We start from the raw sequence: 72,089 nt of genomic DNA, 5'->3' as shown, positions 1-72,089 counted from the left end.
GGATTTTTGTAATGTATTTTTGAAGCCCCCTGGCTCTATGTGAGTGACTGTAGCACTGTACACACTGTGTGTGGACTCACCGAGTGGCAAAAGCTGGTTTCACCTCATGTGGGTTCCGGCGATCTGACCAGAAAATGAGCAGACGGTCAAAGAAAGGCTCAATGTTGGCTACAACATTACGACCTTCAGGGAAGATCTGCAATAGACCTCCATGAACCTGGATAAACAGATCAAAAACAAATGCTAGAAAGGGACTCCCTTCCTCACTAATCAAGTAACACTAAGAGTAAACGCAGGGTGCATCCCAAACCTTAGCATCCCAGTCCTTGTTCAGATAGTAGATGCAGGTTATGCAGCGTCCGTCGCCGTTCGGATTGTCCACATGTCGCACATATCCTGCTCCATTTCCAGGATAGCATGCAACCATGGCCTGGTTTTGCAGAAGAGAGGGAGGTTTAGGATGATTAACAATCAAATGAACACATTTTGTGACACTGTTCATGAAGGGCCAGATATTAAAATCTGTTCTGGCTGCTATGGCCATATTATATCTATTACCTACTGTACTCACATCTCAAGTAATAACTGTACCAAAACAAAAGGGTTTTAATAGAAAAGCATGTTCTGTATGGTAGAGTATGTCTGCCTGACCGCACACAGACCGCCGTTATCATCCAGTGCTGTTTATGAAGGTTTATAACCACGAGCATGTGGCTCATACTCTGATATGATAAATGACATACCGAACGCTCATGGTAAGGTGAAATAATAAACACAAGGTTCTTTCATAACAGACGTGTGACAGATTAAAATAAACATTTCTGTTAGGGTCAATGATTAACTGTTTTTGTGTCTAGATCTCTTACTTCTTATAAAAAAAGAAGCCATACTAAGATAATTAAATACACTATTTTTTCCCCCAATTATTGAATTAAAATAAAATCAATTCAAAATCACATAAACGCAGCCTTCATAAACATATACAACAAACATTCTTTCAAAAGCATTTTTTTAAAAATCATACGGACCACAAACTTTAGAAAGGTAGTTTATATAAATAAGACTATATTTAGATTTATTAGTAGTAGTTTTTTTTAATATTCTTTTTGGAAAGAATATAGTTGTTTTTGAACTTGCAGTCATATGATTTTAATGGCAATATGGTATAGTGGTTAGTTTACATGCTCTGTGTTTATATGGGCAACATCAGTCTGAGTTTTCTTTTCTATTCATAGTAGTTGTATTTGCTTTACTCTACTAAGGAGTGTTCTTTCTTTATTAAATGTCTAATTAATGTGCTTAAGTTTGTCACGAGATGAGCTAGAACAGGAAATCGAAGTGTGACACAGGAAAATGTATAAATGTCAGCGTTCTTAGAAACGCATCTGGAGGGACATAGTTAGACACCTTAAATGGACATGTGTGTTTAATGTGCATTATGACTGGATGAGATCAAAGCATCCGGATTCGGTGAAGGTATAAATGTTGAGTTGGGGTTGTCACACACTGCAGCCAATCTCACCTTTTCTTGCAAGAAAAAAAAATCTTCAAAAGACTTTTGTCTCATACCTTTATTGAAATAGAAAGTTGGGGTCAACCACCAAGAGCATATGGCTTGGCATAGAGCTCAGTTTTGGCACGGTTTCTGCTCTGGCTGATATGAGGCATTCCTGGGCTGGATGATGGTGGAGATGTTAAAAGGGGTCTGTTGCGGCAGGAATGTGAGGCATAAGGGTGCTCTCTAAAATATGGTCAGAGAGAGAAACTGCCTTTATCACTGGATCACAGCATAGTGGTAACGTGTGTCACATGGGTTAAACAGCAGCACATGGCCAGACAGTGGCACATCAGCCCACCTCTCTTTCACAGCCAGCATGTGCTCCGGCAAAAGGTCTGTTTGAAGATCAACAGAAGTGATTGTGCACTATTTTCTTAAAGGGACAGTTCACCCAAAATGAAAATTCTGTCATCATTTACTGACTCTCTTGTCGTTCCAAACCTGATTGACTTTCTTTCTTCTGCGGAGCATGACGATATTTTCAAGTATGTTGGCAACCACGGTTTTAGCGACCATTGCATCGATAAGTACAAGTTAACATGTTTCACATAAGAAAGAAAATCAAACAACTGGGGAAGACAGAAGTGTTTGTTATGATAACAGAAATGTTACGTTTTCAGAAAGTTACGTTTTTCTTTGTTTCTTTCTCTTTTTTTTGGGGCAGGAGTGCAATGGCCAAGGTTCAATCTACATCCACATTGCTAAACCAACACCCCCCACGTGATTATGCGGAGTATGACTGCTTTAAACTAACATTACCAACCAAATAAGTACATCTTTCACTGTCACTGTCAACATAATGCATTAAACACGGCCCCATTCGTTAACATTAGTTAGTAGTATTAACTAGCAATGAGAGATACATGTATTAGAGTATTAAAATATTAATCTTTGATAACATTAGTTAATAACTTCAACCATTCATTGTTAGTTCATGTTAGTGCAGATGCATTAAATAATATTAACAGGTAACTTTTGATTTGAATTATGTGTTAGTAAACATAATTGAATAAAAGGCTTATTCATCGGATTACACATTTCTAAAGAAGTTTCTAAATCTGATGAGCACAGATAACAGTCTGGAGCTGCTTTGACTGGATCTGTACTTGGCTTCTCTCATAACTAGATTAGAGGACATCACCTTCTTTGGCAGACCGAAGGCTTTTCACAGGAAGCCAACTATGACACCCAAACTGAACAGATATTGTACGACTGAGCAGAGAAAAGCTCAATTATCCAATTAGAAAGAACAAAAAAGTGGGCACACACACACACACACACACACACAGCTAAAAGCCTCATTGCAGTTATCAGTGTCTTTACAACCAATAATCAAACACAACACACTCACCCAAAATGTCTGTCTCTCAAGTAAAGATTCTGGAAATCTGATCTATTCTAGTCAAATGGTTCATGCAATGCAAGATAATCCATGACGAATAGTCTGTCAAATACAACCCGAATTCCGGAAAAGTTGGGACGTTTTTTAAATTTTAATAAAATGAAAACTAAAGGAATTTCAAATCACATGAGCCAATATTTTATTCACAATAGAACATAGATAATGTAGCAAATGTTTAAACTGAGAAATTTTACACTTTTATCCACTTAATTAGCTCATTTAAAATTTAATGCCTGCTACAGGTCTCAAAAAAGTTGGCACAGGGGCAACAAATGGCTAAAAAAGCAAGCAGTTTTGAAAAGATTCAGCTGGGAGAACATCTAGTGATTAATTAAGTTAATTGATATCAGGTCTGTAACATGATTAGCTATAAAAGCTTTGTCTTAGAGAAGCAGAGTCTCTCAGAAGTAAAGATGGGCAGAGGCTCTCCAATCTGTGAAAGACTGCGTAAAAAAATTGTGGAAAACTTTAAAAACAATGTTCCTCAACGTCAAATTTCAAAGGCTTTGCAAATTTCACCATCTACAGTGCATAACATCATCAAAAGAGAAACTGGAGAAATCTCTGTGCGTAAGGGACAAGGCCGGAGACCTTTATTGGATGCCCGTGGTCTTCGGGCTCTCAGACGACACTGCATCACTCATTGGCATGATTGTGTCAATGACATTACTAAATGGGCCCAGGAATACTTTCAGAAACCACTGTCGGTAAACACAATCCGCCGTGCCATCAGCAGATGCCAACTAAAGCTCTATCATGCAAAAAGGAAGCCATATGTGAACATGGTCCAGAAGCGCCGTCGTGTCCTGTGGGCCAAGGCTCATTTAAAATGGACTATTTCAAAGTGGAATAGTGTTTTATGGTCAGACGAGTCCAAATTTGACATTCTTGTTGGAAATCACGGACGCCGTGTCTTCCCGGCTAAAGAGGAGGGAGACCTTCCAGCATGTTATCAGCGTTCAGTTCAAAAGCCAGCATCTCTGATGGTATGGGGGTGCATAAGTGCATACGGTATGGGCAGCTTGCATGTTTTGGAAGGCTCTGTGAATGCTGAAAGGTATATAAAGGTTTTAGAGCAACATATGCTTCCCTCCAAACAACGTCTATTTCAGGGAAGGCCTTGTTTATTTCAGCAGGACAATGCAAAACCACATACTTCAGCTATAACAACAGCATGGCTTCGTCGTAGAAGAGTCCGGGTGCTAACCTGGCCTGCCTGCAGTCCAGATCTTTCACCTATAGAGAACATTTGGCGCATCATTAAACGAAAAATACGTCAAAGACGACCACAAACTCTTCAGCAGCTGGAAATCTATATAAGGCAAGAATGGGACCAAATTCCAACAGCAAAACTCCAGCAACTCATAGCCTCAATGCCCAGACGTCTTCAAACTGTTTTGAAAAGAAAAGGAGATGCTACACCATGGTAAACATGCCCCTGTCCCAACTATTTTGAGACCTGTAGCAGAAATCAAAATTGAAATGAGCTCATTTTGTGCATAAAATTGTAAACTTTCTCAGTTTAAACATTTGCTATGTTATCTATGTTCTATGGTGAATAAAATATTGGTTCATGTGATTTGAAAGTCTTTTAGTTTTCATTTTATTAAAATTTAAAAAACGTCCCAACTTTTCCGGAATTCGGGTTGTATAAGTGATGCTGTGACGATGTCATTAATGAGCTATTTGATATTCTTTGGTTGTTTATGGTTAACATGCGCAGTTCCTTAAAACAACATTGTTTTGATCATGTAAGAACCTTTCAAGCCTTGATAGTCAGATGGATATTGAGCACAGGCTGTGCTGAGGTGAGATAAAAGAGTGTTAACCTGATGATGAGAGTGCACAGGATTAGTAGGACATAAGGGTTAGATAAGGACACACACACACACACACACACACACACACACATTGAGACATCAGGACTACAAAAACACTCATTCAGAGTAGAAGAAAAGTGGAATTTACCTTTGAACTAATTGATATTTACATGCATGACATTCGATTCAGGTCCATATTCTAACGTTTACTGCAATTTTATTTATTGCCATTTTTACACCACACCATTAGTTTTGTAACTTCAAATTAAATAAATAACATGCATCATTTAAGTTTCTCATTTATGATGCATGCTTCATTATATTGTCCCACAGAAACTGAAAAAAACCTAATTAAATTATTATTTTTTTTATGAATGATTTATAAATTCCTCCTGCTTGCTATTGAAACAGCGTTCCTTTAATATATCTTTATATTTAATATGGCCCATAATAATTTTTGTACATGTGTAGAGTATGTGTAACCTTGTGAAAAAGTAGTGCACTTAACTGTATTGAATGTGCACTTCAAATCAAAAATAGATTTCTTAAAACAACTATATTTGTAGATGATAAATTTCAACATCATCATTGCATATGCGTAACTAATTAGTGACATAGTTTCATAGTGACATTCAGCCAAGTATGGTGACCCATACTCAGAATTCGTGCTCTGCATTTATCACATCCAAAGTGTGCACACACACCGTGAACACACACACACACCGTGAACACACACCCGGAGCAGTGGGCAGCCAGTTATGCCAGTTAAAAAAGTAAAGCTAATTGCATTTTATAGAAAGTATAATCCATGCAATTAGGGTACATTATGTTCAGTTCACACATATGTTTATTCTTTTAAAGTATATTATTTCTGTGAACTTTTTTAAAAGTATGCTCATTTTATAAAAGTGTACTTCTTTTTCACCATTTTGGTGGATTATCTAAGATGTTTATATGAAAGTGAAGTGACATTCAGCCAAGTATGGTTACCCATATTCAGAATTTGTGCTCTGCATTTAACCCATCCGAAATGCACACACACAGAGCAGTGAACACACACACACACACACACACACACACACACACACACACACTGTGAGCACACACCCGGAGCAGTGGCCAGCCATTTATGCTGCGGCGCCCGGGGAGCAGTTGGGGGTTTGATGCCTTGCTCAAGGGAACCTCAGTCGTGGTATTGAAGGTGGAGAGAGAACTGTACATGCACTCCCCCCACCCACAATTCCTGCCAGCCCGGGACTCGAACTCACAACCTTTCAATTGGGAGTCCGACTCTCTAACCATTAGCCCACGACTTCCCCGACCACAATTGTGATTAATAGAGTAATATGGCAGCTGTCAAATTCAGATTTCTAGAAACCAGAATATTAAATGAATCAATGGGTTGAAAGGTATGCTTACATAATCAAAATATGAACAAATCCTTCTTATTATGCACATGCCATTTTTGGAAACCCCTTGCTTCATCTAGAACCCAACAGTTCCTAAAAATTTCCATCTATGTCACTGGGTTGTGGTCGGAAACGTTGGAATATTTGGCCAGTCAAAACTGTCTCCCGTTCAATCCCACAGTACCACTTAACTTCTTCACTGCAGAGGAAAAGACTGAGTTGAAGCGTTGAGATACTCGATTTCCTCTCTACACCTTTCTACTATTGTATATCTTAATCTAAGATATACAATATTTTAATTCTAATTAATCCTATTACTTTTAAGTGGACGAATGCAAATAAAGTAATGCTTGTGATGTTTTGTTTGGCTGGTTCCTCTCTCTCTGGGAGGGGCATGTGAAGTCTGCCATGTGGCTGATGCTGGTACTCACTGTTCCCTCCTTTTTATCCTTTCCCCTGCCACGTCTTCCCAAAATCAAATGGTTTCTATGCATACTAGAATGAAACCAGGATCTTTCTCTGAAAGCACTGGATTAGAGAGAAAGGAGCACCCACACTCATTCTCCTGCAGCATACAACGTGCTACGTGTCTTGTTTCAAGGGTAATGGTGAGAAATATTTTGGCTGGTTCAAAAGTAAGGGGTCTGATAAGGCTCGGAAGAGGAGACGGAGAGGAAAAAAGAGAACTAATGGGAGGGTTGATTAAGGACAATCAGCGCACTGGAGAGAAAACAAAGGAGTTATATGGCCCCGGAGAAACAGATGCTCTAATGCAATGGGAAAAGCTGCAGCCTTTTTGATGTGGCTTTATCACTGAAATGTTCTTTACTCTCTGGGACAATTTACATAGCCTTGATTTAACCGGTTCAACATATTTCTATAATCAAATAGTGCTATCAGCACTCCAAAATGATGAGGCTTTCGACAACTAATTAATAATGAAAATGAAAACAGCAGACGATGTGGCATTCAAATAAACAGCAACACACTGATAACCATCAGCCTTTGATAAACAGCCGACAATTCAAGTAAACTGTGTTTACAGGCATTCTTAAAATCACTTGGGCTTTGTCCGGTTTTGATATCAAACCTAAACAAACATGTAGACAATGAATTAGCTGCTAGAATGAAGTTTGTTTTCGAGGTTTCGGCTTAAAAGATATTTGTGCCAGTTGTGACCTTTACACAATTAAAGATCAGTGTTTAAGGCATTTATTGTGATCTAAAATATTGTGAAGTTATTGAGCATAAATCCTGCCAAACTATAAACACCCTCGTTGATTAGATGACCTTGTGCTTGGGGTTTATATGTATAGTTAACATATTACTTGCACAAAATGTACACTATATATTTACATGTTTTGTTTTTATATCCATGTTTGAAGGATAATGTAAATGTGGAACAACATGCTAGAAATAGCTTGGTCTATTTACGCAACCAGGACAGTAAGATTTATTAAATGAAATTAATCATTTTATTCAGCAAGGTTGCTGAAAATTCAGCTTTGCCACCATGTTATATTGTTGATACTAGGTACTAGAGTTGTATCGTACTTCCCCGTGTCTAATTTCATCTGCATAAGACATAAAATTGGCGACGAGGATGCTGAACGCCTGCACACAGAATTGATGAAGGATGTCTATGGTAAACACTCACATTTCCAGGCCCCTTCCTCCCATGCCCGGGAGAGTTAGTGGTGGCAAGTCTAAACTGATTTGACCTTATCTAAGTCAATTACAATCGTTACTCAGATTGAGGCTGTAAGTGAACAAGCAAAGAGTATCACAGGGGACCAGGCTATATCTGTGCAAGCCATATAGTCACAGTCAAATAATGCTGCGGGTCGGAGGCGGCATAAATGCATCACGCAAACACCACAAGCCTTCTTACTCTGGCTCTTTACTGTCAACATAGTCTTCCTGCACATGCTACCGCTGTGTGTCTGGTAAACATGTGAGCAATGCACAACACTGCCCTGCTATTTGTAGAAAATGTAAAAATTGCCAGAAAATGGGACATTTTGCCCATGTGTGTCGATCGACCGACACACGTTCAGTGCATGAGATCCAACAGCCTGAGTACTGTTCTTCACATGCATGACAAGCAACAACAATTAAGATTGCTTGCCCTGTTTCCACAACAGCTTCTGATACTGTAGAGGTTGAGTTGATGGTGGATACCGGCTCATCCGTCTCCAGCCTATATCACGGTAACTTTAATTCTGTGCCTCTTCAGACACCTTTAGACACTAACTTGCACTGATCCCTGTATTGGGTTGTTTACTCCTCACTGTGTCTAGAGATACTGCTGTTTCCAAAAGAGGGGTAATTAAATAAAAACTGATGCGTCTCCCTGGGTTTCCCCGATCGTTGTCACGCAAAAGAAAATGGGTGGCATCCGCTTGTATCAATTTAGAGAACCCAAATAAGCTATCATGACTGAGAGTTATCCATTGCAACTACCACATATGAGTTGCTCTAACTACTCACTACGCGTACCATCAGGTTATATTACACCCTGATAGTAGAGACTTAACTGCTTTCATCACGCCCAAAGGATTGTTCTGTATTTGCTGAGTCTCGTACGGATTGGCCTTGGCTCCGTCGGCGTTCTAGAAAATGATGCACATTTTATTGGAAGATCTACCAAACGTGTCTGATTACAGCCTCAGCGCCATTTTCTCACAAATACATCCAGATAATTCTGAATGCACAGTGGTCTTTGAGTCAAAAACACTTACTCCAACTGAATGCAAACATTCGGCCATAGAAAAAGAGGAGCTTGCGTGAGCTTGGGCAGTCAAGAAGTGTAGCACATGAGTGCAGGGTCGAACATTAAAATTGCATACAGACCATCAGGCCAACCACTTTACTCACAACTAAACGGAGGACTGCGCAGCAATGCGTATTGTGTACTGTCATAACTTCACTGCCGACTATCTGTCACGTCTTCCTCTGCCTCTGCTCTGACTGCTGTGACTAAGAAAGACTTTACAGCTGCTTTTTGCTCCTGTCCCGAGATGTGTTAGCTGTGCACACAGATTCAGATACACTCGTCTTCACACGTTGACCCCCTCTTGCTCCCATTCCACAAACAGAGACATGAATGATCTGCAACGGATGACTTCATCCTGAGGGGATCACGTCTCTTGCACCTGTATCCTTACATCATTAGTGTCAGTGATGCTTGCACATGAGGGGCACCAGGGCATCATATGCAGTAAGCAGCGGCTACATGATCTATACTGGTGACTCGGTCGCACGTGTTATCTCCTCTTGTCAACTGTGTCAAGTGTCAGACAAAACCGCAAAAAGTAAACCCTGCCCCACTGCAGCCAGACTGATCCGACCCACTGAACAGAAGACTCATGCCTCTCCTCCCTCAATCGCTCTGATGAAAGAGCTGCAGTGGACATGCTGACACTATCTGAAAATTCATTAAAAGGTCATCCAGATCAGGTTTCTAATGGCAACAGCAATGGACGGGCTGTGATTACAACAGGCATGTCCACATGGTCCTGAGCTGCATTCATAACACTCCCGCAGCCATAAAAATTACTCTAATGCATTGAAGCTACACTAGTAGTCAGAATATTTAAGATTAAGAATGATTCAGGTTTTTGAAAGAAGTCTCTTATGCTCACTCTGCATTCATTTGATCAAAAATACAGTATCTTTTATATTTTAACATTTTAAAGTTAAAGTTGAATTTTCAGCATCATTGCCACGTGATCCTTTAGGAATCATTCTAGTATGCTAATTTGGTGCTCCGTTATTATCAATTATTATTAGTGCTAAGTTGTAAAAAATTATTCTTATTATTTTCATCATTGAAAACCATTGTTGCTGCTTAATATTTTTGAGGATTTCTTTTTTTTGATGAATAGAAAGTAAAAAAAAATATATTAAATGCAGTTACTTTTTTTGTGTTTACTGTCACATTATTTTGTTTAATTTAATTTAATGCATCCTTGTTGAATAAAATACATAATTTCAATCAAACTTTTGAATGATAGTGTAGCATGGTTTCTTCAAAAATATTAATCAGCAGAGCTGTTTTCAACATGTAATGTTTCTTGAGCAGTAAATTATGATTTCATTAAATGATTAAAATTATTTCTGAAGGATCATGTGGCTGATGCTTTGCATCACATGGATAAATTACATTTTAAAATATATTCAAATAACAAACAGTTATTTTTAATAAACTTCCACAATATTGCCATTTAACTGTATTTTGCATTAAATAAATGCTAGCTTGGCTTGAACATTTACGGCGACAGAACCGATGCTGCACTTTGAGCACACACAGGTCCGTGATGTTCAGTCAACTTGTTTTCTCAACTGTTTGTGATGTCAGAAAGTCTCAATTTCAACCTGACCAAAAATGTAATTCTCATTTTCAGATCCAGGGTTTGTTTTTGCGATTTTTATCTGATAAGCTCTGATACGTCTCACATGTACAATAAGGATACTGTATATACAAGCACACACACACACCTTACACGCAAGCAATGCACTTTAGTGGCAGTAAGAAATGTTGTTTGTATATGGGGTAGAGATAGAGACTGACAGAGGAGTCTTCAAAGCCAGAGAAACACTGATCTGGGATCAGATAGGACTGCATTTCTCAGACTGGTAGTTGAGGACAGTGGAACAGTGAGAAGAAACACAACACAGACAGTCAATATCTTGTCTGATACACTCAACCGCAACTTCCTGAATGCAGTTTTGCACCACTGACAGTGTGTTCCAGTTTTAGCCATAAAGTAATAGCTAAACTAGCATCTACTGAAACATACTTAATAAAGGGGAAAGTTGTCACACATAATGTTGGCTAGATCTCTGAAAGTATAAAAGCGAGGTAAAATTTGTGAATTTTCAGCTAAATTTTGTACTTCAAAAGATTTCCATTGACCATTGTCAATAGTGTAGTGACAGACAAAGTAAAACTCACACAAAATCGTTTTCAGATCAAGCAGCTTTCTGTTGGCCGACGCAGTGAACTTGTGTGAAAAAACTTCAACCTGATATGAAACGTTGTGTCGGAAACTTCTTCACCCTTAAAATAAATTTCAGATTACATTGATTCCTATTGAAATGACTAGATACTGCCTGCAAAATTTTATTATCAATGGTAAATGTGACCGCAACTTAGGTTACGTTCACACTGCGAGCCTTAGTGCTCAATTATTTTTTTGGTATAGCTGTTCACATTGTTGTTTTAAATGTGGCCAATATCAGATTTCAAGTGTGAACAGATCATGGTTCTGAATTGCGCAAAAGAACAATACAAAGTGGGATTGTTGTACTTGGGAGTTCTGACAATTGAGTATACTTCCACTGACTACCATTCACAACTGTCTTGATAACTTTGGATACGTAAAATCGTCAAAAAATTGACTGCCATGAGTGCAGAATCGTGAAGATTCGGGTAAGATTTTAGATCTTAAATGGAAATTTGGTCATCATTGACTCATGATGATGAGTCATGTTGCTCCAAACCTGCATGTGTTTCTTTTTTCTTTTGAACAGATAATAAGACATTCTGAAGAATGTTTGTATACACAGTTGCTATTAGTAGCTGCTAACTTAAAAAACTATGGAAGTTAATGGCCACCAGCAACTGTTCGGTTACCAACATGCTTCAAAATATCTTCTTTCGTGTTCCACAGAAGGGAGAAATTCTTTCAGGTTTGGAACAACTTAGGGTTAGTAAATAATAAAACAAAATTCATTTTTTGGTGAACTATCCCTTTAACAAGAATGTTTTCAGCACTTTCACTTTGTCACATTTAAGATGTTCGCTTTCTACCATTGTTTGCTGAAAAGCCTGTTTTATGGTTAGTCATTTATAGTTATGGATAGTTTCATTGTGACAACTTACCCAATATAGTTTGTAAATAAACTATATATTATTTATATCAATAATAGTTGAAATTTTAAATAGGCCTTTTTTTTTTTGCTGCAAAGACTTTCTTTGGTGCCTATACAGATATTGACTTTCACAAAGTAAAACTACCCAAGACAAATCAAGTGTCACCATACTGGTCCAAATAAAAATAATATTTCACCCAAAAATTATAATTCTGGCATCACTTCCTCAACCCTCATGTCATTTCTGTGACTTTCTTTGTACTGCTAGAAGGCATATTTTTAAATATCAGCATATTTTTAACAGTTTTGTTACACCATTGACTTCCATTGCTTTTCAGAATATCTTCTTTTAAGTTCCACAGAAAAAAAGAAAGCTATAGTTTTGGAGCGACATGAGTAAATGCAAACAGAATTGTAATTTGTAAGCACAGATATGCCACCTCATCGCCTCTCGCTCACCTTGGTGCGGCCATTTATGACATAATTCCCCAGCTGTCCATTGGCTGCACTGCGCATGATGGCCTCATCAAAGTGGGCCATGAGGGTCCCGATGTTCTCGCAGCCGGGCTCGTTGCCTTCGACCCAGGCTATCTGGTCTCCACGGATGTTCTTAGATGGGATGTTTTTTTGGCTGACCAACTGGCCTCCTCTAAACTTCCCGCTGTGATTTAGAGTCTCCACTTCCTCCAGAACCTTACTGCCTAGTCGATCGCCCAAGAAGCCATCTTTGACACAAATGCCATAAAACTTCATACAAGAAACTATATACTGCTCAGCCATGTGCTCTGGAGACCAGCCTGCACTGGTGGTCACCGCGGGCGACGTGGACCGCACCTCGGCCTGTCCAGGGGATGCATGGTTCCCTGTAACTTTGTGCCCATTGTGATGGACCCAACTGGGGGATGACATGGAGCTGGGAACGCCACCGTTTTTGTGTTGGCAATTGGTTGCGAGGGGTGTAACAGCCCGTGTGCTTTTACTAGAGTCTGTTTTGGAGTCTGTTTCAAGCCTCCTCCTTTTGCATTCAAGCGGAGGATACGGAGGGTGGGGTCCATGGGACGTTTCTGAAGAACCGCTAGATCCAGATCCCGTTGTGGGTAAACCACCATGGGCCCCGAAGTCACTGTTTTCCTCATCTTTTCTCCTCTGGTGGAGGAGTTGTCTGAATCGCACATCTCCACAAGGCTTCTTCAAAGGCCTGTCCCCATTACCCGTGAGGCCCCCATTGGGGGTCTCCACTAGTCTATTAAGATTTAAACACCCACTTTGCGTCTGCGCAGGCGCATCATGATAACTTTCTTCTGCAGTAGGTGAAAGGGACACCATTCCTCCGCCATTATACAAAGGCAAGCCACTCTTGGACTCCTCCAAAAGCTTGATCCCGGGTCCAGATCTAGACGCATGTCCTGCCAGCAGCTCCTCTGCTGTGGTGGCGTTCAGAACCATTGAACTCACCGCGTGAGACTCACAACAGCCACTGGTGACTCTCTCTTGCGGTGAACAGATCCTCTGGCGTCCGTGTGTGTTTAAAAGGTCCGTGTTTTGCAGTCTCTCCATGTCATGTCGTCTGCTCCTGGATGCGCACGTAGCTCACGTCCAATCCTCATTTTCTGCAGAATGGGCTCTGCTCATGTCTGCCTGGCGGCGCTGTTATCACGGAGCTCCTCGGTAAACTTTCCCAGCACACCATAAATACTTTTCTTCGGTTATTACAGAATTATCGATTAACTGTTTTCCATGGCTGTTTATTTCCTGGACAAGGGTTTATGAGCGTCTAAAGACAGAGTCACATCGGTTAAATCACTAAAACATTGTGAAACTAACGCACATCTGCCCAGTCATACTCTCTGTCATTTTAATAACGTCATATAGGTGAAATGTAGTGTAATGAAACAACAACAACAACAATAAACTTTTGGCTTATAATGAAATAAATAAAGTTTTCTTCAGAAAAAAGTCCAGACCGTCATAAACCTAACTGACATAGGCTACGATAAAACGATCAATTAAAAAATTACGCGTAGCCTATATATAGGCTACTGAAAATGAACAAATATTAAAATAATTTGCCTATATTGAATTCATATGAGATAGGCATGTAGACAAAATATGAATACAACGTGTGCAATAAAATATATTTGTAGATGCATATATTTTTAATATAGAAAAGCTTAATGCATAACGTTCTCTAATATATTTTAACAAAAAAATAACGGTATACGTGTTATGAAACATAATTAAACCAGTGAAATTATCCGGTACCCAATCCATTATTCAAAGACATATTGCTTTTAATATTTAGGCTATTTCTATAATAATATGCATCATGGTAAACTGGTAATATTACTTGTCTGTTTATAAAGTTAAATCAAAATCTTAACTACGAGGAGAGAAATATTGCCGTATTTGGCTTAAGTTACAGTAGCTACTTACCTTTGTATGGTACACCCGCTAGAAAAGACCAGCAGCGATTATAAAGAATTTACAGTGTTTTCTCGCTCATTTCAGATGGTACAAAATAAATGAAACAACGTTTGAACACAGGCAACACTGTGATTTCTGTCCATACAATCCTTGGTGAACAAAGAGTAAGTACGCTTCGTTTCAGATAAAACAATATGCGGGTGGTTGAAATTACATATCCTACTATGGCAAGACCTAGCTCATTAATATTAATCTAGCATGCTCTTGAAGCGTCCAATCAAGCAACCACATTAATATTAACGACTCGGGTTTTACCCATAGTAGGATTAGTAACCTCGCTTCCGGGTGTGACGCCGCCCCTCCCTCATCTTCTCTCTCTCCATGAGCGGCTCTGTCACTTACACGTGCGCACCTTCGCATCACGTGACCCTTAACGCCACAATAACAACAGCGGCTCACCAGAATCAGAACGTCACACAAAATGTAGACATAAGTATGAAATAATTCGTTCAAATCTCTCTCTCCCTCTCTCTCTCTCTCTCTCTCTCTCTCTCTCTATATATATATATATTTATTCTACCATTCTGTTATTTGAAGGTAACAGTAAAACTGTACTGAAAACATTTAATAATGCCTTCATCATTTATTTTTGTGACTTTCATTATGACTTTTATGTATATATTTTATTGCCCCAGTCCCCCCCAAAAAATTAAAATAGTAATAATAATAATATATTTATTATATAATAAATATATCTATGAATGGTATAATATTAATGATAAATGATCTGTATTTATAATCTAAATAAATAATCTCAAATAATATTCTACTTAATATAAACATTCATTTAATTTAAAACAACAACATATTTGTATTATTTTAATTTGGACATTTTTTTGTTTAATTATTATCTCGCGCACACACACAAACACACACATTAAATTGTACTTAACTCTAGAAGCATTTGAAGAGCTCAGTTTAGCAGGCTCTAGTACTGGAACAACTCCCACACAATCCCTCAGCACACACACACACACACACACACACTTTTCTCATGTCATTCCAAGTAACTGAATGACTCATTCTTCTCTATCCACCAGTCGGCTTAATACTAATGCAATCTAGCTATGAGTCACTGACTTTCCTGGTAATGCAATACAGGTCAATCAGTTTCTAGAGTGTATGAAATCTGACAACTAGAAGAAGGATTCCTTTTGTAATCAAATTTTGTGACGTTATTGGTCAATATTGGTCAACAGTTAAAGCACAGAATACATAAAGAGTCTGAAAGCAATGAATGAAGACTAAGTAGGTTGTGTGGAAACAAAGGTTGTGCGATTTTTCAAAGCTTCCTAGTGTTTAACTTCTATAAGCTAAAAATGTCATAACTTAATGTCATAATTTGTAAATAAACTACAGCATGTGGGCGTTTCCTGACATCACATATCAGGAAGCCTTAAGTTAACTGCTTTTTATAGTGGTTTGGATAACTGTCTTAATGCCTTTATTGGTTATGATTTAGTGTGTTGGGCAAAGTATCTGTGTGTTATAAACAGTGTGGTTTTTTTTTACGCTTGTTAATTTTAATAACTGAAATGGCTATGGTAAAGCAAAAAGATATGAAGGCAATGACATTAATATCACATAGTAACATAGATAACAGTAACCAATGCCAAGGTCATGGCTCTCTAGCAGCTGGGCTGAAGTTTCTCAGCAAGCTCAAGAGTGCCAGACTGCACAGATACATGTTCTACTCAACTTATAGTATGTATAATCATATTAATATTTTAGTTATTAATGATCTTTTAGAGTATGAAACAGTTTGATAATCTGAAAGTGTAGTCCTTTTCCCAGTATAAAAATGTAATCAATATAAAAATGGTTAATAAAGGTTTTGTCACGTTGTCTGGTCTCTGTTTCCCTGAGTCTCCACTAGTGGTCTCACTTCCCCATAGGCACCTCACGGTAAGCACTACAATTCCCACATAGCCTTGTCCCTTCATCACAGTAATTGCACTCCTGTTAATTGCACTCAGGTGTCTTTACTTGATAGTCATTACCCTCCCTATATTAACCAGTCTTTTTCTATTTGTCTGCATGGAGTCCTTACTTTCCGTCACCTAGTTTCCTCGCGTTCCTAGTCTTCGAGTTCCTGTTCTTGTTCCTGTTTGTTTGTTTCTGTTTGGATTGATGTTTGGTTACGACCCTGGCTTGTTTTTGACTCTGATTTGGATTACCCAATAAATCTCACACTGCACTTGGATCTCCCGTCCCCTGTGTTCCCGTACGTGACAGGTTTAAGTAATTTTAAGGCCAGTGGTTTTACAGTAACAGAGAAAGCACATATTAGCAACATTTCATCAACAGTTGGAAAAATCCAGAAGAGGGCAGTATTAAGTATTAAATCTAACAGATGCAGATGGCATGATGCTTTTAGCTGAATTACACTATACTATGCCTTACTGATTTTCATATGTAATTTTTATACACATAAATGTTATGCACATTCATGACAGTACACGTAAAGAAATGAACAATATGCATTTACTTTTAAATGTTAACATGTGCAGGATGATGATGCATCAGCTGTTATTAAGGGGAATAAACAAAATCATATTAATGTTAAATAAAAAAATCTGAAATTTTTCAGTCAAATTACATGAGTGATGGTGCTGCCACATTAATACTCTTTATATTTTCATATTTTTGACCATATATTCATTCAAATTTTTTATATTTTTTTCAAATAATCTTCTGCCTCAAAGTCTGTCAAGTATTCGGTGGATTAAATAAATCTGAAGACACAAACATGAAGGATGATTGACATGTCACAGTTTATACCCTCACTCAGCTCCTGCGGCTTTAGTTTGTTTTTAGGGCACTACTTCCCTTCACTTAATTCCAGACTGCAAATTCTTGTTACTATAGATTTGTTCGTAGCTCAGTTGCAGCTCTGCAGTTGTCTGGGGAATCTTGTCCCATGGAGCATTTGCCAAGCCCTGCTACTTCGCCCCATGGAATTACTTGGAGATTTTAGATATCTGTTCTTGTGCATATCAGTACACATTCTGTTATTATGAAGTAAAAACTTATATCCGTTCGAAAGCACAAAATCATCTCTCTTTGGCAGCAGAGGACAGCAAAAAGCTATATTTTAAAATGGAATTTGAATGACTCTTTGGTTTAAATCTTTTGAACTCTGAAGATTTTTTGCATCGCATTTGCATTGCATTTTCCAGCAATTAAAGGGCTTCTTATTTCACGGTTCTGGCCGAGTCATTGCATTCAGGAAGACATTGTGGTGACCTTGGCAACAGAGCAAGGATGTTTAGTTATGCAACTGTTGTCATGATGAGCACACATGATGCACAGGGGAGCTCCTGTGTCAACAGAATATTCCTTACACTAGTAACTTGAAAACAAGTGTGTCACTGTTAAAACCCAATTTATGTGACCGGTGAAAATGCTGCACAGCATTGCACACAGAGTATAAATAACGACATTCAAAATGACCTGAATTTCACCACTTTAAGGTGAAGCAATTGTGAATATTCCTTTTGCTCAGTGATTTCATGTTGACTTTAATAAAAATGTTGATTGTGGGAAACAAAAGTTTGTAAGTGTCTGATTTTTTTATTCAAGTAAATGCTGTACTTTTGAACTTTTTATTCATCAAAAAAAAAAGAAAACCTTTCACAGTTTCTACAAAAATATCTTTTCAGCATGGATTAATAAATAGTTCTCGAGCAGCAAATCAGCATATTAGAATAGTTTCTGTATCATTTGACACTGAAAACTGAAAATTTTGCTTTGCATCACAGGAATAAATTACATTTTAAAATGTATTCAATTAGAAACTGCCCATTTTATCTGTAATAATATTTCACAATATTACTGTTTTACAGTACTTCAAATCAAATAAATATGGCCTCTCTATTTAGTAATACTTTTTTCCTGAGAAAACAATAAAGACTTATTTAAAATCTACCTTCATAAAAAGATGACTCATGTCTGAGTATACATTAGTGTGGTTTTATTATGTCCAGTTGTTACCCAACATTAGTACTGTACAAAAATATTGGACTTTTTACTCAAAATCAATTTTTTTCCTTAACGTTTATCACATTCACTGTATTAACATCCCAGACAAGAACGTTTATGCCAAACGTGCAGTAGCGGTATTAACATTAAGTGTTTTCCATTCATACTGTGGTACTGTATATGGCCCAGATGACAGCACACAACTGAGAACCACATGTGGCTTAGCTTTGGCACACCATGGAGTATGTTATTCTCGTTTTAATTTTCTTTATATTAGCATAACTGTAACCCACTATAGTGACACTTGCGCCTTTTAGCATATTAATTGAATGACAGGATGCTATTAAATGCAGGACAGGTTCATTTCTGTTATTTCCATCTTTATGGTCTCTCTATATAGCTTGGCATTGGCTGTGAACATGATCTGTTTAACAAAACCTGACGGTTACTTTCAGTTTGTGAAAACTAGGTCCAGTCTCCCGTATGTTGCAGCCTACTGCCTATAGCTAAATATAGTAGGATGGATATAATGTAAACCATGCATTAAATAGTATTTACGCTAAATTGATGTGTATTTAAGTTATTGTCAATTGTATTTTGTAATTATCTTAAATGACCAGCAGAGGGCCACCAGTACTAGTACATCTTTGAACATGAGAAGTGCTACATCATTTAATTGAACATCCATTACGTCCAGTCAAAAAATAAATAAATAAATTCCACAAGCTTATTTTTTCTTTATTTTTTTTCTTAAAACGCTTTTGCTTATTTATTTAAATAAATGCCACTGGTTTGGTATTCTGTTGTCTAACTCAATTGCATTTTTTTTCTGGAGCCAGTGAATGCAAGAGAATAGATTTCAAGAATCGAACTCGATGTGAAAGGTTTCCTCTGCTCGCAGATATTCCAGCCAATCGCTGCTCGCCTGGTGACGTCACTTTATAAAAGGGAATTCTGCATCAAACACGCGCAGCAGATCAGATCACATCACACCAGACCGAGCCGTTCCCGCATCGGGATCGTGCAGTTAGACCGTTCTTGTTTCCATATCGGAGTTTGTGCATGTGCAGATATTCGGATTAACAGATGGAGGGCTGTAAGTGAATGAACAGGCTCGTTTAAAGCGCTTCATCCAGGACGTGTCTGGAGCTTTGATGTGCATGCTGATGCGAGATCAGATTACAGGCATCAGACCGCAGGCTTTCATCTGAGCTTTTACTTCAGGGCTGGACACGGGACGGGTTCAGACCTCAGCAGCGAGCGCACTGGATCAGTTTACCGCAGGAGACGGCGATCTCACGAGCGACTCGTTATCGGTAAGAAAGTTTTGCACACAGTTGCAGCGCTGCTTTGATCGTCCGCTCATAATATGAATCCAAAAATCCAAAAAGATATATTTTTTTCAATCGTCCAGCAGGTTACACTCTTTTTATATATATATATACGTCAGGTCAAAAAGTACAAATCCATATTTTATACTATGCAATACAGTCATATAGAAGGATTTTTATTATGAACATTTAAAAAAGGCACAAAAGGGTATTCATTTATAATAATCACTGTTTGTTTGGAGTTCACACTGTTTTGAAAGATAATGCAAATAGTGTCCTCCATTAATCATTCATCAAAGGATTTGTGCTTTCACAGTGTATGTGAGAAAGACCTTTCACAATGCCCCGGGCTCTGATCCTCTCCAGTTTTCCTCTTCAGAGGATACTCGTCCTTCCACTGTGTGTTATGGTATGTTTCATTCATATTAACAGCTTTTGCTAACTTTTAAATTTTAAGAGGGGAAAAAAAAGATTTGATTTAAATGACTGTACACTTCCATTTATACTATCTTTTACTTGCACTTCAATTTGGTAAACCTCCAATGATATTATGGAATAAGTGATCATCTTTGTTTCATGTTCCTCACAGTTTGCAGTTATGGCAGAGGAGAGAAGAGATTGCAGGGAGCAGGAATACCAGGATAAGTCTGGAAACTGTATTCCCTGCCGGCAGTGTGATGCTGGACAAGAGCTTTCCAAGGTTTGCCAACTCTGCACTAGGTTATTTTTTTGTTTTGTTTTAGCCTAATTTGAAATATTGGTGCACGTATAAAACTTGTATCTTTAATTTCCTAAAAAGATTACATCTTAAATCAAGAAAAAAATATCTGAAGCACTCAGTTCCCTTGAATTGGTTCCTATTGAGCTTAATTCTGGAATTATTTCCGTACAGCACCTACCACAGATTAATATGCAGATATATTTAGACCCTTATACTTTGAGTTGTTAAAAAAAAAAAAAAAGACCAAGTATGCGATTAAATCTGGGACTGTGAGATGCGTTCCCATCAGAGTTCATGAAAGACTTCCAGACCAAACTGGCCAAAAGCAAAGAGTTCACCAATAAAGAGGGGATGCCAATGTTTTGAATAGCTTGTCCCGACCGATTATTTATTGCTTCCTCCTTTTCATAAAGAGAGAGGGTAAACCGCTGTTCTCCTTTGTAGAGCGCTGGTCACGCTTTAATCAGTTACACCCACACTTCTTTTCCTCTCCTGCTCACAATCTTCTGTTTTTCCTTCAAGCCTTTTAATGTCATTGCCACCCCTGAGGATTTCAAGGCCTTGTAAACATGGCATGTTAAGAAATTAAGTGGTTTTGTACTACAAACTTAATCTAATCAGAGGTCTGGGGTATTTTTTAAGTGTGGAAATCATTACAGAGTTTATGCCTGCGTAAATGCAGATACATCAGGCTGCTGGATGTATACAAATGTAGTGCACATGCTACTTTTAACTGCACGACTTTCATGTCGGTACACATGAACACACACTTATTGGTTATGCGCTTCAATGCTTCAGATGTTTTTGGCTAATTAATGCTTTGGGGCCTGAGGGGGTAGTGAATGATTGCCTACTTTTTCCATTAAAGCACTTGTGGTTTACCCTATTCTTTGGAGCCAAGGACAATATTGTATGGTGTTTGAGTTAGTTTCGATGTTAAAATACTTTCTCTTATCCCAGTTTAATATGCAAATACTAGTAGGCGTTGGTTTGTTTTCCGAAAAAAGTATAAACACTTTGTCTATGTTGTGCTATCAAAACATTGCTTTGTTTGTTTGAACCTCCCGACCTGCCCAGCAACAGGGTCAATGGCTCAACCAATGGCGTAGGTTTGGGGGTGGGGCTATCTGATTGTTGTGACCAATGGCAGATGGGAGGAGTGCTGAGGAAACCTGTTTAAAAAGAGTCATTATCTTTATGATAGATATCACACTTAACCTTAGAATAGCTGTGGTACTGACAGCAACACCTTAAGATTTTTGTTGTTTTAGTGTCTGACACTTCAGAAGCTCTTCCAGATGATTTGTTTTGTAAGAGCAGAAGAAAAGTTCACATTACGCCCTTTTGCTTGTTTTTCAGAGATCCATGACCAGTCAAACAGCTTGTAAAACCCCACCTACACACTGTTTTTCACCTAAAAAGACGATAACAGCCAAAGATAAAGTTGTGTTGATAGGCATTTTGTAATTGTTAAAGCATTCATGCATGAAATTTAGCATGCAGATACATCTAGTAGGCTGTTAACCACTGCACCTGGATCATTGGATCTCAGGAACTGAATCAGTTTGATTTGATAACGAATCAGTCACATAAATCAGCACTTTTTATGAATTATCACCTCAGCCCGTCAACAAATTCATCCTTATGCAGATGTGCAGTTTCTTCAAAACAGACCTCATAAACATTTCTCTTGCAATCCTGACTGCTAAGCGTCATGGAGGATTGCATCTCAGTTTTTTGAGCAACTAAATGAAACCCGTCTTGTTTTTTTTTTGAATAGACACACTAAAGTCTGTTTTAGGATCATTGATTTTTTGCATTGTTACATTATTTTTATGACAATTAAGCACATATAACGTTTAGATATCGAACAAATAAAGTTAACATATTGTTGGAAATGCAGTGATTATTTTTTGATACTATAATATTCCCAAGCTGAATTTATTTTAGCAAAATATGATTTTCTTTTGATTTTGGGGTGAAAGTTTTCATGAGATTTACCCTTAAAGCTTACCTGTTCGGGGAAGTAAGCAGTTCGCCCATTGTTTTGATAGGAAGTACAGATACTTCACCATAATTTAGTAGAATAGAGTGGTTTTGGGGTTTGAATTTGATGACTTGAAAACTTGTGTGTCTGAACTTGCTTTACTCCGTGCAGCTTTCTCCACTATTACACAGCCATCCTGCTGTTTTGCTTGGCATTCTCACCCAAATCTGATGCGGAGATAGTGGAAAAATGTTACTTGCAGGTACTGGTTTGGTGAGTCCTCTTAGACAAGATTGTTCCTGGGTGATTCTGGAATGTGAAAAGAGGCGTTTGAAAATAATAGAAGTGACATTCTTAACTTTTCATTTTAAAGCTAAATCATACATATCTGTTATTCGAGGCTATATAAAATTTAAACTATATTTAATTTAGGTTGTACTGTACCGCTCAACTGTCTGTACATGGACAGTAATTTGGCCTGGTCTTATTGTAACATGCCTGTTTGGGCTTTATAGTGTGTATTGCCCTCTTTTGACCTCTTGGCTTTTTTAAAAACCACAGCAGGAAGCAGGCAGGAAATGATGTAGGAAACAGGACTAGGAAATGTTGCAAGTTGGATTTAAACTCAGATTGCCCTCATGAGCACTACAGATCAGTTTAAGCACGTGTGCGAACATGGCTCTGCCAAAAATTATTTTTATAGATTATATTGGAGAAGTTCTGCCTTTTTGTCTGACCAATGGGTGATGGGAGTTGTGTTGGGGGGAAACCATTAGTTTTTGTTGTGACTAGGACAGGAAATGATGGGAGAAACACTATTAGGAAATGTTGCGAGCCAGATTTGAACCATTATGAGAACCTAAGCCACAGCTCTGACACATAGACACATTCTAAACAATATAATTGGGAGCCTGAATCCTCATTGTCTGTTTTCTTACGTCTAGCTAGGATTACGAAATGTTGCGAGCCAGATTCAAAATCATTTTGCCTTTATGAGTACCACAGATTATGGTGATAACTACTAAGCCAAAGCTCTGACACACATTCTGAGCTATATTAGGGAGCCTGAATACTCATTTACTTTGATCTGATGTCCAGCTAGGATTGTGACATGTTGCAAGCCAGATTCGAACTGCCTCTGCTTTTTATGGGCATCACAGCTCATAGTAATAACTACTAAGCAATGGCTGTGACACAAAGACACATTCTGCTTTTGATATTTGTTTACTGAAATGATAACAGAGCGTATAGGAAATTATGGGGAAAACAGGAATAGGACATGTTGCGAGCAAAATTCAAACTCCAGTTGCCCTTTTGAGCACACAGCTCACAGCAGTAACTGCTTAGCCATGTATCTGACACACATACAGATTTTGCTTATTGTTTATGAAATGATAACATGGAAAGGACAGAAAATGTTGGAGGAAACAGGATTAGGAAATGTTGAGAGCCAGACTCAAACTCTAATTGTATTTGTTTTTTGAGTACTACAGCTTACAGAAATAACTACTAAACCACAGCTCTGACACATACACACATTCTGAGTCATATTCAGAAGCCTGAATCCTTTTATCTGGCTTTTATCTGATGCTAGGATTATGGATTCAGATTCAAACAGATTCAAACTCATGTTGCCCTTATGTGCACTGCTGCTCACAGTGAATAACTACATAGCTTTGACACATAGAAACATTCTGCTTATGAGATTTTTTATCGAAATAACATAGAGAGAGGACAGAAAATGTTGGAGGAAACAGGATTTAGGAAATGTTGCGAGCCAGATTCGATCTCCCTTTGCTGTTATGAGCACCACAGCTCACAGTGAAAACGGCTAAGCCATGGCCCCTGACACATAGACACTTTCAGTTATGACATTTTTTACTGAAATGATAACACAGAGATGACGGAAAATGTTGGGGGAAACAGGATTAGGAAATGTTGCGAGCCAGATTCGATCTCCCTTTGCTGTTATGAGCACCGCAGCTCACAGTGAGCAACTACACAGCTTTGACATGTATAGAAACATTCTGCTTATGAGATTCTTTTATCGAAATAATAACACAGAGAGAGGACAGAAAATGTTGGAGGAAACAGGATTAGGAAATGTTGCGAGCCAGATTCGATCTCCCTTTGCTGTTATGAGCACCTCAGCTCACAGTGATAATGACTAAGCCACGGCCCTGACATGTAGACACTTTCAGTTATGACATTTTTTGCTGAAATTATAACACCGTGATGATGGAAAATGTTGGGGAAAACAGGATTAGGAAATGTTGCGAGCCAGATTCGAACTCTCATCGCCATTATTAGCACCACAGCTCACAGTGAAAACTAATAAGCCACATCTCTGACACATAGACACACTCTGAGCTGTTTTTGGGAGTCTGAATAGCTTTTATCTCCGGTTCAGCTGTCTGTTTGAACTTCGAAACACTGGAAGATCCCAGCAGCACACTCCAACAGACAAACCACAGGGGTTTACAGAGCTCCTTAGATTTCTCTTTCCCCCTTCGCTCTCTTGTTGATTATCTCTCCGGGAATGGCATCATGCCTTCAAAGAGAGCGACCATACCTCTTTAATTCACCATCCCCCCGATTCTTCATGCCCTGCTGGAGAGGAAGGTCTTAAATGGGCTGCGGCCAGGCAACAACAGCTGTCTTTCTGTTCAGGCACCCTATATGCAGTCTTTGGAGGGCCTGTGTTGAGAGAGCCTTCTCTAACTGTCTGATCCCAGGCTTTGTGGAGAGCTCTTGTCATTGGCTCTCTCATGCAGGCCAGTAATCCATGTGTGCCCAAGCTGGGAAACTGGATCGAGGTGTAGAAAGAAGGCCCCTGTTTGTAGCCCATCTCCACGTTAACGAAATACGAGCCTCTTCTCTAATCCAGCTCAGTGTGGTGGAAATGCAGGCGGGTCAAGGTGACCTGACTTGGGAAGGGGCAGCTGGGAAGAAACAATAGTGCAGGGTGATATCAAACCACAAAGGTCCTCTCACTTTTCTCCGCATGACGCTTCTCTGCTGGAATGCGACTGGTGGGAACGTGATTGTTTGAGGAGATGTGTTTGTTTAATGGATCACGGTTACAGATTGTGCTGTTTATAAAGCTCAAGATGCATTTTAGGATTAGATTTCTAAGATGTCACAAAGTCAAAAAAAAAGTTCATAAAGATTTTTTTGTGTTTTTGACAGAAGTGTCTTTTGCTAACCAAGGCTGCATTTATTTGTTCAAAAATAAAGTGAACATTTTCATATTATTATTATTACAATTTAAAATACAGTTTTTATTGTAATATATTGTATAATGTCATTTATATTTGGTTCACAAGAACAGTTCTTATTATAAATGTTGAAAACAGATGTGCTGTTTATGGAAACCGTGATACTATACCATCCAAAAGTAAAAAAAAAAAAAAAAAAAAAAAAAAATACTTTTATTCCACAAGGACACATTAAATTGACCCAAAAGTCACAGTAAGGACATTTATAATGTTAGAAAAGATTTAAATTACAAATAAATGCTGTTTTTAACTTTATAGTCACTAGAATCCGGGGGGAAAATGTATCATGGTTTTCACAAAAATATTAAGCAGCAAAAACTGATAATAACTGATTATAACTGAGCGTGTGATGAAAATTCAGCTCTGCCATCACTGGAATAAATGACATTTTAAAATAGATATTCAAACTGAGACTTTTTATTTTTTATTTTTACAATATTTTACAATATTACCATTTACAGTATTGTTATTATTAATATTCTTATAAATACTAAATTATTTTATTATCATTATTTTATTATATAATTTTTTTTACTATTGTATTTTTATATTATTATTATTATTATTATATTATTTTACAATATGACATATTTTCTAGCCTTTGTCCGGTAGTTTATATTCAAAGAGAAAATGGTCATTTTAAATTGTATAAATATTTCACAATATCGTTATTTCATTGTTTCGATCAAATAAAAATAAACTTGTGTAAAATAAATGTGCATTTTTAAAGCAATACTTTATACAAAATAAATATTGTTTAATCTATGTTGTTCCAGTTTCAAATCTGTATGACTTTATTTCTTCTGTGGGATCCAGAAAAGAGACGTTGGCAATGTCCTAGTCTTCTGATGCCACACAATAGCTTTGTGTGAGAAACATCCCCCAGAGATCTTGCTGCTCCCTGTATGTCAGAACTCATTTGACTCAGTTGGCTCCAGATATTCTGCATCGGTTCTCATAATTAAGTTTGTAAATATTTTTGCATGAACTATTGTTCCTCTAGCTGACACGTATCAAGGGAACACAAGATCTTTTAGTCAGAACTAGACTGAAAACGCAAAACTCTGTGTTTTGAATCAGTGTCACATTGCTGGTGGGTTTCATTAATACTTGCATTGATCTTGATTGATGAATTCTGTTGCATGGTTGCGTAATGCATTATTTGAATTCCATCCAAACTTATGGTTTGAGAAATCTGGCTCAGTGAAAGCTGAATATATGCCCACAAGATTCCCAAGAATTATATCAATGTGGAAAGGATTAAAAACAAACAAGCCTATTCCAGATTGATTACTGTCTGTAGAGTTTTGAAAAGACTCTGGTGTTGTTTATTGAAGTGGGTGGACCGAAGTGGGAAAGCTGTTCTGAGTAATGCTAATTAAGCGGCACTTTAGATTTCAGTTTAGATTCTGGAGCCTGGAAAAAATAACATTCACTTCTTAATGTCAAACTCAATGTGGCAAAACGTCAAAGTCCAACATGCTGTACAGAAACATGCCCAGCAAATGTTGTTTGAGGAAAGACCATTCAAGACCCATTAGAACATCTTCCCAGATCTCACTTGTGTGCATAATAGTCTACTAGTGTTTCGTTGCTAGTCACTAAGCTAAAGGCAACTGAATTCTGTTCTGTTCTTGTAATCTCAGTCAGTGAGCTTGCTCATTTTGCTTTCCCTGTGGTCTCTTTGTAACGTTTTGCTTAAACTTTGCATGTGTACGGTACAATTTGCCTCATATAATTACACAAGCTGCACCGTTTTAGATCTTTCTTTGAAAGGAAATAGGCCTGTATTGAGGGAACAATGTCTCGTATCATTCAAGAGCGCTGATAATTCTTCTCAAGCCCACAGCTAGACATTGAGTCCTCTCCTCACGTTTCTTTCATCTTCTGGATTTGTGTACTTACTCAACGTGAATCTTGGTCTGTCTTGGTTGTATTTCACCCCCCCCCCCCCCTTAAATACATTTTGAGGACCTGACATCTATACTTGATTTCTTCACAGTGCAGTAATCTTCATTTTACATATTTATTTTTAACAATTACAGTTATCTATAAGAAGTCTGTTATACTCATGTTTGGTTGATGAAAGTATAGTAAAAAACAGTAATATTGTGAAATATTATTACAATTTAAAACAACTTATATATAAAACAAATATATATAATTTATTCCTGCGATCTTTTATTCTAATTTAGTCCAGCCATTACTTCAGTCTTCAGAGTCACATGATCCTTTAGAAATTATTATAATATGGTAATTTGCTGCTTAAGAAACATTTTCTTATTGTTAGTATCAACGTCGAAAACCGCTGCTTAATGTTTTTGTGGAACTTTTTTTTCTTTTATTAGATTTTTTTTTTGTAATTTCTAAAATTCTTTATACTTTCTTTTTTCATCAGTTTAATGCATCAAATGTAATTTCTAAAAAAAAAAAAAAAAAAACTTACTAACCCTACTAACTACTAAACCAATTTGTTCTAGATTTTTTTTTATTATTGAGCTTTTATCTTAATTTTATATATTTTTACATTTTAACCGTATATTTAAATCATAATTGTTTCGCAATGTATAATTTATTTATAAAACTTAAAAATTATAAAATAAACTATAAAATTGAATGGAAAAAAAAAAAAATATATATATATATGTAATATTTGAATGAATTCTTTTTTTTATTTAATTTAAAATTGTGGTTGCATTGCTGATTCTGTGGTTAGAAACTCTGTGTTTGCATAATTAAATCTTTAAAAAAAAAATCTTTTATTTTAAGGGCTTTCGCTTTCTGCGTTACTCTTACCACAACCTCTTAATATCAATATCTCTCGCACACACTTGAACTGAAGAGAGGCCTGACAAAACCTCTGCAATAAACTCCCAATAAACCAACAATGGGCGTCCCTGTGGGCCTTTCTGATTCAAATGCGGAGCCCTTCGGGGACCCGGAGCCAAGGCTGTTCATTGATCCCGTGAGAGTCAGGGAGATTATTGCCTGTGTAAGATAGACCCTCTCAAAAGAAGCTTGGCCTTTGTTCAGCGGGGGGTCACACACACACACACACACACACACACACACACACACACACACACACTGTGATCATTATTTCATCTCGGTCTCTTGTTAGTCACATTGGTGCTTTTCTTTAGCGTGGCTCTCCCTCGCCCTTCCCTTCCTCGGCAGTGAGATATCTTGCGTTAATCCTCGCAGGAATGTGGCTTTGGCTTTGGGGAGGATGCCCAGTGTGTGCCCTGCAGAGCCAGTCGCTTCAAAGAGGACCGCAGCCTGCAGAAATGCAAGCCCTGTCTGGACTGTTCCCTCCTCAACCGCTTCCAGAAGGGGAACTGCTCCACCACCAGCAACGCCGTGTGCGGAGACTGTCTGCCCGGGTGAGTCAGACATAGGAACGCAATTATATAGAATAAAGGACGATGGGCGTTTTCCCAGACCACATGCTTAAGTTGGTGTGTATTACACTCTTAAGAATAAAGATTCGAAAGGGAGTTTTCACAGTGATGCTGTAGAAGAAGCATTTTAGGTTTCTCAAAGAAACTTTTAGTGAGCAGTTCTTGCCAGTTTTTTTTTTGTGTGAATTTACACTCTTAAAAATAAGGGTTCTTTTTGGAATTAATGGTTCCTCGAAGAACCATTTCACTTTCCATTCCAGAAAAGATTCTTTATAGAGTTAAAAAGTTCTTTAGATTATTCAAATGTTCTTTACAGCAAGAAAAATATGGTTCTTTTAGGAACTATAACTGAAAGGTTCTTTAGAGTACCAAAAATGATTTATTCTGTGGCATCGCTGTGAAAACCTCCTTTTGGAGCTTTATTTTTAAAAGTTTAAAGAACGTTTTCTACTTTTGGGGAATGAAAAGATTCCATGGATGTTAATGAAGCAGTAAGTCCCAAAAAGTTGTGGTTTACAGTCGATTTATAACAACTAAGGAGTTTAGCATCCCCTTAGCTGTTATAAAATCACTGTAAACCGTGGCTTCACGGGGCTTACTGCTTTTATAAAACGGTTACTCCATATTACGTAGTAAGGTTCCACAAAATTAAACAGAGCAAATAAGGTGTAATGATATTAATAGAAACAGTATTCTTCCACCAGCACCACACAGAAGTAAACAAAGGTGTATGTTTACAACAGCTCCGAACGTGGCTCAACCAATCAGAATCAAGGACCGGAACCCAATGGCAAACGAATAACTTTTATTTGCTCGGCTCTCTGCAAGAAAGCTTTTTAAACCTGACTGACGAGTTACACGCACGTTCACCCTCCAGCCACAAGTGAAGCTGAAGACTTCTCCGTTTAAAGTCCAGGTCAGGGAAATAAACTCAAGGCCCAGACACGCTATCGCTGCAAGAGTGACTAGTTTCCCCACAGAAGCAGATAGGATTTTTAATAACTTTTGATTACCCATAATTAAGTGCTTTGGCACAGTACGACATGCTGAAGGCAACTCTTCACATGACCTTCAAAGTTCATCTGCATCATTTTAGAAAAAAAAAATGTTCTTAAGGCTGTTATTGTAACTAACACTGGAATATTTCTCCCATTGAAAAAGCATAGTTTTACAGTCAATGCTGTTTCATTAATGAGTGCTGTGAAAAATGATTTGCCCCTGATCCATGTGTACATTTTCAAAGGGATTTGCTGCTATCAGAGAAATTCAATTGAACAAGATGAAATGGATTTGTACGTAAACCAACAAATCGAAAATATCACAGGCAATAAAGTGTCATTTGTAAACACCCTGCAGTTCGATTGTAAAGTGGATTGCTGTAGACTTTAAATTGTGTTTGACTTCTAAAGCCACTTTTTGTCTAACCACTTTGAATGGTCGGGTATGCAGTATTATTTAAATAACTAATTGTTATGTGATGCAGTTAATTTCATTTACATTTTGAACTGATTGTCGTCCCCAAAATTAAATGATGCATTATCTATAATATTAATAAGCATATAAAAACTAATTAATATGCATTTTTATTCTTTCAGATTTTACAGAAAGGCGAAGTTGAGAGGATTCCAGGACATGGAGTGTATCCCGTGCGGAGATCCGCCGCCAGCATATGAACCAAACTGTGAGCACATTTATACATTACTGCTGAATGCAAGCATCGTGGATTCATTTCAGTCAGATCACAGTTATAGCTGATTTGGTAAACCTGGTAAACGTCATTTATAATATCCTTAAAAGGTTTGTTTAGTGAATGCATGCGTTATTATTTCAGTATCACTGAGATACTATTTCATTTTTTTAATATGACTATAATAATTCCCCTCTCAACCGTTCTAACCCATGGAACATAAAAGAAAATATTTTGATGAATGTCCTAGCCACTTTTTTCCATATCATTAACAGCCATTGACTTTCTATATTTCATGTGTCGTCACTGAATGCTGCGAATACATGTGAGTGCGAGCTATTGCGGAGGGCAAGATTATCAATGAATGATGATTTTTATAGTGTTTTTTTGTCAATTTTATTGGAGGTCTGTAGCCTCAGTTCTCTCTCACTTAGAATGAGAAACGTACGATCAGAAACATACATAATAAAGTACTTGATGACAGATATTTTTAGTGTAATCCTTTAAAAGGGGTCATCATACAAACAGTTGCATTAATAATATTCTGTGAGATGATGACCCACTCAGTCTTGGTGATTCATACAGCAGTGTTTTACAATCAAATAAATGGCTCTTTTTACAAGTTAGAACACAGGCATGGGTATGAAACATCTCTCTGTGTGACTGTTGGAGACTGCATGGCTTTCTTCTGCAAACACACACACTGGGTTTGTTAAACACGGAGCGTTTCACAAAGCAGCGCATTGTTCTCCAATTGGGCTCTTTTACCCACCGTTGAGTGCCGCTGAGTCTTTCGGGATCTTATACCTTCAGAATTAAGTGAGACTTCCAGAAGTTGTTTCAGAGGTTTGCAGCTGCTGCATGTGGAGATGAGCAGAGTTTGAGCCAGGTCTAACACTCCTGCGCCAGATGCATGAGAAGACGTCCTGTCACACAAGTCAGCTCCACTTCTGGATGTGAAGAATTCAATCTCTGTGAAAACTCTGGATTATTATTTAATCAGGCCCTACTTTTTGTCTTTAGAGGAGAGGACACCAATATGTTCTTTAGCAATAAAGTGTCCTTTTTTAAGCATTTTTAAAATGTCCATTTGAACTTTTATTGTTGTTGTTGTTGTTTTTGCAACAACAACAACAACTAATTTTAAATGTACATTAAAAATGGCAAAAAAAAGAGACACTTTATATCAACACAACAAATGGACACTTTTTACAACAAGTAATAATCTGAAAACAATATAGTTTTAAATAATAATAAAATTAAATTATATATATATATATATATATATAATAAAATAAAGGGAATTATATGAAATTTAAAATGATTTATTGGTAACCACACTGGGTATTTCTTTTATTAACTGCCATAAAAATAAAAATAAAATAAATAAAGCCTTAAAAGAATTAAAGATTTTAAAATTAAAAATGAAATTTCTTTGTTACTACATAGAGTAAGTAAAATAAATAATAAAGTAACTCAATTACAATTAGTAGTTATTTTAATGTATACCATAAATTTATATGTATGCGTGTGTGTGTATATATATATACACAAACACACACACACACACACACACACACACATATATATGTATATAATGATTTCTCTGGTTTTCTTTTAATAATGGCCACAAATTATAAAATTCAATAAAATATAATAATACAGACTTCAAATAAAATACATTAAAATAAACTTAAATAAGTTGTGGCTTCATACAGAAGATAAAAGGATTTCTTGGTTACTACGTTAAACATTTCTTTTAATAACTGTTGTTAAAAGATCAAATAATTAATAATAACATTATAAAATTGTGAGTTTGCTATTGGGAATTATAGTGCATTTTAGCACGCAACAAGTGTCTGAATGCCAAATAGTTGACGTGTAATTGTTGGTTGTCATTTGTTAGGAAAGTAAAAGAAAAAGTTGCAGATATCAGAATGAGAAATTTTGCAGCCAAGTTTAAATACATGTTCTTTTTGGACTGGGGGAAGAAGGTTTTGTTTTGTTTGTGATGCACTAAGATGAGAATTTACTTCAGGACCAGCACTGGTGTAAGTGCTCAAAGCTGCTCTGACCCATTGTGTGTGCAAACGGCTGGAAAGACTCCCGAACTTTCATCTCCTCCGGGATTATCTGACAGAGAGTGGTGAAAACTCAAAGGCCTGATGGTTTTAATGGCCCCTACGTCGGCCCGGGGCGAACATGCAGGAAGTCTGTCTTTAGAGAGGACCATAAATCCAGAAACACTCTGGTCTCTTTGGCCCATCCTGAGAGCGAAAGGAGGAAAACAGCATTTAGTGGGTTCCTCTAGCTGCTTTAATGTGTTTCATCTGCTGCCTTTCTTGTCATGGGATAGCTCTAAATATTTGGCAAAGCCCCACACAGCTGTCCCTTCTAAGCATCTGAACTGATGTGAAGCCAGTTTGTGAAGGGGTCACACGAGAGCCGGGCGGCTGCTGGGTCGCTAATGGGTGAGAGTAATATAAGCTGGCATTTTTTCTTTTGCAAACACCTTTGTTTTCACTTTAACTCGGATACAAGCCCAAAGCTACTGAATTTAGAAGCAGCCCCCAGCATGAAAAGGGACTTGAACTTGTTGAACTTGGATGTATTTTTCATTGTGGTACTCTTCAGTCGTGGGAAGATCTTTTATGTAGTGTATCTCTGTTACATATTGAAGAAAGTTTGAACCGCAAGAGTATGAAAGCAAATGAGTGCTTTGGTATTTGACCTGAAGGGGATTACATCACATTGGATCAGCCCATAGATCATAATTAGTGATTTTTTGATTAGTCTGGGGTAAAAAAAAGACAATCATCTGATTAAAAGCAAACAATTGAATTCATATAATAGTGCACATGAAACCAGCTCTGATTTAAAACCTGCATTGAGTTATTGGTAAAACCTGTAAATAATTTTTAAAATAATAATAATAATAATAATGTCAAATCTGCCAGTTAGGCCGGTTTTTACAATAATAATCATTAGTAATAATATTTCTCTAAAAAGTATATAATATAATATTATAATTATTAATACATGCTTTATACACAAGTATATTAAGTATAAATATAGAATACTAGATTATTATACTGGACTATTATTATTATCATTAAGTATTGTCAAATTGTTTAAATTGCATATAATAATAATAATAGATAAACATATAAGTGTAAATATAAACATAAAAGTAGTTTATATAAAATGCTGCATAATTATACTGTGATACATGTTAAATATACACAAATACTGTATATTGTACATTATTATATAAAACTGATTATTATTATTATTATTAATATTTTTATGAGCAGGCCTGTCACAATTATTGATTATTTGTCTCTGGATGGTTATTTGTTCTAATTTTCAAAAATGTATTTGTTTACACAGTTGAACTTCCAATCACATTTTGCCATCTGAAAAAGTAGAAATATATTCTTTATTTTACATTATATTATAAATAATACATAAAATAAATATCATAAATATTATGCATTTATAAATTAGTAATTGTATTACTGTATTTGATATGATTACAAAAATAAACAAATAATAACGTATTAGGTTTATACTGTAGGTGGCATGAACAGTATTGTTATATGCAGTGTTGGGAAGGTTACTTTGGAAATGTAATAGGTTACAGATTACAAGTTACCCTGTTTAAAATGTAATAGTAGTGTAACTTTTTCAATTACTTTATTAAAGTAATGTAACTAATTACTTTTGAGTACGTTTTGATTACTTTTCTAAATTTGTGAAAATTAAAGAATAATGAATAAAAGCATATACATCAACTCAAATACAGTTATCTAATAAGCATGTGTCATATTCTGTGTAATAAACTCCTGAAACATTGGTGTTTTTTTTAAACTGCTGTCTCTTTGTATATGATATGATGATAGTTTTCTCAAAATAAGTAAAATGCAAATGAAGTGACACAGAACAGTTCTAGAAATTATGTTTATGTGCTCATGTACTCCTATATTGAGGCGGCAGGGGTTGAAAACACTGCGAGCTTCAGTAGGCCTATGTGTAGTAAATGAAGCCATGTCTTTGCCATTAATTTACAGGAGGGGCGGACTGGTAAAAAATTCAGACTGGAAAATTCAAAATCATACAAACATATTCATGGACAAAACTATTTTTTGTATGGACCTGACATAAAAAAGGTTTAAATCTTTAATTTGGGGACATGCTAAATAATTAAAAGTTCTCTCCTGAACTGCACCTTCACTTCCATTTTTCTCTTCAGTCTCTTTATTATGCCCTGTTATCCATCTCTCTCATGACATTAATACTCAAGATTGAACAAAACTATAATTTACAATACAATACTCTACAATACTACAATATCTTTATAGAAAAATCCTAATACTGTACACAAGTCATGTTTTCCTTACAAAAATTGACCATGCTTTTTTTAGCCTATATACAATAACCTTTTTTTTTGTTTTGTTTTTTGCAAATGGATTTGTATTTATTTTTAAATAACTCAATTTGTAAAATCATTTTAAATTTTTGGTTACCACAGTTAAACAATAGTAACTATTTTCTCTGGATTTATAGAAATATATTAAAACATTAATTTTCGTAAGGGTTGTGTTGTTGTCTGTCCGTAGCTCCCCCTAAACCTATAAAAAAAATCGGATTGTTTTTCAGCTAAATTACTACTGTAACATTACAACTGATAATAATGATGTCCTTTATATAGTATTTTGAGTGATGACTGATGAGCAACGTGCTGCTGCTTGATTAATTGAATAAAAAAACAAAGAAAAAAAAGCATCTTTACAGATGAAACTGACCTGAAACCCTGAACAGTATAGTTCTGCTTCTCTGCTCCAGCTGTGCGCTTCTAAAGTCCACTCTCTCTCTCTCTCTCTCTCTCTCTCTCTCTCTCTCTCTCTCTCTCTCTCTCTCTCTCTCTCTCTCTCGAATTGATTACTCTGAGTCTGATCCAAACCGTTTGGCGGAGGCGCGGAGAGCGAGTCATGACTAACACTTCCTGATTTATTAGAGATTTAATTATCAAACGGCGGATTCGCAAATGATCGCTTTAGTACATTCGGCAGGCAATTATACAATAATGATATTAAAATAGCGGGCAAAATCGGCTGCCAGGCCACCGGGAATTGTCCCGGTTCTCCCGGTGTCCTGTCCGCGCCTGATTTCCACAGACACGCAGAACGTGCAGGAGATATATATTGCATATTTGGGGCTTAATATTCACAGACACTAGTCCATGTCATGTTTTGATTCAAGCGTACTGACCTACTTTTGATTTAGTCATCCAAAATGTGGCATATTCCGTCCGTGTTAGGCATTCCGTTTTTATGACTGGATTCTACGAACCAGACTGTATTTCCGCATCCCGGAAATTATTAGGGCGGTATGTCTCAGAATAGTCAGTGCAATTTGGGAAAGAAATCAGTTAAATCTGTATGTGGATGTGTGTAAATATTCAAATGTAATCCCCTTTGTAATCGTTAAAAACTTCATAAGTAACTGTAATTTAATTACTAATTTTTTCTTAGTAACTGTAACTAATTACAGTTACATTAATTTTGTAATTAAATTACGTAACGCCGTTACATGTAACTAGTTACTCCCCAACACTGGTTATATGCTATTATTTGTAAACACAAAATTTATGATTGTGACAGGCCGAATTGTAAGTGAATAATAATAGTAATACATTAATAATAATATTAAATATACACAAGCATATTATACAATAGTATACACTATTATTATCATAGCCCATAAATCAATAAAAATGTATCATGAGGATTATTAATAATAATTAATATGTGTATGGTTTGGCTGTTTGGCTAGTGTGCTGTAGCATACCAGCATGCTAACTTTAAAGCAACACTGTGTAACTTTTTCTGTGTTCAAATTCAAAATTTCCTGAATGTATATAATGAGTGAGAGCATCATAAATTCATCTACCTTTTGTTTTGTCCCAAATCACTACGTTACATTTTTAATGAGTGATTTATTTTTGGACTATTGTAGCCTGGTCGGGTCGTCACCGCTGCGGAGTAACACATACCTGCGTGAATCACCTAGACATAAACTTGGAGAAGTAGTTCCGGTTAGAATGTTCTTCCGCCGGATGCGTGCAGTTGTGTTCATTTACCGCTAGAGTGCCAAAAATTACACAATGTTGCTTTAAATTCTACTCAACTGTAAATCGAGTGTCCTGTGCATTTTGCATGAGAAGCGCTTTGGTGCGACATGCAGAGTTGACGCTTATGTAAAGCGTTTCAGTTCAGTCACTTCGGCTTTAATGCTGCCTATGTTGTAAACAGCAAGGAAGTTCAGAACAGAGCTAAAATTTACCCTGCCGGAATAAAAGCCCCAACCTTGGCAGCTAATGAAGTGAATAATAGTTGCTCTTATATGGAGCGTTTAATCAGCAAACCGCTTGGAATCTCGGGATCTAGATCAGCACAATTCTTTATGCTACACACCCCACAGTTGTTTTCGAGCTCAAGGCCATGTGTCTGAGTGTGGCATTCTCTAAAGTCAACAGGCACACATATCAAAGAGAACAGGCTTTTGGCTCATGGATCTCAAAGCAGTGATAGTATCAGCAGGTGAATTCAAGGGCCACCCTTTGTCTGTGTTTGCTGCAGCTGATAAGAGGAAAACGCTTTGGTTTTGGGGCGAGGTGAAGGGAAGGAGGACAGCACACAGCTGGGCCAGAGACAAGACAGTGTAGATAGAAGTGCCACTCTGTGAAATACATGCAAAGAATTCTGGTACTTTATGTTAATCTGCTAATCATTCATACATTGTATCTCAGGCTCTTTCAGGTTTCTTGCATATACACATTTGCAATTTATCATCTCAAAACAGGAAATTATTTGAGAAAAAGAATGGAAATGGGTTCAGGGCGTGATGCAGGTTGGACTCACTTATATGAGCACCAAAACACAATGCATGCTAACCATTGCTCCATGGCTTTCAAATCTACAGAGCCCCTAAGGCAGGGTTCCTCAAATCCTCAAATGTCCTCCAACCCTGACCAAACTGTCAAATCAAGTCACCTTTATTTACATAGCACCTTTAACAATACAGATTGTATCAAAGCAACATTACAGTATTAAACAGGAAAATAGTGTGTCAATAATGCAAAATGACAATAATAAACACTCAATTTTCAGTTAAAGGCAGTTCATCATTGAATTCAGTGATGTCATCATCCAGCTCATTTCAGTTTAAATAGTATCTGTGCAATCAAGTCAATGATATCGCTGGAAATTAAGTGTCCCCAACTAAGCAAACCAGAGGCAACAGCGGCAAGGAACCGAAACTCCATCGGTGACAGAATGGAGAAAAAAATCTTGGGAGAAACCAGGCTCAGTTGGGGGGCCAGTTCTCCTCTGACCAGACGAAACCAGTAGTTCAATTTCAGGCTGCAGCAAAGTCAGATTGTGCAGAAGAATCATCTGTTTCCTCTGGTTTTGTTCCGGTGGCCATGTAGGAGACATGGTCTTCACTTGGGATCCATCTCTGGGGTTCATCTAGTTGTCCTGGTCTCCGCTGACATTCAGGGCTGACGAGGTCATTTCTAGGAAAGTGCAGGGAAGGGGATCTTGTGGGCCAGATTTGAGGATCCCTGCCCTTAGGGGACATTGCAATGAATAAAATTATGAAATTGGAGTAAAAATTATATTTCAGCTAGCCTGACTAATTCAGACTTCGAACTTCCGCTTAATTTCAGTTCGCTTCTGTACTCAGTCTGAGATAGCAAACCAGCTCCCAGATTTCCTCCGGCTCCGCACCAGCCGTCCAATCAACGAACAGAGGGGCGGGCTGAGAGCCGTGACGTAGACACTAAGCTAAGCGTAAGCCAGCATTTGCCAACTCAAGCCCAAACAAGAAGAGTGTTTGTTTCACATTTTGAATGGAGGTGATGTTGTGGCCCTACTCCCGACAGGTTTTGCGGAGGCCAAAGTCCAGCAAGATGGTAATTGTGATTGTGTCCCCCTTGGTTGCTCTCATTGAGGATCATAGGATCAGATCAGATTGTGCTCGATTGGTTTTGTTTTCGGAGCATACCTGTGTTTACAGCAGAAGTTCAAGGCAGCTGAGCAGGCACATAACACACATCATAACCAATCGTTGTGATTGGCTTATGGGTTTGGCTTATACTGTACCAATGATTTTAAACTTCAGACAAGTCCCCCCAACAACACCCAACGCCTCCCTTAGAAAGTAATTAAATTTATTATTATGCATAAAATTAAAATTATGCACTTCCAGACTGTCTACGAAGCAAAGTGAAGTAGTGGAGTTTGGTATTACCAGGCTATATATCAGCACTTTTCACACAATTATTTCATTTTCTTCACTTGCAAAACATTTGCATTCTTTGGCAAAACTATTGTGTTCCATCATGAAACTTTTCATCACAAAGGTTTTGTGTGCTAACATTTTCCAAGAGAATGCAAAGCATTGAAATGTAATGTTTTCTCCCATTTCAATTTTTTTTATATAACCATGTCCCTTTATACGCTCTGTACAAATCCCCTAGCCCTAAGTACTACACTTTGGCAAGCGAATCGTCCTGAATAATACCTCAAAACATGTGGATTGATGCTGAGTATTAAGCTATTACTCTTCTAAGCAAATAATTTTCCTGGCAGACAAGAAATTGGTAAAAAGATCCCATTGATTTTGATGTGAACGCATAAACATACAGCCAAATACATATACACATTTATACATCCAACTAATCCAAATACATCCAACATATGTGCACACAAAAGTTTTTTCAGAGTCTGCACTATTTCTCTTCAGAAGTTATGAGTGATCAAAATCTCTTTTTAACTACAGTTGCGAGTATCTCTTAACTCACATATGCGTGGTTAGAAAAACTGGGCTGTGAGCGTATAATATGTGCATACTATGCTGATGACGAAATATGCATCATGAGCACAGTACAAATAGGGCCAGGGCCAGTCGCGTTTCCACTGTCACTTCCGGTGCTTGAGCTGGGGCTAGAGGAGTGGTTATGAACAAAGGCAGAGTTTCTCCGCGTCTGGAGAGCGTCAGCGCTGCAGATCAGTTAAAAAATACAGCTATAACACCAGCATTAAAGATTTTTAAAATAAGCTGAGCTCAACACTCACATGACGTTGTTCCTGAGAGGCGTGGAGAGGACGTGTTTTAGTGAAGCGCAGCGGAGCTTCTGGCCCTGACTGTGGAAACGCATCGCTATTTTATATTATTAGCTCCGCCTGGCCCGTTTTAAGCCCTGGCTCGCACTTGCCCGACAGTGGAAAAGCGGCTAATGATTAAGATTAAATTCAGGGTTGGGACAGGATGGTTTTTTGATTTATCTGGGATTTTCTGGGAACTTTGAATAAGAAATATGACTTTACAGCTGGCAAAGGACAAATAAGGATTAGTCCTGTCAAATCTACTGGAATATTTTATGTTGCGCAAACTAGACTTTGCGTATGCTGGTGTAACCCCAACTACACATCTCCATGGAAAGATCTAGAATTCGCCAACTGGGGTTTAACTATACAGTGTCTTTCAGGTGATAAAGAAAAAAAATCTTTGGTCTTAGAATTAATCTAAATCAAATATCAGTAGCTACGATTGAAATATGGTTCAAATTAGATCAACACAACGCTGCATAACCTAAAAATCTGATGAAACTGCTGAGATGGGTGGCCTTTCATATTGCTGGTATTGAAAAGAAAAACAATGCAAAACTCTTTTGCATTAAATTAGATGTATGCTTTTTTTGAAGAAGAAGTCTTCTAAGTGTGAAAAACTCGTCACTGCAATTCCAGTGAGATGCCTTGAAGTTGCTAGTCTATCCAAGCTGGGCTAGTTTTAGAGGGGTCCAAAAACCTTTGAGCACCTTTTCTGTTTTAAGAGTGTTTTACCCAAAAGATGTGTAGTTTGTGTTTTTGAATGTTGTGTTATTTCAAAATGGCAAAAAAGGTGCGTCAGAGACTATACATTATGTACTTAACAGTTTCGATAACTACTGTCACATGAAGCATTGTAAATTACATAAACGTATTTTTGTATTTTGAGAGAGTAGGGACTCGTCATTCACAGTCCATGAAAGTGGGTGGCCACTAAAGAGTTATTTTAGGATTTGCTTTCTAATTGGTGGAGATTTCTTTGCAGAATCATGGGCAATGTAGTTTTTCACCAGCAATCTCACTATTAAACATGCTTCAACAAAAGCATATACCATTCATTGATTAACAACCTCACCTCTGTGAGATATCATTCAAAATCAGTTTCCCTATGGAGAAAATGAGTTTTTAAGTTCAAAACAGTGGTTCCTGAGTGAACCAGGTAGTGAAGTGATCAACTGTTACTATCGAAAGAACCATTTATGTGAACGTACACACTTTACAGCTTGCAACGCAACAGTTTTTCCAGTCCTAAGTGATGGATACATTGATATACACACCAGATAACATGATAACCCTAATTATCTCAATGACTTAATAGTGGGTGTCAGAAGAACACGGACTGTAAAACCCCTTCTTCAGGCTAGATCAGTCACTTGATAGTCCCTCACTTTTCTCAGATGGCTGTTGTCTTCAGGGTAGGGAAGGCTCTGTAGACGGTGACATCAGAGTTCCTGTGGTGCCTTCAGACTATGGCAGCTGTTTTCTCAGGCTGATTACACATTCCCAATCCGACTTCAAACATATAGTAGTGACCGCCCTCGGCCTTGATCGGCCTCTTAATAATGGGCTTGCTAGACTGGCAAGTGGAGGCCCGACTGGCCCGGGGTGAAGGGGTGAAAAAGTGTCGGCAGGCCGGGAATGTGCCCTTCACCTTCAGGAGTTTTCTGCTATTTAAACCATGTTTTCTTTGGAGCAGATTCCCAGCCGCAACCGCAGCGAGAGGATATTTGACACACACACACACACACACACACACACACACACACAGGCGGCTAGGCACGAATTTAGATATTCATTTATCTAATTAATCTATATGCACAAAGACCATACGACCTTTTTGTCCCCTTTTTGTTTTAAAGCTTGATGAAGAGAGCACAAGTTGCTGCAGCTGCGAGGAGGACAGCGATGCACGCGTACAGGAGTGATGGACAGTTCGCAGCACTGTATACAAAAAATACATTTAAGCTCATTAGCGTTAGCGTTACAGAAAGGTCTGATGTACGCGCTGTTACAACAGTCATTGTTTTTTTTTTCTTTTTACAATGACATTTGAGTTCATGAATTTAATGTTGTTGTATCATGTGGCAGACTAAAGTGTAATGAAAGACGGTTGATCTTTGAATAAAAATGTGTTTAGTTAAGGTTTGAAATTCATTATCTTTTATTATAGGCTACGAAGTCTAATATCATAAGCCCCCCATCCCGTCACCCAAGACCGCAGACACCCCCCTTACCCCCCCAGACCCCCCCCACCCCCGTCCCGAATTTAAGCCAATCTCATCTGGTCACCCTATTCTAAGGGTATTTTTTCAAAATGCTTTTGCACATTTTATTTATGTTCAGTAGCTCTTTCTAGCTCAAGCAAATCCACAAACTAATAAAAGGATTTATTATTTTTTATAAGGTCGTCTGTTGACTGCTGTATATAATACCCCTTCAATATAGTTGTTTGTTACCTCAGGGGATGAGGGGATGAGGGGAGTCATCAAAAAAAAAAAAACTATAAATATATATAGGCTATAATAGAGTACCGGCACCTCTTTTGGGCCACTTAAAGCACTGACACTATGATAAAAATCTATAGGAAAATTTTGAGGGATATTTTGGTGAATTAAACAGTTGCCAAAGGTTTACTGTTTCTTATTTCTGATATCTTTACTGTTTTTAATCTTTAGTTTTGCGCTTGCAAGCTGTTTCAACCCACCGAAACAAACTATTTATTATTTATTATTTAATATAATAGTTTTTATTAATTTTTGAATTAACATCTATTTTTTATATTTTCAGTTTAATTCAGTTACATTTTTTTTTTGCAATTTTGTTACATGCTTTTGTCATTTTTATTAGTTTTTTGTTTGCATATTGCTATTTGTATTCCAGTTATTTTAGTAAATTTAGTACTTCAATTTGACAAGTCATAATTTCTAATTTTTGTAAAAAAAAAATTATTTGATTTACTGAACAAAAATAGCTTGTTTTGGTTAACGATAATTGCCCTTTTTAAGATTTTTCTACAATAAGAACTTAAAGGTTCGATATTTGCAGTAAAATATCCAAAAACCACTAGGTTAGTGTTATATATTTTGTCCAGCTGATTACTAACAACTACTTGTAAATCATGAGAAAATTCCCATTCTAAACAGTGACACGGGGCAGTGCAGTCGCCTGTCAATTACGTTAGTTACCCTTTGTTACCGCCTTTACTGATGTAGAAACCACATGACAACAGTGTCATGGACAAATGCGGAAGTAACTAGAAAGAGATGCCGATCTCGCTTGTGTTTTACTCGACAGGTGAGTTGTTTTGATTCGTATCTTTTCAGAAAACGATTGCTATTAAAATGATCAACAAGATTAGTATTATGGGCCATACACGCCAAACGCGGGGCATCGCGTCTCTAGACCCGCGCGAGGACGTGTTTGATCCATAGTCTGATCGCGTCTTTGCATTGACTTTGTATGTAATCTACTCACACAAATCGTTGAACTCGCGTTAAATCCATGATTTATCTTTCCGTCTGATTGATGGCCGTCAGCGGTTGGGTAAAAAGACAACAAATCCCATCATTCCACGCTCCTTCTTAGCGTCATCAAACCACGCGATTGTTATTGTTTATAATAGGTGTTCACAACACTTTTTGATCTTTTTTTGCAGCTTGACAGGTCCTGGTCACTATTTGTTTTTGTATGTAAAAGCACATTTCACACATTCTGTCTGAAATCTCCTTTTGTGTTGCACAGAAGGAAGAAACTCTTACTCTATTAGAGTGAGTAATGGAGTAAAACCTGAACTGGAGCCTCTTAGTGACATCACTTCCTCTCTGCTGTGTATCTGTCAGGTATGGGGCGAGTAGATTTTGTACCTGTCCAGCCTGCGGTGACCAGCCCCAGAGACATGGCTCTAGCTGCGGTCATCTGCAGCGCGCTGGCCACCGTCCTGCTCGCCCTCTTCATCCTGTGCGTCATCTACTGTAAGAGACAACTGCTGGAGAAGAAACCAGGTGAGTCACATCTGCTTTCTCCCGATTACTTATCAGTTTTATAGTTTAAACAACATGGTTTATGATTATAAATCTTATTGAATAATTGTATAAATGTATAATTTGTGCTATTGAATGATCTATATTTGTGCTATTAAAGTATATCTAATAACGCCTTATAAATATTTACAGTACCATGGTACTAATCATTTTGTAGTTACATACATCCATAATTACTACAATTCTTTGTATATGTGTAAAATCATAATTCATGTGGGAGCTTCTTTAAACAGTTAAAGAAAGCATAAGAGTCTTTCTATCATTTTGCTTATGCATTTATTTGATGGCAGTGGCACAACTGTTTTTAAATATTAGTGTAAACTGTAGTAAATGGTAAAATTTTACATTTTTTCACAATTTTGCCATCAACTTATAATGATACTGACAGATCTGACTTAATTTCCAACGATAAAATTTGTTTAAAGCAGCCTACAGAAAATAAACTGTATTTCTTGGTGGATAGTTTAGATTATTAATATTGATAATTACACTTACACGTTTGAGTTCAATGTTTTTAAAAGAAGTTGCATACTCATAAAGGTTGCATTTATTTGATATGTTCTGAAATGTTGTGAAAATGCTACAATATCTAAAAAAAGCATTCCTGTTATGCAAAAAAAAAAAAAAATAAAAAAATAAAAAAACAGAGCATTTGTTTGAAATGTTTTGAAACAATGTAAAGGTTGTACGGTCATATATGATCAATTTATTATATCCTTGCTGAATAAAAATCTAAACATTTGTAAAATATAATATTTATATAAATAATTTATTATACCGTTTTCTTTTATTATGCTACTGTTGCTGCTAGGTCATGCATTACTAGAATTTTATGATTTAGGGCATAACAGTTGTTTCCTGTTGTTTCGTGTGTCATTGTCTCAGTTTCACCGAGGTCCCACGAGGCTCCTTATGTGGGGTCCGAGTTGTCTTGTCTGGAGTTTTCCCAGCGGCCTTGTTGTCAGTGTCGTCCCGGATCAGGACAGGCCTGCGGTGAGTTCATCACACCTTTCAGAAGTCTTACTGTGTGTTCTCTTGGACGAGTCCAAACACGTCAATTAGCCAGTAATTATCTAAATCACACACAGTTCTGGAGTGTCACAGGAATGATGATCGTCATGGCATTAGATTGATGTGTGCTTTGTTTTCCAGGTCCTGTGCACCTGATCCAGAGCCGTCCCTTTCACTCTCACAGCAGTCTCAATGAAGGGTGGGTCCTTCGTTCACATTTAAATGAAGTTAAAGGATCAGGTTTGGATCTGATTTTACACGACAGCATTTTCAGCCAAAAACGGGAACGTTTTTATGCATTTTGCCTGTTTGTTTACACGACAAAGGCGTTTTGGGGCTGAAAATGCATATTTTTGAAAACGGGTTTCAAAGTGCAAGTTTTCGAAAAATGCACCGTTGTGGTTTCCGTGTAAACACCCAAAACATGAATCTTTGAAAACGGTGACATCATGCGCGTGCGTAGTACATGTTAGGCATGTAGACATGCACAGTACGTGTTGATTTTAAAGGCAAGTGCAAACAAACATACACAACAATGGCGGAGTACATGGTACTGTTGTTGCTGCTCAAGAGTTTGCTAACGCTTCTTCAGCAAAGTGTGGATTTACTTCACCAATATTACAACCAACAGCAGAGACGCATCTTATACAACATATAATCTTCATTTCCCTACAGGTACTGTTTACTAACTAGGTGACAGCGCCAGTTACATACGTAATACGGCGTTTTTAGCCATTTTTGCGGATATGTGTAAGTGCAAAACATTTTGAAACTGTTGTCGTGTATACGTAAAACTTTTAAAAAACGCAAGGGAAAAACTTTTCCGTTTTCAACTACATTGTTGTTGTGCAAAGGTAACCTTAGTCTGTCAGATCTAATTTACAATTAATTTACAATTGCTGACAAAATTCAGTTGACTTTTTATATGCTCTACCGTTCAAAATATTAGTACGTTTAAAAAAAAAAAACATTTTTTTAAAAATAAGTCACTTACCAAAGATGTGCGTATTAAATCAAAAGTACAGTAAAACAGTCTTTTTTTTTAAAAGATTTAGAATTTTCAGCATCATTACTCCAGTCTTAAGTGTCACACGATTCTACAGAAATCATTAGAATATGCTGGTTTGCTGCTCAATAAACATTTATGATTATTATCAATGTTGAAAAAGGTTTCATATTTTTTTGATCATTTTATTTGAAATATATATTTTTTGTAACATATGTTTTACTGTCACTGTTGCACTCAATGTATCTCTTTAAATGTATCCCTGTTGAATAAAACATTCATTTTAAATATTTAAAAAATATTAAAAAAAAAACAGTAGGTATCATTTTTAATTTAATTAAAAAGTATTTTCTTTTTTTTTTAGAAAGTAACATGGTAGTTGGCTTATGTTACATTTTCTCTGTTCTGCTTGGCTTGCTTGTGATTGATTGATTTTATTCAGAGTGGTATCATTATTTAAATCAATTAATGTGGGTATTGTGTAAATTGGAAAAATAAAAGGACACATTCTTATTTTTTGATATCATATTTTTGCACATTCTTTCCAGTTTGGTGAATCTGTCACTGGGAAGCAGCCAGGCAGATGTGGGATGTGCACCTGATGAGGCCTGGCCTCTCGTTCAGAGCGGCGCGATCTTAGACGCCCCCCAGAGCGGCTCCTCGTGTGATGAGGATGAGGAAGGAGCCCCGCAGAGCTCAGGTCTGAGCCCAGTCAAACACTCGGCTCCTACAGCCACAGCTGTCTGCGACTGAAGGTGAGTGAAGCTACAGGTCAAACACAACTTATCCCGCCAAAGCGAGTGACGGAAAACTCACTACAGGGACAAACTCCTCCTGGGAACTTCATGTAGAAGAGATTAGAAGTTCAAATAATGATGGTTTTTGGATAAAATATACAATTCATATAATATTTTCATCCTGAAACAGAAAATGATGGGAAATGTAGTTGTGCATCAAATCAATTTACTAACTTAATTAGCAGTACACAAAATGCTATCGATCTTACTTGTCAATAGCCATGCAATGTATTATAAATGACAACGTTTTTGGTACGATTTTTATTTAAGAATTAAGATTAATAATTTTATTAATCGTAATTCTTAAAATAAAAATAAAATGTAAGATTGATTTTATTCAGCAAGGATGCATTAAATTGATCAAATGTGACAGTAAAGGGATTTATGTTACAAAATGTTATTTTAAACATTCTTTTCAAAAACTTGAATTGTAAAAAAATATATATATATATTTCCACAAAAACATTGAATGGCATAACTGTTTTTAACATTGATATACATGTTTTTTTGAGCACTAAATCAGCATAATATGAATGATTTCTGAAGGATCATGTGACACTGAAGACTGAAGTAATGAGGCTGAAAATCGGCTTTGGATTACAGGAATAAATTATATAATAAATTATATTACAATAGAAAAAAGTTATTTTAAATCTGAATAAATCCAAACTTAACTCTTCACATTAAACAAGATGTATAGCTAAATGTTGTGAAAGTATTGTTCACTGTTAGTTCATGAAGCTTAATAAATTAACAAATGTTAACAAGTTTAACCTTATCGTGGTGTTAAAAACAAAACAAAAAATCAAGGGAATTCTCCAATTGAGGGATTATCATTATTACGCTTTATAAACTGAACTGTTAACATACTCATAATTTCAGAAGAGAATCAAGCCATGAGCTGAACTGAAGCTGAGATGATGAAACACTGCACTTCTGTGCTCGTTTATGAGAGCCAAAGCAAATGAGCAACTGTCGATGCCATCAAGATCACAGGAAACAAAAGCCTTACGGTGAAAAAACAAAGGAACAAATTATTCAGTTTCCTTGAAACACATAAAAGGGCCCTTTGTCAGACAATATCACACAACGAGCTGGAGGGAAACACAAGTGAAGTCTTACTCTGATACCCTTCGATGATATGGTGATGTAGATTTCTGTATTTAACCTTGATTTGTGGGATAATAAACCAGAAAGATAGCTGACAGTAGTATTTAAAAACAAACAAACAAACAAAAAAATCTTGACTGTATAATGAAAATAACTGGGGAAAGCTTGAAAATGACAAATAAATAAACATAAAAGCAGTTCAGACGTACATGGCATGGAGGAAAAGTATTCACAATTAAGAATTTGTTTCAACTTCTGTTCTTGTGGCTTAGTGGTAGAGCATTGCGTTAGCAGCGCAAGGTTGTGGGTTTGATTCCCAGGGAACACGTGTTAGCCTGAAAGCACTGTAAGTCACTTTGGATAAAAGCGTATGCTAAATGCATGAATTGAATTGAACTTGACTTTTTCATCCGTTACAATGTTTTATTAGTTTAATTAACTTTACTACTGTTAGTTTATGGTCACATTGCACTATTATTACTATAATTGTTAATATACCGTATTTTCCGGACTATAAGTCGCACTTTTTTTCATAGTTTGGTGGTCCTGCGACTTATAGTCAGGTGCGACTTATTCATCAAAATTAATTTGACATGAACCGAGAGAAATGAACCAAGAGAAAACATTACCTTCTCCAGCCGCGAGAGAGCTCTCTATGCTGCTCAATGCTCCTGTAGTCTACACTGAAAACATAGAGCGCCCTCTCGCAGCTGGAGACGGTAATGTTTTCTCTTGGTGCTTGGTTCTAAATAAATGCGTCTTATAGTCCAGTGCGACTTATATATGTTTTTTTTTCCTCGTCATGACGTATTTTTGGACTGATGCGACTTATACTCACATTTTAAAATCAGGAAAGGAACAAACTTTCTTCTGCTGAGCACAAAAGACCACACATCTTGAAGGATGATTTGGTTCCCATCGACTTCCGGTGTATTTCTGGTCCATACAACGGGAATACCATCGTGAATAGCTACCAGCAACTGTCTGGTTACCAACATTCACCAAAATATCTTTTGTGCTCCATGAAAGAAAGATATTTATACAGGTTTGGGTGAACTTTAAACAAGGGAATGAATATGTAAGTCATAGAAACAAATTCTTGATTTTGTGGTGCTTGAGTGTCCCAATTCCCATTCTTTCCCATTGTATAAAAAGGGTGATCTATCCCTTTAAGAGGATAATAAATTAAAAGACGCCACGAGACCCGATTTAATTGACTTTGACTGATTCAGTGCCAGTAGTTAACGAGTTTGTTCTTGCGCTCTTTTTGTCTCGTTTCAGGATGACTTGCTCTTATCTCACCTGTTGCAGATCTCCGGGAGCCACTCTGGATGTAGAAAGAGCAAAGGAAGATCCCACCTCAGATTACATCAGGCCACACACACTGAAAACGTGTGTTTTGCTCCTCATTCTCCAGTCGTGTGTGACACTCGCCAACAGTGGCCTAAAGACTTGCTGTCTTTAGTAAAGAAAGCAGTAGATGTTTAGTTCTGTCTACCTGTTGAGGTGGATGAAGTTAAGGTTCAGCTGCAGGTGTTCGTTGCAGTCGACCTGAATTGGTTTGAATTGCCCTTTACATTGCAGTTCCATTGATCAGCCTGTGTGTGTGTGTATGTGTGTGTGTGCTGAACTGTAGATATTGTATTATAGTAAATAGAAGGACAATATTTTTATAATATACTGTAGATGCCCATCTTGTGTCTTCACTCTTGTTTTTCGTAATGATGCATTGCGAATTCATACAAAAGTTATGAATTTTGCTGCTCATCAGATTTGTAAATAAAACTTGATAAGCTTTGCTGGAGTATTGAATGAAAATGTCATGCACAAATGATCTAAAAATGATACAAACTTTAATATACAAAGCACTGTATTTTTATATATACACTAGGAGTAAATTAACATCACTCCTTTTTTGAGGACCAAAAAAATATGTTTACTAACAATATTAAACCACTTTTTTATCTCTCTCACGCACACAGATATATAATTTTTTAGAATTATTAAATGAATTATATATACATTTATAGCCTGCACTCACAAACATTTCCCCTTGCAAATTCAGTAAAAATATAAATTTTTGGTAATAATGTTAAATAAACGAAAGGAATGATACCAGTGTTGTACTAAATTATTAAACATTTTATTAATAATTCAATTTCATACTTAAATGATTACATTTAGTAATTATCTCATGTAGTCCCACCAATATTGTGTGATGTATAAAACACTTAATATTTATTCTGCATTTATGACTATTTTTATTGATTTATTTTGGTTAAAGAGCAAACAAATAGAACACATGCATTTCTATTTCCTCCTTCTGATTTTTTATGTGAAACATGACCTGGACAAGTTCTTGACATGTTTTCTGAGATTCACTGAGATATATATATATATATCCCACAATGCACTGCTGTGAGATCGTTCAGCTTTGGTTCATGAATACAGTCCTTTCTCTAAACGTGAATACTAACTGTGTTGAGTACAGCGAGGAAGATAAAGTTATCCTGCTATGAAAAATCGCTCAGCTCTCGGAGTCCATGATGAAGGTTTCAAAGTCAGGCTCCAGATCAGACACGAGGGCGTTGACGAAGTCCTCGATGGAGGGTCTTTTCTGCAACATGCCTGGACACGAAACAAGAGGCACAGCTTCCAGTTACATACACCCTCTCAAGCTTTAGCAGGAGCATTTTCCTCTGTTAATGACTTGTTTAGATATACTTTGCATCAAATAATGTTAACTTCAGAATCACTGTAAATCTAAGCAGCATTTACACTGGCAGAGACATTTAAAAATGACAATATGGTCTTCCACAGGTTGACAGATATCTACTGTCTACAGTGCAGCTCATATCTGTGTGTGTCGTCCTGCTAAACTGTGCACACTCGATTTACAATTCCTCTATGCTCTGAAGTCTGCTCATTTCCCCTTGTATAGCTGCCAATGTAAATAAGCCCTCCCCCCTCGGGTCTCCTCTAAAACACACACACACACACACACACACACACACACACACACACACACACACACACACACACACACCTTTCCCAATAAATAAATCATACAATGAAACAAATTTAACAAGATCGGTATAAATGGCAAAACGTATTGCGTCTACGGTGTGCCCTAGAGAAATTTTGCATTACCTTGCAAGAAAGCAAAAGGTTTTGCGAGACAATGCAAAAGCACTGAAATATAATTTTTCCTCCCATCACACTTTTTTTTCCATCATCATGTCCCCTTTATATTCTCTGCAGATTTGGGCTCTGGATTGAAGCTTCTGACCTACTTGACATGAGTTGGGCATGAACCATAAGACGGAGCTAGTATTAAAACCTGCCGCTTATATAATCACCTGTCTGTCTTCGACTGCCGGCATCATGTCGGTAAAAGTAAGCATTAGCACCTCCAGCTGAACAGGTTTGTTTTTAAACTGAATGCTACAGCCACAGATGCTGTTCAGAGAGCTGAAGACGTAAACCGGACTATTGCTTTAATCTCAGAGTGGATCACACAGGGACTAGACGTCTCCTGCTTCAACAGCACTTTCTATAATGATGCCAATTTCCTGAGCTCGCTCTAGAGAGGATTCAGAAGACAACCCAATCCAGACTCACTTCTTTATTTTCCTTTTCCAAAACCAAAAATAGACAAATTAAATTAAGGCCATATCCAGTGAGAATAAAGATATCAGATAAATGTTCAGGATGATGCTCTTATGCTCATCAAGGCTGCATTTATTTGATCAAAAATACAGAAAACAAATAATAATGTTTATACAATATAAAATAATGGTTTCTATTTTAATATCGTTTAAAATATAATTTATTTCTGTGATGCAAAGCTGAATTTCCATCAGATATTACTCCAGTATAAAGTGTCACATGATCCTTAAAGAAATCATTTTAATATGCTAATTTATTATTAGAATGATCAATCTTGGCAATAGTTGGCTGCCAAATATTTTTTATGGAAACTGCTATACTTTTATCAGGAAAAGAACAGCATTTATTCAAAATATTAATCTTTTCTAACAATATGAATCTTTGCGATCACTTCTTGACAATTTAACATCCTTGCTGAATTAAAGTTTTCATTTTGTTAAAAAAAAAAAAAAAAAAGTTCTGACCCCACTTTTAAACTCTAGTGTATATTGTTAGAAAAAATGTATATTTTAAATCAATGCTCTTCTTTTTAACTTTTTTATTCATCAAAGAATCCTAAAAAAAATATTAAGCAGCACAACAGTTTCCAGCACTGATAATAAATCATCATATCAGAAAGATTTCTGAAGGATCATGTGACACTGAAGGCTGGAGGAATGATGCTGAAAATTCAGCTTTGCATCACAGGAATAAATTAGATTTGAATGTATATAATAAAATAGAAAAAAAATATTTTACATCATCATAATATTTCACAATATAATTTTTCCCCTGTATTTTTGATCAAATAAATGCAGCCTTGATGACCATAAGCAACTCCTGTAAAAAAAAAAAAAACATTACAAACATTGTTCTGATTTTGAAGTGTAGTGTATATATTTATATTTATTTAGACCATTTTTCAAATACATAATTTAAGTATTCTAAAATTATATGTGTATATATATATACATATATATATATATATCCCCAAAAAACGTAATCTTATCAAACCCCAACATTTTGAACAATATATATATATATATATATATATATATATATATATATATATATATATATATATATATATATATATATATATATATATATATATGCATGAGGAGGCTCTCTGTGATTGGTCAGAAGAGCTCCTGACTGGGATTGGAGGGCACATCAAAGCCAGACAGGCTCATCTCTCTTCAATGAATCCCTGTTGGCTCCTGTGAGCCACCACACCTTGAGCTTGTGCAGTTACGTGGGCACACAGACATGGTGGAACATGACTTCATGTGAAACAGGACAGGATTATCAAGAGGTCAAACGAGGTCTTGACATAAACACTATATGAAGTCTTATGACCGGAGTTCAATGTTATGTGCTCTGAAAAATCCACAGACTGAGGTCCAGCGATCCTGCTCTCTAATGAACACTGCTTCAACTCCAGTTGAGCAATGTTTAAAGACTAAGAAGATAATTACAGCCTCCCTCCCAGCTGATCAAGAGATTTGCCTGCGTTTCTAACTGTTTGAAACATGTCACGAGTTGAAAGCACTAAGCTCATGATCTACCTGAAGGCTGGAATTACTTCATCACTGACTCTGTAATTAAAACTGGAGGTCTCAACACTCTGTCCAAAAAAGACAATTTATAAAAATTCAAAGAAAGCTCAAGTTTCAGGATTATGCCATGAGGCTTTAGATCTGTTCAGATATGAACTTGGAAAAAAGATTGTTCATGTAGATATAATAATATATCTACATGAACATCATTTATATGGTTTATAACATAGTTTATATCACATAACTATTGTTTCACAGATTTCTGGGTGTGCGTCTCGCAATTTTGACTTCTTGTAATTCTAAATACAAATTATGTTATGAGGGTATGAATTTGTATGGAAGCATATTTTTTCTAAAAATATAAAGTAATTGCAAATTGATAATCTTACAGCTCTGACTTTTTTTCTTGCAATTTTATAAATAAAGATTTTTCCCCCTCAAAATTGCAGGAGAAAAAGTCTGAATTGTGAGACAAGTCGTCGATTACTTTTTTAAATTGGTTTATACTACGAAAGAAATAAGCTTCCATAAATCTGAGTAAAGAGTATATATGTTCTGAAGCATGATTTGAGATAATAATAATAATAATGCAGAATCTGAAATATTCCATAGTTTCTTTACTTTTTTTTTATGTGTTTGCTCAAATATACAACAGAAAATAGTAATATTGTGTAATCATTTCACAATTATATATATATATACACATTTGAATACATTTGAAAATGTTTTTTATATATATTTCCAGGATACACTGTTCTAGAATTCGGTCACATGATCCTTCAGAAGTCATTTAAAATACTGTAAATAATTGTAGACTGAGATTTTTATCCTCATTATATTTCATTACTACATAATAATATTATTTAATATATTAAATATAAAAGTGGATAGTGCTTTTTATTTTATTTTTATGTACTTTAAGTATATACACCTCCTATTGATTCACACTAATAGAATGCTCAGCATTCAAAACCAAGCAGCAGTGATGTCATTATGAAATTTGCATATATATCATTTGAGGAGGCGGGGTTTAACCACAGTATTACGTCATGAAGTGGCACATTCCGCAAGCTGTCAATTTTGGCAGATTGACTTCAATAGAAGCTGTTTTCAGACTAAGAGACTTACATGATATTTTTTTTATAGCACAATGACCTTTTATACGTCAAAACATCAAGAGATTTTTGATTTCTCAGTTCATGACCCCTTTAACAATTTATAGCTGCCTTTACACAGTACTATGTGTCAACATGTTGATTCCTGTGTGCAGCTGACTGAAAACAAGACACGTACTAAGTAGCATGGCAACGATTAAGCTCCTCTCAGGCATTTATGCCAAACATAACATAAATATATAAAAAAAAAAATTTGCTACCCTTTCTACCTTTCTATTTTCAGGAAATGCAAATCTAACATTTGTGATGTTATTTATAGGATCTGATTTTCTTTTTGATACATTATCGATGAATATAAATGCTATTTTTTTCCTATTAAGGAATGTTTGAAACTAAGGTGAACCTGACCCTCCTGTGATCCTCGGTCTAAAACTCATGCATGCAACCATCTGTGTGCCATAGTTTTAAAACACATCCCAGCCCAGGTGCTCCAGTCAGCTATTGTTCTTTCAGTCTGTCCTTCGCCACTAAAATAGAGGTCCCTGGGAAAGCTGAGGGCCATGAAAGACAGCTCTGTGCCGCCCATGGCTGGAGAACACAGGGCTTCAGTCAGTGTGGCCGTCAGTCCGTCACTTTCCTCTCTCTCCTCTCTGCAATCCCATCTAATCCAGCCTGGACCTTTCAGCACCAGAGGACTGGGTTCTGGCCAGCGAGGAGCAGGAGCCCGGCAGATAAAAACAGCCCAGGCTACAGGCTCTCTCTGGGGGTGGCTCTTGTTCCACTGAGATCCAGGACACTTAACAGTGACAAATACAAGTAGCTAAGGAATCCGAAAATAAGGACGTGAACACACTAATGTAGAAATGTCAGTGGATACCAATATGCAATTATTTTTATTATTTTTATTTTTATTGTGCTCAATAACTGAATTATAATAGTAAATATTATAATTGTGTCATTTAAAATGAAATTTTGAAAATAAAATTCAAATGGTAAATTTAAAAAAAAAAGTTAATTAAAAAAGTACGATTAAATTAAATACCATAAACACCATACCAGCTACTAAAGAAACAAGTGAAAAATAAGAAAACGTAAATAACTAAACTATATTTGAACAACAAATAAAAATAATTTGAAAGTTTTTTTTTTAAGTTTAAATTGGATAAATAAATAAATAAATCTGGCCTCACTTGTAATATATTCAAAAAGAAATTATAGAGTTATAGAGGAGTTAAAACTATCACAGTCCATCAAAAATGTGCTTCAAAGGTATTACACTCTGTATTGTACAGATATGAACTAAAAAAAAAAAAATTATATATATATATATATATATGAATGAATAAATGAATGAATATATATTATAATAATTATAATTATTATATATATTAGGGCTGAAACGATTCCTCGAGTAACTCGATTACAAAAAAATCCTCTGCCTCGAAGCCTCTTTTAATTTATTTTAAATCTCACGTCGGGTTCTTTCGCAATGATTTTTTTAATGTGACACAACGCGTTTACGTCACCCAGAAAGCGGAAGGAGACACAAGCGCTGCGTCCGAAATCACATACTGCAAGGAGTCAGCAGTGTTTTGATTTGAGGGCGCGGGCAAAGGTAAAGAAAACGTCGTGTCGTGTGTCCATTGCAAGATAGAGCTGGCATACCACAACTACAGCCCTATGATTTCAGCGATGCAGAAAACGCGGAGGGAATCGCGGAATCCAGTCATAAAAACGGAATTTACAGCGAAACGCGGAATGGCAAGGAATTTGCCAAATTTTGAATAAATGAATCAAAAATAGGTCATTGCACTTAAATCAAATCACGATATGGACTAATATCTGTAAATATTAAGCCGGAACAGTCGGTTTAAATATGAATCCTGCATGTTCTGCGTGTCTCTGTTAATGAATGACGCAGAAGCGCGTCTCCGTTTATTAACACACACTGAAGCGCGCGTGACGCTCCGGTGATTTCAGCGTCTGCTGTCTCACTAAATAAGGACGTGAACACATGAACAACATCTCCAGAACTGCTCTGACAGTCACTTCATGAGCATTTGACCGTTTGATTTGAGTAAAACTAGCGTCACATCACATACACAGAAATTTGTCAACCCATCAAAATAAAAGTCCTGTATTACTATTGTTCAGCAGAATGTACATAGCCTACCACTAAAAAAAAAAATCTAACATTTTTTTAAGATTTAATCACACAACATTTCTTCCATGTTTTATATTTAATAGTAAATCCCCTTTGTTTACCAAAAAGTTAAGTTAATTTTCAATAATTAAAAGATAAATTAAATTAATGTTTTATGTGTTTAATGTTTAATGTGCATCTCAGAAAATGCTTTATTTAAAACCCCAACTGAATGGCACTTAAATGCATTTAATTCATCTGTCAACTTTATTGTCATTGTTCACAGTACAAGTACAGACAGAGAAACAATGGGTAATATTTAAAGGAACACTCCACCGTTTTTTGAAATAGGGCTTATTCACATTATTTCCTACATTTAGATAGGTGGGCAAATGCATTTTTGTGTCAGTGCATGCATTGTTTTAGTTTGACTGGGTCTGCGTTAGCTTAGCTTAGCACAATGAATGGAATCCTTTGTTGCCAGCTAGCATGGCCTGAGTAAAAGTGATCAAAAAAAAATAAAAAAAAACCCACCTAATTACTTCTTGTGGCCTGCGTATTTACAACGAGTACAAATAGCGATCCAGATTAACACTAGGCGATTTCCTAGGCAGATATTGACTTGGGACTATATTATGGGGAAGCACAGGCGAAGCACTGCTGCTTAGGCGAAGCACTGCTACTTCGGAGCAGAGATATCACGCAGCACATGAAATCCCACGAATTCCGTCAACATAGCGGCGTGCAACGCGTCAAAAAAACAGAAGAAGAAGAACATACCGGCGTGACCTGCACCGAGTGTCTTCGCTTTTGGATGATTTATTTTGAGAAGTTACAGCAAACATGGTTATTACCTGCATAGCAAAAGGTTGTGAGAACAAGCAAAGGACATACACGAATGTAATGTTTCACAGAATTCCATCTAATGTGGAACTGAGAAATAAATGGCTAGCAGCTCTGGAGATCTGTAGTTCAACGCCTCTCAACAAAATAAAGCAGTATCGTGTTTGCGAAGAACATTTTGCACCAGAGGACTACTTTGAAAAAATGGATATGGGTCCAGAAAGACGGTACTACGTCTGAAAGATACGGACGTCCCATCTATTTTCAAAGCACAGGAAGAACAAAGTGCACATGTAAGTTGTCTTTTATTTCTCTTCCTATATAACCTATATTGCCTGTGAAAACATCAACTCTATGTGAATACAGGTATAATATGGGTCGATCTATACATGCATCATGATTAAAATAATCACTTACTCTGTGGACAGCTGTCCATTTGGTCCATTCGGCGTGGGGCGTTTTTTCCAGTTCACTTTGTCACACCGGAAAAAAAAATCGAGTACTGCAGAATGGATCAGCGCCGTGAAATCCTCTGTAGATGTGACACAACTTCGGGCACGCTCAGCTTGATCTGACGTGTTGAGCCTGGTCATCAATGGCAAAAACATGTCCCACTCTCTACAGCACAGACACTCTATTTCCGTCGGCATATTCCCCCACATTCACACCAGTTCATGTTGGCTCTCATTCTCACGTCCTCAGGCAGTTGAGCAATCGCAACCTCCTCCTCCTGTCGTTCTATTTCCAAAGCACGCAGCTCGTCTTCTGTAAACTCTGGTTCAAATAGGTATGGTTCTGGTTCTTGACTGTCTGAGAAGTCACCCTCTTCGTCTCTCTCAAAATCAGCCATGTTCATCGCCATTCGTGTACTGTAAGGAAAATAGCCAGGCAGCTACTATTCAGTCGTGGGATTTCATGTGTTGCGTGATATCTCTGCGCCGAAGTAGCAGTGGTTCGCCTGTGCTTCCCCACAATATAGTCCCAAGTCAATATCTGCCTAGGAAATCGCCTAGTGTTAATCTGGATTGCTATTTGTACTCGTTGTGAATACGCAGGCCACAAGAAGTAATTAGGTGGGTTTTTTTAATTTTTTTGATCACTTTTACTCAGGCCATGCTAGCTGGCAACAAAGGATTCCATTCATTGTGCTAAGCTAAGCTAACGCCGACCCAGTCAAACTAAAACAATGCATGCACTGACACAAAAATGCATTTGCCCACCTATCTAAATGTAGGAAATAATGTGAATAAGCCCTATTTCAAAAAACGGTGGAGTGTTCCTTTAAATGTTTATTTTTGATGTATGCATTGCATTCTTTGCATTTAAAAAAAAAAAATATTTTTTTTCTAAAAAAGGAAACTTAGTTGTTCATTTTAAGAGGCCTGTGACGGTCACGGAGGAACCGCACGTTCAACATGGGCGTTAATACGCACAAACACACACCGAGACTGTTTGGTGTTACAAGAGTTTATTGTAATGATTGATCAGAGAGTGAATAAAATACCTGCAAACCTCAGGCCACACTCTCCACTGCAGAAACAAACACAGACTACCTTCCATTACAAAGACATTCACATTTATACTGGTGGCCAGCACCATCACCACATGTGGAGGGAAAAACTAACAGAAAACACTTTACACATGTTCCCTTAAATATACAGAGTCTGAAAGAAACTTATTGGCATGATGTTCTACTTAATAAATCTAATTTGATGTTATTAATTCGTTCACATTAAACATGAAATAACAGCAACAACAGGGGCCACGTTGCCCCTGAAACCCCCACGCTCAATTAATACATGGTAGATTCCCACCCTAAGCGGAACCAATAATTCCTGCCATTGTTTCTTACCAGGACTCTAAAAATCACGGGACAAACGCTACACAGGAACAATACACATAGTTTACAGGTATTTCATTCACTCTCTGATCAATAATTACAATAAACTCTTGTATCACCAAACAGTCTCGGTGTGTGTTTGTGCGTATGTGTGCGTATTAACATCCATGTTGTACGCGCGGTCCCTCCGTGACCGTCACAAGACCCAGGAGTCTTATTTTCTCTTGCATAATTAATATTGCACTTTAATTAAGCAAAAACACATTTTATCCGATTACTCGATTAAGCGATGGAATTTTTGGTAGAATACTCGATTACTAAAATATTCGATAGCTACAGCCCTATATATATTAAAAAAAATTTTTTTTTTCTCCAACAATACCAGGGCTGGTAAATTTGTCTTTCAGAGAGCATCTTCACTTATCCCAATAGTAATCTATTCTTAGTTTCTATTATTGCTGTAATATAAATAGCCTCTTGGCAATTTATTGTAAGTTAATACATTTTGACATTACTGGGGCACTTTTCTAGTTATAAGCATGCACTGATGAATCATTCAATATAAGACCAAGGACATGTACTAAGAAAGAGAACAAGTTGAGTCTGGTGAACTGACACTGTGCTCATTCTCTCTTCTTACCTTCCACCATCAGCATGGGCTCCTTCCCTCCCCCATGAGCCAGCATCTCTCTGCGGTAACGCTCTCCGGTTTCCCTGCAACAGCGTGATCAGACAGAGGTTTACTTCACACTACCAGCATCATTCCCACAAACCAAGCCCATAAACCCTTATGTTCCCTCTCTAACTGCCTGACATGTCCAAAACTGTCCAAACAAAAGGAAGTGCTAAAGAACAAAACCACAGCGCAGTAGTTAAGATATCCTGGTATTTTTAAAGACCCCATGAAATGAAATCAGGAGTTTTGTGGTTTTCAGTCTGTGCATGTTAACTTCGTGGCCATCTTTAAGTTAGTACACTTTTAAATCCTAATAATAATAATAATAATAATAATAATCCACTTGATATGGACATTTATAATGTACAGTTTATCTGTTTTGGGGGAAACTAAACAAATATATCAAGTAATTTAATGCAGTATGGCATACAGATCTCATTCATTAGATGAATTTCATGGTTGCATGCACTATTTAAAATAAAGGTTCTTTACTGGCATCTATGGTTTTAAAATCCATGGATAAAATATATTGTAAAACCTTTATTTTTTCTTTTATACATACATATACATACATGTATATATATATATATATGTGTATATACATATATGTGTATATACATATACATATATATATATATATATATATATATATATATATATATATATATATATATATATACACACACACACACACACATACATATATATATATAATTTTTTTTATATAATATGTATTTTTAGGGGACTTTATGGTACTAAATTATATTTGTAGAATGGTCACAATCCATTTTTTTTACCTGTTAACCACCTTCTGAGCATATTATTTTGAATATAAACTAGAATTATTTTTTCAAGTTTGGTCTCTCTTTAAAGGAGGCAATTGGCAGATTTTTGCTGAAGTGAAAACAAAGTAAAAAAAAGAAAAGAAACAAGTTTATTGATATGAAAATGGTCAAAAAAAAAAAAAAAAAATACATTTTAAATAAATAAAACATTTGGTATAATAAGGTTCCATTAGTTCATGATTTACTCTAAAACTGACATAAAATCAAAGCCATAAATCTAAACAAGTTGTGTTTGATATCCCAAAAAATGAGCTTTCAGTAAGATTTCGTTTGGGTGCAGTTACGTTTCTACTACACGAAATTAGCTTTCCATTCATTTCCAATCAGGACATTTTTGAACAGTAGAAGTGTGATTTCTATTCAGGTCCAATCAACCTTTTCCAATCATGTCCATGATTTTGTGTGTGTGTGTGTGTGTGTGTGAGAGTGTGTGTTCAGATATCAAGTGCCAAAACCTGTACCAAGTATCATACCATTGACTGAACAACACCAGAGGGTTAAGAGTGTATAAACTTTAGGGAAAAACTGAGAGGGAGAGAAAAAAAAAGTTATAGTGGCATTACAACTAATGCATGTGTCTTTCACGAACCTGTTGAGGGGATCTTTATAGAAACACTGCTTCCACACCATGGAGGCCACTGCTCGTGACATCAGGTACGAGTAGTACTTCGCCCCATAGCCGACGAGATGACTGAACCTCAGCTGCCAGGCCTGCAGAGACAGATGCAGCTGAAATAATCACAAGCTGCCATAGGAATACTCCTGTTACATCGCTGTAAACCCTTGCCAAGTTATTTCCTAACCTGGAAACATGCTGATGCTAACAACATTCAATATCTCAGCTGCAGAAGTGACCCAACTAAATGAAAGAGTCAGGTTATTGCCACACAATGCCTTCAGGACCATATTCATCACTAAATATTTACATTCCCAGAGCACAAATGGTGCAAAGGCTATTCCCGTTGCTACTTTACTCTGAGCTAAATGAAAGAGACTGATAATGTTTTGGGTGGGTGCAAGTATTTTTGCTATTAAAACACAGACTAGAGTTATGTTGAAAGAGCTTATTAGCTCAAACGCATCGCTGAGGGATGGAGAAGTGCTTAGACACCCGCTGTTACCATTATCCCTGCAGGAAATGAAACGAGCATACTATTCTAGATATGACAGTAAATAGGGGCAATAAACCTGTTGGTATATGATAATATCAGTTTATACGGCTAATCTAACTGGATGTCTGGGTTCATAAAATCAGCAAGTAAGATGGTTGGAGAGAGACTGAACGAAGAAAGACATTCATCATCACTGTCATTACAGGTGTGGTGGAGCCAGTGAATGTTAAGTGGACCACACTCAAATCTCTTTCTGTTCTGTGGCTCTCACATGCCGTCTCGACACAGCCCTGGTGCTCATGCAAGTGATCTAAAACCCCATCCCCTAAAATCACGTGACTCTCTACTGTATCTGATCAATTAAATTTTAATATCTTCATATCAATGTTATTTTAATTCAAAACAAACCAAAACCCTCCCCCAAAACAAAACACAACAAACCCAAAACAAACAACTGACATCCAAGTGAAAGAATTAACATTTCAAAGAAGAACAAAACAAAACAACAAACCGAGAAAAACAAAACAACAACACAAAAAAAAAAAGAAAAACACACACACACAAACAAAAATAAATCGAAGAAACAAAACAGTACACAGAGAAACAAAGAAAACAAACAAACAAAAAAAAACAACAACAAATGAACCAAACCAAGAATCCAAACATAAAAGCTAACGCCTGTTTCACACTGCAAGCGTGAGCTTCACTTCAGCATCACTGCAGCTGCAGACTCGTGAGAGTATTCACACTTGAAGCTAAAAACTATCATTTTGTTTTAAGAAGTTGGCCAGTTATCAACTTGCAAGTCTTGAAAGTTTGTCAACAAGGGGATTCATATGTAAATGGTTAACCACAAAAAACTGTTCCGATCATGTTGTTCCAGTCATTATTCGATTATAGGATCTGCCGTTTTTAAAGTTTTTTCTTTTCTTTTATTTTTTATAATACACCATACACTAACCCAAAGTGAATAATTAAAAACTAGTTTAGTTTAGCTAGTTTAGCGCAAATCTTCCGTTTTTTTTTTTTATTCTTCATTTTCTTTTCTGACATACTCCAATTCTTATTAAAACACACTAGACATGCTTGTTCTGTGCATTTTTAGCACTTTTTGTGTAAAATATTTAGTCAATCACAGGTGTGCTGTGCTTTAATTGAGCGTGAGCAATTCTCACGAGACGCTCCTGCTCCCGGTTTGAATGCATTCATTTGAATCGAACCAAATTAAGAAAAAAAAACAAAGTCACAAAACAAATCAACCAACAAAACAAAAAAAAGCAATACAAGAAACAAAGAAAAACAAACCAGGAAACAAAGAGAACAAAAAACAAACCAAGAAAACAAACAAAATACAATAAAAATAAACTAAAAAAACAATAAACCAAGAAACAAACAAAACAAAGCTCAATGAGTCGTCTATACATTAGAGACCATTTGCTCTCATCACAGGACCTGGGTGCAAGTGACATGATGTTAGGCTTATTTAAAGTCCGCTAAATACACAATTTACATTAAAACCATCTGTGCAGAAGAATTTTACAGATACACGTGTTATATAACTATGTACTGTTGTAGTAACTACATTATAAATGCACTGCTAGCATGCTACATGATATTAAGGACTAAAGACATCTGGCTCTAATGATTACTAAGGGACATGCTGGACAGTCTGTTCTGACGCAGAATGAGTGTGTTAAGTGTTCCTCTGAAAGATGTTGAAGAGAGCCAGGGTTGTGTAAACAGCACTATGAGAGACACGTTATGGTTGGAGAAGGTGAAACTGCTGTATAACACAGAGTTAAGCCCCAGAGTCTCAGTGAGACATATCCCATATGGCCCCTAATGACTTCAGTAAGCTCAAATGCACTCCTCCAGTACTGAAACATCTGAAAGCTAGACATTAGTAAAGGCAGAACAGCTACTTGACTATCAACACCCGCCTAAAATCTGTATTGCATTATGGAAATATTTCCACTGCAGATGGGTCCTGTCAGGCTGCTGGCCATCAGATCATTAAAAATGTACATTTATAAGATTCTCACATTCCCAGAACTTTAGATAAGGGCCTTGAACGAACAAAAAGGACCAAATCTGACATGGTATTACCCTGCTTTTTGGACTTGCCCCTTGCATCCCGTGATGCATCTCAGCAGCCAGAGGAATGTAACTCCGTGTGTGAATATTCCCAAATATTAGCAACAGGACAAGAACTTCCATCCGGTCCACGTTTCTAACAGCTGAAATTATCTTCCAGAACACTATCAATGCCCTGGTATCAGTCGAATCAATGTCAACAAAAGTCAAACAACTGTAAATACAGCTCTCTCTGTGAATCTTAATAAGTCATTGGCCGCAATCTTTTAATATCTCATATTAGTATGAAACTCTTGTGCCATTTGTGGTAAGGTATGGTAATGTTCCCATGTGTGTCATGAAAAACTCTGGTTTTATATCTTTACCGCAACAAAATGATGCGTTTCAAAAGAGCTGTCATTCTTCAATAGAGTTACATGTGGAGGGTTTAACAGCCGTATGTGGACTGAGGAACGCTTTCAGTTGTTCTTTAGTAGTCAATAAAACATGCACCCTACAGGAACCAGAGACACACACACATACTATTAGCTGCGTTCCTGTGAGAGGCTGTCATAACGGATAAAAAGGGGGAAGCTGGGTGATTTAGAGGAAGGTAAAGACATTATGGCTGAAGCAATTAAAGAGAGAGGGGAATATTTAGAGTTGGGGGGGAGGCCTGATTCCCAGTGGCTCCACATAATTACAGGCCAGGATGAACGCTTTATGAAGGCCATTCTGAAATAAAATGTGTTTTAGATGGCTCCAGCTCTCAGGCGGCCTTCTCTGAGAGATGAGAAAAGCATTTCAAACGATGTTTTTTCCCTTCCAAAAAGACTCTGAAAGAAGAGTTTCAAATATTTCCCCCAGGGAGTGCTTCTTCAAGTTATATCTCTGCTTTGTTATTGCAGAAAAGCATTTTAATCCTTTAACCGTGCAGTGTCTGTGAAAGATGTAGAAAACCACACGGCAGGAAAGGGGCCACAACTCAACTACATAAACTGTGTTTATGTGTTTTTGTACTTCAGTAGCGGAAGTATAAGATGTTATTATGGATTAGTCAAGGAACGACTCCCAAACATTCATTAACTTCAGTAACGGCAATGGATCACTTCATCTCAGGGCAACAGACCACCTCCATACAGTATGGGAGATGTGCTTTTTGTGAAACACTGAGTTTTAGGAAGCATTTAATAACTAACAGATATATATAAGACCTTAAGACCATATGTAATGCTTAAGACAAGATTTCCAATACTGATTTTGAAAATTAAAAAAATTGGCAGAAAAAGAAACATTATTTGATTGAAATGAAACACGTACTGTATTGGTGACATATGGCAGGCCGTAATACTTCGTCTGCATGTCTATCATGATGTCTGTAGTTGATCGATTCTGGGGTTTTCCGTGATAAACTTGATCCATGATCGCATAGAAAACCTGAAGAGAAGCATTTACAGATTAGAAAGCATTCAAGAAACCATTCAACAAACCAATTATAAATCCATCGTCTGTTTATTAATTTAAGAAAATTTCTGCCATATGCACAGAAACTGACAGTCACCACTGACAAGCTACTACTAAATATCCTAGAACCTAGATTTTCTGTAAAGTTGCTTTGCAATGATTTGTATCGTTAAAAGCGCTAAACGAATAAACATGAATTTGTTGCATTATTTATTGTTCAATATTAGCGCTTTCATTTTGGAAAGCAGAAAATATCAGAGCGTATATTTTCCAAATCGATTCTTCCTAACAGTGTCTATTAAATGCTACATTTTAAAAGTACAGAATTATTACCTTCATTGATTCAAATTAATTGAATTGATTCAGTTAAAGGGGGGAGGGTACAGCGGTGTTTCGTGGATTCAGAGTTGTTCAGTGTTAAAGAGATGGATTCGAATAATAAACATGACCAACGTTTTAAAAAAATAATTGAGAAGAATGACTGAGAATTTTTGTTTCCGAAAATCTTACTTCCGGGTTGGAACAAGTTTCGGCTGTTTTTTTTTTCCGATCATGGATCTAATGACGTAGACGAGAGTGGAACTAATGCTTTTAAAACCAGTGAATACTTACAGTATGACCCTGTGCTCATCAATTTTAAAAAGAATAATTCTCTCTCCTACGAAACTTATGGTCATTTATGTTTTATTTCACTCTCCACAATTGTGGTGTGGTTATGTTGGAGTTGGTTCCCAGTTCTGAATGAGAACGTATGGTACCTGAAGTTGAGTGTCAGCTGCACCACAGACCTTCTTGGACTCACAAAGACGGGCCACCATGCTTTGAGGCAAAGGCTGTGAGAAACGATATAGAATCAAACTAGAAACATACATCACATTTTCATTTACATGAACGGTTCACCCCAAAATGAGCACAAAGTTACTTCAGAAAATAATATGAAGACATTCTGAAACATTTGAAGCGTCAGTTCCGATTTGTTGAAAAACGTGACATGCATTGAATTCAAAATGAGTTTTGAAATGATGCTCGTACTGATCACGACCGACATGAACAGAGCAGCGTAGAGTGTACCTGTCCGGTCTGATAGTGGCGAGCGAACTGACTGATCACACGATAGTCTGCAGCAAAATATTCCATTAGAATAGAAGGAACCTCTGCAAAATCAGTGACACACCGTGTTCCTAAAGACAGAAACAAGATCACTGTGATTATGCTGCTACAGGCACATTTCAAAGCTGAAGCAGAACCACAAATCTGGACAAAAAGAGCTTATTTTTGTAGTTATCATATCATACCCGTCACATGTTGGTAGCGGGTGCGTCCCAGCATGGAGTGCATGGCGTGGCCCATCTCATGGAAGAGATTTTCCATCATGCCCGGGCTGAGCAGTGTGGGAGCAGACCGAGTGGGGTGAGGCAGGTTCAGCATCAGGACAACTATCGGCAGCTGATACTGCCCATCTTCCAGCTGCCTTCCACCACGAATAGTGAAGTGGCAGTCCTGAGTGGCACACAAATGAAGCCGGGTTGATCAAAACTGATTGACTGCAATAAAAAAAAATTAATTCCTGAATAAATCAGTTTTACTCCTGAATGAATCAGTGTTTTTGAATAAATCACTTGAGTGAATCATTCAATGACTCCCGCATAATGACCGTATGTTTTTCCTTAAAGTCTCCCTATTATGGATTTTTGAACATGACCTTTCATGCAGTGTGTGACACAGCTCTAAGTGAATGAAAACATTATGCAAAGTTTTAAATCTGAAAGTACACCGTGTGTAAAGTTATTATATATACACTCAAAAGAAAGAGTTGACTCTGAAACATTACAAAATAAAGAAAAAAAAAAAGAAGTCGTTTTTAGAACTAATCCCAAGCTGTTTCATGTTGATGTCAACGTGAAAAATGAGCACATTGCTCGCCCACTTGTGCACGCAGACCTGGAAAACATTCATTCTTTGCCACTAGGTGCTGCTTTTGGAACGTTAAAAATAGCTGTTTCCTCCAGTAACGGCTGTACACAAAGCAGCACTGCGCTCACAAACACTGCTTTATCAGACATTACAGGTGTGATGAAATGGAAATGAAACCGAGCAATCAACGCAGATTAGCGTCACGCAAAGCAGGGGTTTGGAAAAATTAATGACTTACCCAGTAAGCAATTTTTTTCTAAAATGAATAAATGTTTTTGAATGAATTAGTTGAGTGAATGATTCAGTGACTCATAAAAATAGTAACTTGTCTCTTTCCTTAATAAATCAATGTTTCTTAATGAACTGGTTGAGTGAATGATTGTATAATGTTGTGTAACAAATACTTATTGAAGAAGGACAAACCAATGGCACTAGAAGTAGATTGGCTATCAAAATCCTTCTTTACCTGGTGAGGTTTGTCTGGTCTGTAAAAGAAGTCACAGTAGATGTATCCCAGCAGTCCCTCTGTTTCATGCACCACAGCCTGAAGGAACAATGCATAATGACAAGTGACATTAGAAACGAAGTTGCCTTGACCCGAAGATGAGCTCTTATTTAAGTCCACTAGGTTCAAGCACAAAAGTGTGAACTCACCAGCTTGCGCACATCTTCGCTCCAGACCTCCCCAACACTGGGCTGCTCAGCCAGCAGAGATACCCCATACAGCTGTGTGAAAAGAGCATTCAGACCTTCCATACACGCTCCCAGAGAGAAGTACGGACTGTACAGGCTTGGCTCGATGTTGAATCTGCAGAGATAAAACACAACATGCCATGTTAGGAAAGCCTTAACGTCAATGCACAGATTTTAAAATAAATTCATGCATTTAGCAGATGCATTTACCCAAAGCGACTTACAGCGCAACAGTTTTTATCTAACATGTGTTCCCTGGGAATCGAACCCACAACCTTTTGCGCTGCTAATGCAATGCTCTACCACTGAGCCACAGGAACACTTTTTTACAAAAATAAAAACTTATTTTTTTCTTTTTTACAGACTACAAAAGAGAAATTACAAGATGGTGAAAATAAACGTAGAAATCATGTAGCACAAAACCTTATTAATTAAAAACGTAAAGTAACTCAGATGTGCTGCTTAATATTTTTATGGAAACCTTGATACATTTTCTTTAGGGTTCTTTGATTAACATTTATTTGAATCAGAACACATCTGTAACATCATACGTCTTTCCTCTCACTTTTGATTCATGTAACTCCTACCTTTCTGCACGTATCACACCACTGAAATACGGATGGTCCCACGGCATTAGCTCCTACGGAGGAAGATTTAATCCTGGTTTAATCCTGGACTATTTCTCATTTAAACTCGCAGGTTATTAGTAAGTTTGCAAAATTGTCCATTTCTAACATTCTACATGCTGAAATCGGATAATATGAACATTCAAATATCGCAGATAAATGAGCAGTGCTTACGGGATTTCTGGGGTTGAGTTTCATCTTCATTTCCCTCATCATTTCAAATTCCTTTTTTGTCCTAAAGTTGACAGAAATTCCAGTCCACATATTATATAACATAATATACAATGCAATTTATATTATAAAAACATGTACCCTACGCAAAAGTTAAATGTGCATGTTTTTTCTATACATATAATTATGAACCAAAGCCACCAATACAATACAATGTTCAGACTTTATTATTGCCACAATGTTATCCATAAATAACGTAGTTGATGGTGACACCTACTGGCATCTGCTAGAATAAGATCAACTATTACACTTTCTAAAAAAACATGAAAACTTTTGCACATATTATATTCATTATTATGTACCAGCAGCTTAAAGCAATCGACAAAATACAGAAGAGAGAAAACTCAACCTGTCTGCGAGCTTGTCTGTGATCTGCTGTAAAAAACTCATAACTGCCTCTGTGGAGAAACAGACCTATAATATAATATAATATAATAACATTATTTGTACAATATTAACTAATTCTCACATTTCAAGTTTAAAGGTAGAAAATTAGTAAAGAAAGAGGCTATTTCAGAAGAATAAAGTCTACCTGGGCTTTTGGCCATGGTTCCTTTCAATGCTCTGTGTGCATACGATTCATAACCAACCAAGCGAGCCAGTTTATTTCTACAGGACAGCAGCTCCTCAAGTATGTGCATCACATTTTCATTTGGGTAGAGGAAAACTTTATACGCAACTTCCCTGACCTGAAAAACAAGTGCAGGGACCAAAAACACTAGTCACTCCACAACAGAGCAACCTGAACCTAATTTCAATCAATCTTTATGCAACTTTATTTCAACTAATGAAGGAAAGTGATCTACCAGATCATCAGGCGCATCTGCATTCAGGCCTCCGATCTGAATGTAATTCCCGTCTTTAGTGAAGTGCTGGTGAATGTGTTCAGGAAGAACTCTCTTCTCGATTCTGTTGGGCATGTGGCAGCTCATGAGAAACTGATTGCTCAAATCCAACAGCTTCACGTTCAGGTTCACAGCCTCTTTCCTCTGTGAAAAACAAACGTAATCTGTGAGATGCATAGCTGCGTCTCACACGGAGATCACTCGAGATTCAGAAGCATAAACAACAGTTCAGACCTTTTTTTTATCCAGATGGATTCCACTTATCTCGAAGTCAAACATGAACAGTTCAGCCACTCTTCTGCATGAATAAAACATTACATTGTGTTAATATTAAAACATTCTTTTTTTAGAAATAAAAATAAGATGCAACTTTTAAGTTTCATCTACTATGCCTGTGGTAAGAGCTTGTATGTGACCCTGGACCACAAAAGCAGTCTCGGGGTATATTTTTAGCAATAGCCAAAAAAAACCTTGTATGGGTCAAAATTATCCATTTTTCTTTCATGCCAAAAATCATTAGGATATTAGGAAAGGATCTTAGGATAAGAAAGGATGTTTCATGAAGATATTTTATAAATTTCCTACCGTAAATATAACAAAACGTAATTTTTGATTAGTAATATGCATTGAAAAGAATTCATTTGGACAATTTTAAAGGTGATTTTCTCAGGTTTTTTTTTTTTTTTTTTGCACCCTCTGATTCAATGTTTTTATTAGTTGTTTCTCGGCTAAATATCGTCCGATCCTAACAAATCATACATCGATGTAAAGCTTATTTAAATTGACACTTAAGACTGGTCTTGTGGTCCAAGTTCACATATATAGGTGCTGTAAGCAACAAAATAGTTTGTGCTTCAAACCAGTGTGTTTATAAATAAGAAAAAAACATTGAAATAATATAGTAAATAAAAACACCAGTTTGCAATATCAAGCAGCAAAACGAGTCGATTTGTACCGGGAAAATTAGCTGGAAGTGGATGACACCGGAAGCCAGACACATTCAATTTTACAAACGGTCGTGCACGCTCTAATGGGAAAAATAAGGTGGATATATTCAAATAAAATAAGAGGTCTGATTTATACCTGGTTTCTGGGTCCAGCTTGGAAACCATCTCTTCGTTATCCAGCAGGTCCTTTAAGCTCTTACACAAATCAACATTGGTATTGAGTCTATAAGAGAAATTAAAAATCGAACGATATCAGAAAATAAATAAATTAATTAATTAAGAGGATATAAATTCAATGCCCACCTCTCCACCATAGTGCCAATGTTTATACAAGTCTTTTCTGCAGCCTCCCGGTATGACGGGTCGGGATGTGCCACTTTAATGAAGTCTGCCTACAAAAAAGAAAGAAAGAAAAGATAAACATTTAAAAAATTATATTATATATATAATATATATATATATATATAATGAAAATATATATATACATTTTTTTATGTACTGTATTTAGATATACAGTACAGACCAAAAGTTTGGAAACATTACTATTTGTAATGTTTTTGAAAGAAGTTTCTTCTGCTCATCAAGCCTGCATTTATTTGATCAAAAATACAGAAAAAACTGTAATATTGTGAAATATTATTACAACTTAAAATAATAGTTTTCTATTTGAATATACTTTAAAAAAAATAATTTATTCCTGTGATGCAAAGCTGAATTTTCAGCATCATTACTCCAGCCTTCAGTGTCACATGTAACATCCAGGCTATCACATGATCCTTTAGAAATCATTCTAATATTCTGATTTATTATGAGTGATGGAAACAGTTCTGCTGTCTAATATATTTGATGAATAAAAGGTTAAAAAGAACTGCATTTATTCAAAATGAAAAAAAAATTCTAATATATATTCTAATAATATATTTTCTTTACTATCACTTTTTACCAATTTAACACATCCTTGCTGAATAAAAGTATTGATTTTATTTAAAAAAAAAAGAAAGAAAAAAAAATTACTGACCCCAAATTACTGACCATTAGTGTATATTGTTATTACAAAATATTTATATTTTAAAAAGACAGCTTCTTTTTTTTTTTTTTTTTTTTTACTTTTTATTCATCAAAGTATCCTAAAAAAGTATCACATGTTCTGAAAAAATATTAAGCAGCAGAACTGTTTCCAACTTTGATAATGAATCAACATTTTAGAATGATTTATAAAGGATCATGTGATAATGATCCTAAAAATTCAGCTTTGCATCACAGAAATAAATGATAATTTAAAGCATAATAAATTTAAAAACAATTATTTTAAATTGTAATAATATTTCACAATATTATTATTTTTTTCTGTATTTTTGATCAAATAAATGCATGCTTGATGAGCAGAAGAAACTTCTTTCAAAAACATTAAAAATAGTAATGTTTCCAAACTTTTGGTC

The 72,089-nt window shown here is 36.7% G+C and overlaps 3 protein-coding genes across 4 annotated transcripts in view; 1 reads left to right on the top strand and 2 right to left on the bottom strand.

The window, feature by feature from the left end:
• The window catches only part of egln2 (egl-9 family hypoxia-inducible factor 2), a 19,316-nt gene extending 4,610 nt beyond the window's left edge, over window positions 1-14,706 (bottom strand). Inside the window, exons 1-4 of the mRNA XM_059533436.1 lie at window positions 14,500-14,706; window positions 12,526-13,840; window positions 311-430; window positions 81-217 (exon numbers count right to left, since the gene is read on the bottom strand). Of these exons, the coding sequence (XP_059389419.1) occupies window positions 81-217; window positions 311-430; window positions 12,526-13,623 (1,355 nt within the window). The 5' untranslated portion in view covers window positions 13,624-13,840; window positions 14,500-14,706. The remainder of the gene's footprint in view (window positions 1-80; window positions 218-310; window positions 431-12,525; window positions 13,841-14,499) is intronic.
• Window positions 14,707-20,160: 5,454 nt separating this feature from the next.
• On the top strand, window positions 20,161-49,582 carry LOC132122925 (tumor necrosis factor receptor superfamily member 19-like). Of its 2 annotated transcripts, XR_009426451.1 has the most exons (10): window positions 20,161-20,271; window positions 20,452-20,562; window positions 29,053-29,231; window positions 30,845-30,930; window positions 43,952-44,113; window positions 45,038-45,145; window positions 45,305-45,362; window positions 46,718-46,924; window positions 49,358-49,470; window positions 49,551-49,582. XR_009426451.1 is itself a non-coding variant. In XM_059533435.1 (9 exons), the coding sequence occupies exons 1-8, from the start codon at window positions 20,203-20,205 to the stop codon at window positions 46,920-46,922; spliced, it is 978 nt and encodes a 325-aa protein (XP_059389418.1). In that variant the 5' UTR covers window positions 20,161-20,202; the 3' UTR covers window positions 46,923-46,924; window positions 49,358-49,521. The 2 variants fall into 2 exon arrangements, 1 of the variants encoding a protein (XP_059389418.1); XM_059533435.1 differs by lacking the exon at window positions 49,551-49,582 and having other exon boundaries at window positions 49,358-49,521.
• A 615-nt stretch (window positions 49,583-50,197) lies between these two features.
• mipepa (mitochondrial intermediate peptidase a) overlaps window positions 50,198-72,089 on the bottom strand; it is a 23,388-nt gene continuing 1,496 nt past the window's right edge. The window contains exons 3-19 of the mRNA XM_059533434.1: window positions 70,954-71,042; window positions 70,787-70,873; window positions 69,938-70,001; window positions 69,665-69,847; window positions 69,391-69,547; window positions 69,208-69,256; window positions 68,802-68,862; window positions 68,589-68,641; window positions 67,963-68,116; window positions 67,775-67,852; window positions 66,690-66,894; window positions 66,466-66,575; window positions 66,153-66,227; window positions 65,251-65,367; window positions 61,335-61,456; window positions 59,865-59,938; window positions 50,198-50,704 (exon numbers count right to left, since the gene is read on the bottom strand). Coding sequence (XP_059389417.1) covers window positions 50,604-50,704; window positions 59,865-59,938; window positions 61,335-61,456; window positions 65,251-65,367; window positions 66,153-66,227; window positions 66,466-66,575; window positions 66,690-66,894; window positions 67,775-67,852; window positions 67,963-68,116; window positions 68,589-68,641; window positions 68,802-68,862; window positions 69,208-69,256; window positions 69,391-69,547; window positions 69,665-69,847; window positions 69,938-70,001; window positions 70,787-70,873; window positions 70,954-71,042 — 1,779 coding nt within the window. The 3' untranslated portion in view covers window positions 50,198-50,603. The remainder of the gene's footprint in view (window positions 50,705-59,864; window positions 59,939-61,334; window positions 61,457-65,250; window positions 65,368-66,152; window positions 66,228-66,465; window positions 66,576-66,689; window positions 66,895-67,774; window positions 67,853-67,962; window positions 68,117-68,588; window positions 68,642-68,801; window positions 68,863-69,207; window positions 69,257-69,390; window positions 69,548-69,664; window positions 69,848-69,937; window positions 70,002-70,786; window positions 70,874-70,953; window positions 71,043-72,089) is intronic.

The sequence above is a fragment of the Carassius carassius genome, chromosome 41, assembly GCF_963082965.1.
Source record: "Carassius carassius chromosome 41, fCarCar2.1, whole genome shotgun sequence".
In the NCBI taxonomy this organism is placed as follows: domain Eukaryota; kingdom Metazoa; phylum Chordata; class Actinopteri; order Cypriniformes; family Cyprinidae; genus Carassius; species Carassius carassius.
This window is presented reverse-complemented; position numbering and strand designations above follow the sequence as displayed.

Coding starts and splice junctions, on each gene's coding strand:
- LOC132122925 (XM_059533435.1), top strand. CDS start 20,203: ATGCCCCGGGCTCTGATCCTCTCCAGTTTTCCTCTTCAGAGGATACTC. Junction 20,563..29,052: donor CTGGACAAGAGCTTTCCAAG/GTTTGCCAACTC, acceptor TAATCCTCGCAG/GAATGTGGCTTTGGCTTTGG. Junction 45,146..45,304: donor CGGATCAGGACAGGCCTGCG/GTGAGTTCATCA, acceptor TTTGTTTTCCAG/GTCCTGTGCACCTGATCCAG.